At 48.6% G+C, this 60,948-nt stretch overlaps 1 protein-coding gene across 2 annotated transcripts; it reads right to left on the bottom strand.

The window, feature by feature from the left end:
* Nucleotides 1–3,342: 3,342 nt before the first annotated feature.
* MNT (MAX network transcriptional repressor) lies at nucleotides 3,343–55,858 on the bottom strand. Of its 2 annotated transcripts, XM_033171960.1 has the most exons (6): nucleotides 55,483–55,857; nucleotides 39,203–39,782; nucleotides 37,346–37,387; nucleotides 36,305–36,416; nucleotides 7,239–7,431; nucleotides 3,343–4,147 (listed from the first exon to the last, which is right to left on the bottom strand). In XM_033171960.1, the coding sequence occupies exons 1-6, from the start codon at nucleotides 55,553–55,555 to the stop codon at nucleotides 3,432–3,434; spliced, it is 1,716 nt and encodes a 571-aa protein (XP_033027851.1). In that variant the 5' UTR covers nucleotides 55,556–55,857; the 3' UTR covers nucleotides 3,343–3,431. The 2 variants fall into 2 exon arrangements, with proteins under 2 accessions (XP_033027851.1, XP_033027852.1); XM_033171961.1 differs by lacking the exon at nucleotides 37,346–37,387 and having other exon boundaries at nucleotides 55,483–55,858.
* Nucleotides 55,859–60,948: the final 5,090 nt, after the last annotated feature.

Raw genomic sequence — 60,948 nt, 5'->3', positions numbered from 1 at the left:
AGACATGCACTCTGCCAGGAGACACCCGCCTCTTCTCTGCCCAGGTTCCCGTTCCGCACCCCTCCACCAACAAACATGGTGCATTCGCATACTAGCATCCTGCAAAATCTTAAAAGGATCTCCCTTCATTTGGTGCGCCATTGTTCATGCAGCCCAAACTAGCAGTGAAGCAGATGTTTATTCCCAGGTAAAGGGGGACAACCTTGCAGCCTGCATCTCAACCTTGCCTCCTTTGATGAACTCAGCAGAGAGGAGGATGGGGACAGAAGTAGAATCGGTTGGCTCCGATGCAACCTACTGTTGGCCTCCTTGCCTTCGGCCCCATCAGCTACCGGTGACATGTGACCTGTAGGTACCCCATGAGTGTGTCACATGCCTGGATGCATCTCCCCAAAATAGGTAGAACAGAACTTTGGACTTACCATATTCAGGTCCTTTGCTATAGTGGACTGTATCCCTGAATGGGTGGTAATCAGTGGCACTGAGAAGGGGCACATTGAATTGCAGAGTTCGAAAGGACCCCCAAGGGTCATCTAGTCCAACCCTCTGCAACGCAGGAATCTTTTGCCCAACGTGGGCCTTGAACCCACAACCCTGAGATTCAAGACTCTCGGGTTCTACCGACTGTACACATCTATGACAGATCCTCTGCAACGGAACAGGTAACCACAGAGGTGAATATAAGGGGCTGCTGTTCCACCCCTCTCAGCAACTGGTATTCAAAGGCATTCTGTCCTGAATCAGAGTCCCCCACCCCAACTCCACTTTCATGGATATCGGCCACTAGATCCAACCTCCACAAATTAACCTTATCTCATTTTAAACCCAGCACACATGGTATTCCAGTGCCCCGAGTGATTTCTGCATTGTGTGGCTTTCTGAATCTACTGCCAATTTCACTGCGTGGATCCCAGGCTCTACGCTCATTGGAGGGGGGGGGGGAGAGAGAGAGAAAGGAAGCATCTCTTACTTTATAAGAACCCAAGAGACCTTTTGGATCAGGCCAGTGGCCTACGTAGCCCAGCCTCCTGTTCTCACGTGGCAAACCAGGTATCTGGGAAGCACAAAACCTGAGTACAACAGAGCTCGTTCTCCTCCCGTGGTTTCCACCAACAGGTATTCGCAAGCATACTGAAGCAGCCATCGCAGCTGGTGGTCACTGACAGCGTTATCCTCCACAAATCCTTTTTTTTTTGTAGCCATCACTGCCTCTTGTGGGAACCAAACCCCTATTTCAACTACACACTGTGTGTAGTCCTTTTGGCCTGCCCCGAATCTGTCAGCACCATGTTTCATAAATGTCCACGAATTCCGGCACTATGATAATTGGAGAAAAAAACATTTCCCGATCCATTTTCTATATGCCGCACGTCAACTTCATACAATTCTATCACGTTTCCCCTCCCCACCACCTCCAAAATCTGGAACAACAGACTATGTTACAGCCCCCTCAAAAGAAAAAGAAAGAAGAGAAGTAATTTGAAAGAGCAGAGACTATACGTGCCATTTGAAACGTTCGGCGGTGTCTGGGAAGGAAACCAAGCCTAGCATTTTAAAATTCTGCCTTAGGGTTTGACCTGAAAATTTGAACTACTCAGAATCTCCCAAGGAAATGAGTACTATCCTATCTAGGGGAGGAGCCAAAAGCAAGAGTGGGAGGAGCTTGTTTTCAGCTGCTCATAGCTCCGCCTTCCGTGTTCTTGAGGCTCTGTCACAGCGGAGGCCACCAGCCAAAGCCTCTCTCTCTCTCTCTCTCTCCCCCAGAAATGTTGAGGAGCCTTGCTTTATTCCTACCAGGTCCCACTGGGCTGTGCTCCTTCCCTAAAAAGCTCCACTCTTCTAAGGTTAATATGCCTGGCAGGTCGAAGTTGAACGAGGAAGCGATTCCCCCCCCCCCAAAAAAAACTGGAACAACGACAAAAGCCACACATTGAGGCCACTGGGTACTTGGCAGGGAGTTCTCAACTCTTCCTGCAGCCCCAGATCCGAGAGTAAGGCACAGCATGGTCCTCGTCTTCAGAGAAAATGTAGGTCAACCAGGTGCCCCTTTTTTTTACTATCCAGGGGCTCTTTATTTCCGCTTTCAACCTGTTTAGGCCCTAGGCTTGTGAAAACACATCGAAAAATGCAGCAACTCATGAGGTTGTCATCTCAGAGGGGAAATCGAGGCACCATAAACCCCATTGAAGTCTCTCATCCCAATGCCTGCTTCCTGGGCATGACTTATCTCTTCCAGTAATCTGAATGGGGCCATGGCAACCTCAGCTGGGTTGAATACACAGCAGCAGAATTCGACTGCCCCCCACACCCCTCAATCCATGCAGAGAGAAAATAACATTATTGCAAATCATGCATGTTTAAAAACAATAATAATTAAAAAGTGGGAAAGGGACAAAGGCGAACACAGCGAGTAATTTATAAAACGAGACCGTTTAGGAATTACAACAACAAAAATCCAGTTGTGTGCAATTTTTTTTTTCTCTCTCCTTTTATTAGACAGAGGGTTTCCTTAAAATGCCAGTAACAAGTCACAGTGATTATTGATGGTTGAACTGAAATGCAAATATACGGAAAGGAAAAAATACTGCAACATGTCGCGTATGTGTTTTTTTTAAATATGGTTTTACCCTGGTCCACCAAACCATCTGTCTTTGAAAGATGCTCATTTTAAAAAGGATAACTCTGTCTTCTCTCTCCAAAAGGAAGAGATTATTGTTTGTTTTGTTTTTTTTTCAAATTTTCTGTTAACGTGTCTAATATTTCTGCAGGGGAAAAAAAAAAAGAAATCAGCCTTCTCAACGGCCTTCATTTGATAACAATATTTATATATATATGTAGCTATAGGCAGGTAGATATATATATAAATATATAATATATATATTTCTATGATTCTCTTCTTCTTCTTCCTCTTCTTAATCTATGCAAAGTCTCTCCATAAAGAGACCAGCCATTTTTTTTTAAAAAAAAACAACAACAAAAAACTACAAAGCAACACATTTTAAAAAATAAAAATAAAACGGGGATGGGGGAGGGAAGGGGAAAAATGTCTTAAGAACATTATTATAGTCATACTTTGTTGATTACATGGAAAAAAGGGGGGATTAATAATCACTATGTAGGACTGTTCATTAAATGTTCTGATTGGGGAAAATTCAAGTGCAGTAGCAGGACCTGATTTTTCTCAATTACCAGGTTGCCCAATAGAAATCAGGAAAGGGAAAAGCGGGAGGAGAAAGAAGAAAAGAACAGCATGTGTGTTGTGTGTGTGTTTTAATCTTAATTTTTTTGTCTGTCCCCACCCCCCTCCTCCCCAGACCTGTTGCACCCTCCCCTCTTCCTCCTCCCTCTTCTTCCTCCCTCCTCACTTCACAACGGGGGGGGGGCCACGCAGTTTGGAATGTACGGAGTTTCGGCCGGGCGCCCGGCGGTCCCTAAGCCAGCTTCAAGGTGCTCACTGGGAACGAAGGCATGGTGACCATTGTGACGGGGTTCAAGACCGTCTGCCCCACCAACTGCGGGTGGTGCACCACCTGAGTCCCGACGGCCGGCTTGGCCATGACGGCCGGTTGCCCCAGGCCGGCCGTCCCGTTCACTTGCTGGTGAGAGATGGTGTGGGCGATGTGGCTGACCACGGGCTGGCTGACCGCCACGGGCTGTGGGTAGAGGGGGAGCTGCTGGCCCAGGTGTGCCACGTGGTTGAGGGCGGCCGGGTGCACCGTGATGTGGCCGATGGGCTGGGCGGCGGCAGTGAGCTGCACCGGGCTGGAGGCGGAGGAAGGGGCGATGTGAGCGATGTGCTTGGCCGGCGGCCCCTGCAGGACGTGGTTGACAGTCTGGATGACGGAGGCATGCGTGGTGGCCGTGTGGGCGATAACAGTCGATTGCACGCTGGAGGCCGCCACCAGGTGAGTCTGTGCGGGGACGATGGCCTGGGGAGGCACCAGTGCTTGGGGCTGAAGGGGGGGCTGCGCGTGCGGCGGCGGAGGGGGGGCGTGCTTCTGGGCCAGAGGCAGGACGGACGGGTGGTGCGAGGCGGCGATGGGGGGCACTGCCTTCAAGAGCTCGGGGTGCTGGCGGTGGGACAGCTTGGGCAAGGAGTTCGCCGGCCGGTCGTCTTCCATGTCTTCGTCCATGTTGTCTTCGCCCTCTGTGGGGAGGACAAAACGGGGGCACACGTTTGAAATTTTTATTTTTTTGGAAATAATTTTTGTGTAAAATTATAACAATGCAACCATACACATCCACATTTAAAGATTCCCCCAAATCTCTGGACTTCCCACCTTCCCTTTCATGGGCCCTATTATCAAACCTTTTCTACTGCATCTTTTTCAATAGTCCGTATTTTGTATAACTCCATTATCTCCATAGTACTTGCTACCATCTGGAGGTGCGTGCTTGGGGGATCATTGAATCTCAACTGTTTTCACACACTAATGCCACATCCTGTAGAATTCTATCAGTTCTTTTTTTATCTGCAAAATCGGAATGAATTTCAGGAACCATAATGTTTTTTTTCTCTGCAGCCTGAGCAGGAGCAGTGAAAAGTTTTACAGATAATTGTTGCAGCTTGTCTTCACTTAGAATCATAGAATCATAGAGTTGGAAGAGACCACAAGGGCCATCCAGTCCAACCCCCTGCCAAGCAGGAAACACCATCAAAGCATTCCTGACAGATGGCTGTCAAGCCTCCGCTTAAAGACCTCCAAAGAAGGAGACTCCACCACACTCCTTGGCAGCAAATTCCACTGTCCAACAGCTCTTACTGTCAGGAAGTTCTTCCTAATGTTTAGGTGGAATCTTCTTTCTTGTAGTTTGAATCCATTGCCCCATGTCCGCTTCTCTGGAGCAGCAGAAAACAACCTTTCTCCCTCCTCTATATGACATCCTTTTATATATTTGAGCATGGCTATCATATCACCCCTTAACCTTCTCTTCTCCAGGCTAAACATACCCAGCTCCCTAAGCCGTTCCTCATAAGGCACTTACCCCACCCTACTGCCCTGCTGAGAAGCTGAGAAGAATATTTTCACGTTATGAATGTAATTGTCACCATTAAGAAAAAATATGTCAGAATAGGTGTGTGTGTGTGTGTGTGTGTGGACTGTGTGTAGCTTATATATCTGAGTTTCTAACACTGGTGTGTATCCTCACTCTTTCTGCCAAAGGAGCTCAGATGTGGCACACAGTGAAAATGACTGAAGCTTTTTTTTTTTTTTAAAGAATTCCAATGTAGATGCAGGCGGGGAAGGTCTAGAATCATAGAATTGTAGAGGTGGGAAAGGACCCTGAGGGTCATCTAGTTCAACCCCCTGCAATGCAGGAACCTTTTGCCCAATGTGGGGCTTGAACCCACGACCCTGAGATTAAAGAGTCTCAAGAGTCTCATGCTCTACCGACTGAGCTATCTCAGCCTCAGCCTCTAGTAGTTAAAAGGCTTGTTAGGTGGTGAAAGTCTTCAGAAGACACCAGAAACAGACAACAGAGATGGTGCCTGTCTAATGATGGCATCTGCAGGAGACGTTCACCTGCCAAGCACAGTGATCTGTAAGGTATATTACAAGGGGTGAGATACTGTATTTTTCGCTCCATAAGACGCACCTTTTCCCTCCTAAAAAGTAAGGGGAAATATCTGTGCGTCTTATGGAGCGAATGGTAGTCCCTGAAGCTGAATTGCCCAGGGTTCAAAAGAGGATCATGCTTTTTATTTTACAAAGAGAAAAGGGGGTGTTGAAAGGACCCCGCTCAGTAGCTGATCAGCAAGAGATCGGGAGAGAGATAAGAGTCCCCAGCTCCCTTTCAGCCCCGCCCTCTTGCCCAGGCCTCCATTGTTGAATGTGCTGCAGAGGGAGGTTGTTTGTTTCCCCAGCGACATGTGACTGGCTGATTAGATTATCTGTCTGGAAACTGTAGAAAAGGCTCCCTTTCCTTTAGAAGCTGCAGAAATGTGAGTTGAACCCCATAAAAACGGGGCTTTTCCTCTTTGCTTTTCCCCCTTTGCAAAAAAAGCTGCAAAACTTTTAGCTGATCCTCAAAAAACCCAGGGCTTTTCCCTTTGCAAAAAAGCTGCAAAACTTTTAGCTGATCCTCAAAAAACCGGGCTTTTCCCTTTGCAAGAAAAGCTGCAAAACTTTTAGTTGATCCTCAAAAAAAGGGGCTTTTCCCTTTGCAAAAAAGCTGTAAAACTTTTAGCTGATCCTCAAAAAAACAGGGCTTTCAGAGGAGGAAAACCAGATTATTATTTTTTGTTTTCTCCTCTAGAAACGAGGTGTGCCCTATGGTCCGGTGCGCCCTATGGAGCGAAAAATACGGTAATTTTTCAGGTATTCTGGCACAAGTTTACACACTAAAACCAGCACCCTGACCTTAGCGCAGTATCTAATTGGCAACTACTGGCACCACTGCCTCTCTGGTACAATGGAACATGAATATACGAACTTCATAATGTCCGAATGTTACAGACAGTCACTTCCTGGCGTAGTCAACAGAGACCGCACCACCCCTGTCATGAGATGAGAAATGTGTGTTTGGGTTGCACCACTTCAGACTCCATATAAAAAAGCAAATCTAAAAAATGCATTCCATTCCCGCTCATAGAAAGCTAGTATACAAGGGAAAGTATTCTGTCACCCTGAGAAGCTAGTTTTCTACCTCCAGGGAAGTTGTTTGCGGGGAGGAGCGTTTAAATCATGCGAGCCTGAAACGGTATAGCTTCAGACACAGCAGCTGGGGAGGGGGCCAGAGGAGGGGAGTTTTCCTGGATCGTGCAAATCTGGAATTGCTTGTTGCGGCATGTGCAGAGTTGCTTGCATACCATGGTGGGCTGGCCCTGAATGGGAGTTTAGTACATGGTTCAGAATGCAGCCTACTGCGCAGAAGAACATAGGAAGCTGTCTTATACAGAGTCACACCAAAGACCCTCTAGCTTGGGAGCTGGCTATGCTGCCTGCCGGTGCCTCAGCAGGATTTCAACGGAAGATCCTGAGGATTGGAATCTGGGACCTTCTGCACACGAAAGATAGCTCAGTTGTCCAGGAGGACTCAAGCTGGCAGAGCACGAGACTCTTCATCTCAAGGCTGTGGGTTCGAGTCCCACGTTGGTCCCTTCCAGCTCTGTGATTCTACAAAGCAGGTGCTCTACCAATGAGCTACAGCCGTGAGTGCATCCCTGTGCGCCCCGCCACCCCCCAAAATCAACCTACCACACCACCAGGCCCCACTAGGCAGCATTTCTGACGCACCTGACGCAGTCGAGGTAGACGCTTGATCGTCCTCCGGCTGAACCGTCTGCCGGATAATCCGGTCAATCTCCAGGATATCCATCCACTGGCTGAGCTCGTGCTTCAGGTCCGCCAGCCGCTGCTGCGTGGCAATCTTCTCCCTCGCCAGCCGCTCCATCTCGTGCTCGTACTCCTTCTCCTTGCGCTTCAAAGTCTGCGAAAAAGGACCCGGATAAAATAAGGAGACCCAAATAAGGAAAGAAGGACCACAAAGGCAGAATGACAGATTTAAAACAAAAACAAAAAAACCCAGGGTTGGGGCAACTTCTCTGGAACTCACTATACCCCTCAGGGATTCACCAAAGCTTGCGCCTGAGCAAACTGGGAAAACAGCAAAGGTTTCGCACTCAGCGTTGCTTCTCTTTCTGTGGAAGTGGAAATCTTTGGGCTGCAAAACCCTAGACGCAGCGGAGGAGGAGTCTGGAACTCTTTTTAAAATCTCACAGAAAATTCTCTGCTGCAACAAAGCCTGCAACCCAATCTGAAGCATGCATAACTAAAATAAGCAGCGTATTCCTTCGCTGCTTATCCCCCTCCCACCCGCTTTGCCTGCTGTTTCTCCTGTGTTGAGTTTTACAAAGCGTCTCGGGGCAGAGACCTGCCCTGCTTGTGCGTTGCAAAAGTACTATAAACGCTGACGGTAGCAGATGAAAACGAAAGCCAATAGATCAATACTAGTAACTGAAACGCAAACAACAGGAGGGGAAGAAAGGGGGGAAGTTTTAAATCAGGGGTCAGTAATATATGAAGAGGCAACATAAAGAACTGGACTCATTGGCAGGATTTGAGTAAACAATCACAATTGCTAATAATAATAATAATAATAATAATAATAATAATAATAATAATAGATTATATGTATTGGGAAAATTTTGGGGAAACAATACGCAGGGTGAACAATATGGAAATTAAACAAAATGGGAGTATGAGGGAAGTCCAGGGGAGGGGGTAGGAAAATACAGAAAACTGTTACAAGAAATATTGTTAGAGGATGTATATACACATGGGTGATGGGACATGCGGCAAGGAGGCCTCGCCAAATCACAGCTTCCTGGATCGCACAAATGTAGAGGAACGGGTGCGAGAGGCAGCGTGGTTACTGTGAGGGGCAGTGTGGTATCGTGGTTAAGAGTGCTGGGCTAGGACCTGTGAGGACTGGGTTCAAATCCCTGCTCAGCCATGATGCTCACTGGGTGAGCTTGGGCCAGTTGCTGCCTCTCAGCCTTCTCTACCTCGCAGGGTTGTTGTGAGAACCAAGTGAGAAGGGATGCAGGAAAGCCATGTATATCACCTTGAAAAGCAATGGAACTAAATAAAGACACTATTCATACACAGAATAGACCCGCTGAAATCAACAGACCCACTGAGCACAAGACAAACTTTGGATACAAGCCAGTGTGTTTTAGCACAAAGGCACAACAAAGGATGCCTAATCGGTCTCAATGACACACAATTAGCTGATAATTGGGGTGCGAGAAAGATAAATACAGTACCACTTCCTAGCTCTCAGGGATGCTTTTGGGAGGCTGTTCCCAGATTCTCCCTCCCCCTTCCAACGCCATTCCATCTTGGGGCATCCCTCTGAATTTTCACACACTGGGAATGCAGCGTTTTCCCCAGCTCAAACCTGCACCCTATAAAACACAGAGAGATCAAGGAGGCAAATCCTAAAAGCACAGAAGGGAAAGCCTCTCTTTGGAAGGACTGCGTGGGGTTCTCTCTGGCAGCCAGGGCACTGGAAGGTGGCGGAGGGGAGGGGGTTGGCGGCGCTGCTGGGCAAAGCAGCCAGAAAAGGATGAGATCAGACCTCTAGTTGCACGTGACCAGATTCTGCTTCTCCGCCACTGCGGTCTAAGCGGCAACTCCAGGAGCCGGGCTAATGAAGTGGGAGGCGCGTTTATACTGTGGAGAGGTTTGCGGGAAGGGGAACCAGACATCGAGCCCCCTCTCTTGCACCCTTCGCGCTCCCCATCTGGGGGAAGCAAACTCATGTTCTTGGAAAACAACAATAATAAAACCTCATCCCCCCCCAAAAAAAAACAGTGTTGAAGGTGTCCGTGGGAAGCTTCCTGGTGCAGAGTCAGGCCACTGGTGTCCCCTCCTCCCATTGTTAATGCTGCACTGCCAGGGTTTCTCAGAGCTGGGTAGGAACCCAGAAGTCATCGAGCTCAACCCATGCAGGGTGCGGTCCAGACTCTGCTATGGCACCTCCAGTGAAGGGGCGCTCAACGCCTTCTGCCCCCTACCTGGACAAGCACCCCCAAAATGAAAAGACAGGACGTGTTTATGCGCGAGTTCCCCCTCCCCACTTTCCTGAGCATCTGAACGAAGGCAATTTGAAAACAGAAACTGTCCATACGGTTGGGAAACAAGGGGGGCGGGGAGAGAGAATAAAAGGAGGTTGGTATTTGTGAATCGAATTGGCGCTGGGTAGATTCAATACTGGCCCAGCCCTCACTCAAACTAACCAACCTGCAAATTCGATTGTGCCTTTTTCAGACTCTGCTCGCTTGACCGAATGCTCCCGTACACACAAAAATTATACAAATATCCTTGCATAAAGAAAGCCAGCATGTCAGGGAAATGGATGCACACACATTCTCTGGATGCTTGCCTTCTATGTGCAGGGATTTTATTTTTGTTCTTTGGCATACGGGGAAGAAGTGTTCCAGCATGCTCCCCGTAGGCTGAGGTGATACAAGCCAAGACACATGTGGCTTGCAGCCACAGTAAGAACTACTAGGCCCTTGAAGGGAGGGAGTAATGGATTGGGCAGGGGTGACAGCACTTACAACTTGGCTCGTTTACCAAGAGTGCCCAATGCTACACGCTTTGCTGCACCAGATCAGGGCACATGCATGGACTGGCTTTGCACCAGCAAGCTGAAGGGGAGGGTCGCAGTGTTGCAAAGATGCTTTTCAAAAACAAAAAACTACACAAAATCTAAGTCTACAGGCATTCATTGTGCAGAAAACCCTCGCGAGGGAACAGCAGCGGTACACAATTAGCAAGAGCGAGAAAAGACAACGGAGAAAGATGCTTTCAAAACACACACCTAAAAAACAATAACACTTTCTTGCCAGTGTCTGCAAAGCACTGGGAAAATGGACTTTTAGCTTTAATTGCCCGTCATCCTGAACGACCCCCAAATTCAAGCAATGTCCCCTTTACACTCTGCCGAAGAAGGACAGCCACACGATCCTGGTTTTTGCTGAGTCATGCATTCCCAGGAGACTCCCGGACAGACACCCGCAGAAAGAGTCAGCAACCCCAGCCTTCCCTCCAGCTAAACTCTGTCACCAGCCTCAGCCTCGCCCCTCTCCCTCCTGGAAAAAACAACTTGACCACGTGCTATTTCCCCACAGCTGCCCTCCTCACACAGCAGACTCCAGCGGGAACATTGATTCTGCAGCCAAATCAGAGAGAGGGTTGCCCGCACAAGAGGGTTGTGCTTATTACACACAAGCTTAGCAATGCCCAGCTAGCAGAACATCGAGCACTCTGCCCAGGAAACTGCTCTCGACAGCTGATCCTCAGTGGGTCAGTGGCGGGGAACTGGATACAGCATTGGCTGGAGCTGCCTGTGCCCAAACGGTTTGGAATCAAAGCGGGGAAAGTGCTTTGCAGGCCCCCGACATGCAGCCAGTTGTTGGGGCTTGCAAAGCGTTGCATGACATCAATGTGACCAATGGGTGGGAAGTTGAAGCGCTGAGTTGGGGTGGAGGGGTCTGCTTTACCAGCACACTCCCCAATCGAGGAATGTGCTGGCAAAGCAGCACCAGGCAGGATTGGATTCTCCACCCACCGGCTGATGAGCAGAGACTTCAATCCTGCTCTCTCTGCAGGGGTCTGCTTTGCCAGTGCATTCCTTGCAGGGGGTGTGCTGGCAATACTGGATAGCTCAACTGGTTAGAGCGTGGTACTGATAACACCAAGGTGGCAGGATTGATCCCCATATGGGATGGCCGCATAGTCCTGCATTGCAGAGGGGTGGACTAGATGACCCTCAAGGTCCCTTCCAGATCTACAATTCTATGATTCTGTGATACAGACCCCAGCAGGAGATAACCCTGTCCCTCCTCCTATATGGGTTCTGGGGAAATGAACTCATGGGCCAAATTGGGCCGTCTAAGATTGGCCTGCGGAATGAATGTTCTCCCTGGCATGAGCAGAGCAGTGAAATATTTCGCAGGCTAGCAACGGTGCATGTGGTTCTTCCCAACCTTGTTTTATCCTCAGAACAACCCTGAGAGGCAGGCGAGGCTGAGAGACGCTGGCTGGCCCAAAGTCACCTGGGGAGCTTCATGGCCCCAGTGGGGATCTGAACCCTGGTATCCCAGGTCCTAGCCCAACACTCTGACCACTGCAACACAGCGGCTCTCCAAAAGCACAAGCAGGGATTGAAACTCAGAAACTCTGGATCCCCACCTACAGCCGCTTCTGAGACACAATGTGCATTTGCTGCTCCACCCAATATTGCCACGAGTGCGGCCCTCAGTCCCCACCCCTGGCATCACTATTTCTCCCCAGGATGCAAGGGAGATAGATAGATAGATAGATAGACAGATAGACAGACAGACAGACAGACAGACAGACAGACAGACAGACAAATATAATATTAAAATGCTTGGAGGTGGCAGAGATTGAACCCAGGACCCCGTGGCAGCTCAGCTGGTGCAACACACAGACATTCCCAGGATCTGAGCGAACCAGCCTCCCTGCCAAGGTTCCCCTTCCGGCTTGGCTGATCCGGCAAGCCCCCTAAAGGAAACGACGGACACGGCAAACACGTACATGCCGTAGCAGGACAGGGTGGCTGAGCCGGGTCCGCAACTGGTGGAATCCTCAAAGCAGCCAGACTAAGGAAGCTTCCCCCCCCCATGGCTCCCCCCTCTCCTGCTCTCTCCAAGGAAAGACAAAGGTTCGAGTCAGATGCGGCCTCCTCCTCCTCCTCCTTCCCCCGGGGAAACCATGTTGGGGACTATCTGCGGAGAGCCTCCTCCTCCTCCTCCCGGCTGCAGAAGGCAGCTTAATCTTTATCCTGGTACCAGCGGCTTGCAAAAGTCTTTATCGGAGCCTAAACCCTCCTAACCCCCAGCCTCTCATTTCTATTAGTCTGACAAATAGGGAAAGTGGGTCAAAAGGCAGGAAAAGAGGGTGGGTTGGCTGGGGGGGGGGACCCAGATTGTGGTCAGCACAGTGCGGCGGTAAATGCCACTTTTAATGGGTATTACAGGCCCAGCATTTTGACCCAAGGGGGTTTAATAGTCTTGTGGACAAAGGGGATCGCATTCTTCAATATCAACTTTTTGGTTTCTGAGATTCGTTCCAATTGCGCAGATGAAATAGAACGGAAAGAATTCGACAGGATGTAGCGTTAAGTGTGTGAAAACAGTCGAGATCCAAGGATGGTGGAGATGTCAGGAGTCATCCTGACGCCTGGGCATCTTCACTTGGTTACAAGTGGCCATAGCCAGGTGCAAAATGCACCTGGCGAATTTCAAACGCTGAGCCAGGCACACTCCTGGACAACCCCTGAAGGAATATTTAAGACAACAAGAGCTATGCTGGCTCATAAGGGGAACGGGAGAGAATCCACAGTACGGCAACAACACCTTTATAAAGTCCGCTACCAAAGTGTGGCAAAACAGTGAGCAAGCTTTAGAGTCCCCCAGAACTCTTCATCAGGGGTTCAGACACACACGAAACACATCAGGTGTTTGCTAAATGCAGCACTTCCCTGGAGGGGAAGAATCACATCATGCATTTGTCATGAGAACAGTGGCAATTTTTAGTTTCTTAAAAAACAAAACAGCAAACACGCGGGGGGGGGGGGGAATACACCACGAGGCAAGCTATCACATGGGACTGGGTTGCTATAGCAACAACGCACCTATAGGCTCCGGTTCTGGGAGACTTGGCCGTTGCTTGGGTAGCCACATCTCTCAACTGCATTTTGAACCTGGGCTGTTTCCATTTCGTTTTTCTCTTTGCTGCCACGGCCGCAGAGAGCTGGTCCCGGCCCGAATGACCGGCACACTGATTCTGTGTCGCTTGCAGGTGGACACAGGTGGGTGGGAAAAGCCTCCTTTCACCAAATAAATGAGGGAGATGTGTGTGTGTGTGTTTGTGCGCACACACAAACACACAGACAGACAGACACACACACACACACACACACACACACACACACACACACACACAGCATCAACAAGGATCCTGATGGAATTCTGTGCTGGAATTCCAAAGCTGAGCCTGTTAAATCGTGCCCAAAACCATTTTTTGCTTGCTCTTCCAGCAGGTGGGCAGTGAGGTTTAAAAAAAGATGAAATGCTTCCTTTTCATTTCCACAACCAAATTCTGCTACTGGCCTCAACTCTGCCAAGCAAGTCCAGCTAGAGCACGATTGGGAGCATGTTTTGCACACTTTATTCATTTTGGGGGGGGGGGGGGTTGCTGCTGAACCCCTGGGTATCATACTGAGCTCCCCCCACCCACCCAAAAATGCTCTGCGTTATTTCACCTGCCTGCCAGGATGGGCAATATCTGCAGCCCCTCCAGATGTTGGGGCAGCCAATTCCCCTCAGCCCCTCGACTAGCGTGGCATGGATGCTGGGGGCTGGAATTTGGCAATGGCCCCGATGTTTGGCCCTAGACCAACACTGGGAAGGAGGAGGATGATGAAATGAACCAACCAGTGGCTTGGGGAGGGGGTCTACTGCTCCTCTCCAAGGGAAGCAAAGCAGCTGGGCCACCAGACTTCCAAAGCCCATGGCTTCCGCCAAAGAATCCTGGGAACCGTAGTTTGCCCTTTGCACAGGTCCAGTTTCCAGAAGCCAAACAAACTACAGCCCCCAGGATTCCATGGGAGGAGCCATGTGCTTTAAATCAGGCATAGGCAAACTCAGCCCTCCAGAAGTTTTGGGACTACAACTCCCATCATCCCTGACCTGTTAGCTAGGGATGATGGGAGTTGTAGTCCCAAGACTTCTGGAGGGCCGAGTTTGCCTATGCCTGATTTAAATGAATGGTGTGTCTCAGCATCACAACACACACGTAACTAGCTGCAAAGTAACATGACATAATATGTAATAAAACTATAATTTTAATCGTCCTATCAAAATGCAAAGTTCCTGATGGCAACATACCATATCTTCTATATGTACTGGTGGTATCGTAAAATCCAAGGATTATCAAGTTCAAAGATTGAAATGCACAGTTCCTGTGGGCAATGCCATTTCTTGCTAATATCTTCCTTCTTAAAAGTGTAACAAGTGAAACTACCTTCTGCACCATCCTATGTCTGAGAGTGTGACAAACGGAACTGATTAGTAACAAAAGGCAACTAATGGTAGAATAGTTCTCAGGATACACCCTTGTTTCGCCCATCGGGCTTCTTCAGCGACAAGGTTTCCAGGAAATTCCTCAGTGGGTTTTTTTTTCCAGCCGAAAGTAGTCCTCAGAAATGCAGAAGTTGCCAGTCAAAGACGCTCAATGTCAGTAACCATTAAAACTATGCTTGTATAGAAGTAACCCCTACAACGGGGCGGGTGCAGGCAATTAGAATTGGACATTCTTAAAGAGACACAATCGCAATGATACTCAACCGATGGAAATCCAATACATTAAGTATTCCACATATTCATTTACATGTTGCCATAATTTTATCCAACTTATTCAGTGAGGCTTAATTATCAATGGATTCCATCTGGCGAATGGTCACAGCGGTCTCCACTTCTTAGTATAGATCATCAAAGTATAAAGAGACCTTAAGAGCTTGTAACATTAGCCCCAGCCAGTGTGGCCAAGTACGAGAACCTCTGGTGGCCTCTGCAGGACTCCCTCAACAGCTGGCCCTACAAGAAGGTATGCCCAGTGGGGTAATGCTGATCAGCCCACAGTTCGGCAGGAAGAGGAGAGGATGGGGCGACTTGCAGGTAAGGCAGCCGCGGAGGTGGAAGGCTGAGATTTAGACACTGCTGCTGGATCCGAGTGCAAGTCTGTGTTCTGCTTCCGTTGTCCTGACTGCAGGGCTGCTTCAAGAAAGCAGACTGGGCTGAGAAAACGTATCCTTGTCCATTCGTTCCCAGCGGCAGGTCTTCATCCTCTGATTATGGAAGCTCCGTTTAGGCGTCATGGCAAGCAAGCTACTAATTAAGTCCAGGTGTTAGCGTGGTGCCGTGGGTTAGGGTGCTGCACTTCGACCTGGGTTCGAATCCCCACTCGGCCAATGAAGCTCATATTGTGTGACCTTGGGGCCACTCACTGGCTTCTCAGCCTAACCTACCTCACAGGGTTGTTGTGGGAGGTTTAATGGAGGGGGGGGGAGTGCTTAAGCCACCTCGAGCCCCTAGGAGAAAATGTTAACGGTTGTCGGTGGTGGTGGCAGCAACCGTCTGTCTCAAGAGACAATGGAGTCGGCCTCTTCTCTGGGGTGCCCAGACGACAAGACTCACTGACGTAGTCCAAAGGAAAGCAGAGCAAAACATTTGGCACCAGCAATAATAATATTACATGTTGGAATTGCCTTGATCCGATTTAAACGCTTTCTCTTTTGTGCATTTGCCGCCTTGGGCTCCTTTGGGAGGAAAAGCAGGAGCGAAATGAGATAAATAATGAACCCCCCTCCCCGAACAATGATCAATTCAGGGACACCATTTATGCCTCAGTTACCATCTGTCAGGAGGCGGAGGAGGAGGAGGCGGTAGCAGCAGCAGCAGCGAGAGAGGGGTTGGGATTCCTCTCTGGCATATGGTGGCGCCTAGGCCAGCCTCTGTGGGTGGGGAAGTCTCTGGATCTGTGAGTCATGGTTTCCCCCCACCCACCCACCCAAATGTATCCTGGGAGCCAGCATTAGAAACTGAGATATGAAAGCTAAGAGCTCAATGGCACCTGAGACATAGGTTATGGGCGCAGCAAGTCTAGGAGCGCTTTTTAAAAAAACAACAACACAAGAATACAGAAGCTGAAAATGAATGAACTGCAGCTAAAATATTATGTTCATTTTTCACATGGTCTAGTCCTTCCTCTGCCCACCCCCTAATATTCTTAAGAGGGTCTGTTCTCCAGTCTACAGAGAGTAGCTGGAATTGGGGAGGCAGAAAAACAGTCCTCCTTTCCTTCCACTCTGCAGTTTTAATCTGAAATCTTAGGCGCAGTAGTGCGCCCAGAGCTCGGAAACGACTCGCGCTAATGAAATTCCGTGTCGCAAAATGCGCCTAGAACAATGGGATTTTCAAACTCTGCTGGGAGCTATAGATTCTTAAGGGTGCTCAGATTTCTTAGGAGACCCCCAATTCCCTACAAGAGCTACAATTCCCAGAGCGGTTTAGCAATCCATCGCTCTGGCTGGGAAATAGGGGACTCCTAACAACTCTCAGCGTCCTCAACAAACTACAGTTCCCAGAATCCTTCAGGAGAAGCCATGGCTGTTTAAAGCTGTATTATAGTGCTTTAAATGCATGGTGAGCAGACAGCGTACATGGTTGTACCACTCATTTAATCCTTACGACAACCCTGTGAGGCAGGTTCGGCTGAAAGGCAGTGACTAGGCTGAAGGTCACCGGGTGAGCTTCATGGCTGAGTGGGGATTCGAACCCTGCTCTCCCAGATCCTAGGCTGGCACCCTAATTGCTACACCACACCGGCTTTCTAGTTATTTATTACATTATCACCCCACCTTTCCTCCAAAGGAGCTCAAGGTGACATGACTCAGCCTTCGCCAACCTGGTGCCCACCAGCGGGGTTGTTTTTTGTTTTTATTTTGGAATGCAACTCCCATCAGTATCATACAGCTGGAGCTGATGGGACTTGTAGTCCAAAAACAGGTGCAGGGGACCAGGTTGGCGAAGGCAGACCTGGATGGTTCTTCCCCTCCCCCCAACTTTAATCTGAATTACTGCAATGCACTCTATGTGGGGCTTCCCTCACACTTGACCAGAATGCTGCAACACGGTTGCTGACAGGAACGAGGCCTCATCAGCGTATAACACCTGTGCTCAGAAATCTGTGCAGGGTACCGATTTACTACTGGGCCAAGTTCAAGGCATTGCTAGATATAAAGCCCCTGACAACTTGGGACCAATTGACCTATGAGATCGCCCTACCCTTCATGTCAATCGGCAAAACTGGCACTACGGCAGTTGCCACATTAACACCTGTAAGAATTCGGTTGTTGAATCTGGCACTGCCAAAACTTTGGAACTCCCTGCCTGTTGAGATCAAGCAGGCACCTTCAGTGTACTCTGCTAAAAACATTCCTGTTTCAGACAAAACTACTCAGGTGCTTAGAAAACGGAGGTAATTTCAATCCTTTTTTAAAAAAAATTACTTCTGTGTGTCTTAAGGTATGGTTGTGAACCGTTCTTGATCTTACTGCTTAACAACCAAACACTGTATAAACTTTATGAAACAGCACTCCTGCGAGGTAGGTGAAGCTCGGAGACAGTGACTATCACCCCCCAAGGTCACCTAGCGAGTTTTATGGGCCGAGTAAGGATTTGAACCCTGGGCCTTGCTGCACAAGGAGTGTGTTTAAAAGTACCAGACGCCTGGAAAGACTCGCTTTGTTTAAACGCCCTTGCAAGCAACGCATCTGGGGCAAGGCCCGCCCTGTCACTACTCCACCGCGTGCCCACATTTAGGACACAGCAGCCTGCATTTGTCGCTGTACAAATATTTCCCAGATTTTACAGCCGACTGTAATTAAGTCGCTCGTTCTTGCATCCGAGTAAAGAAAACAAAGCTCCGGGGGCAATTTCTCTCTGCGCCTCGCCTCTGGAAGAGTGCTGCGCTGTGCAATTTGCAAATGGGAGGTTAAAAAAAATAGGCCTTATTTAAGAGGAGAAAAGGAGCAGCAATTTGCTCATAAGCGTTCGAGTAGAAGCATGCGGCGCGAGTCACTGAATCGTTCCATGGGCTGCAGAGACCAAGGTGGCCCCAATAAAAGGGAAGAGCCGTGTCATCTCAGGCTACAGGCGGTAACCGAGGAGATTCCATTTGCTTGAAAATAAAGACCTCTCTGCAGATAGAAAATCAGCACCTCAGGGAGAAACACATCACACAGCCATATTGGGACCAGTTTACCTGCCTTACTTCACATTATGCCTGCTCGACCAGAACTGGCACCATTACAGGTGCCACAGAATACCTGTTCTACATTCGTAATAACTCAATCTTTTAGTGTTCCAGCACCTATATAATTTGGAACTCCCTGCCTATTGAAGTGGGCACTTTCACTGTACTCTTTGGTGCCTGATAAAAACATTTTTTGATTAGACAAGCCCACCCAGACACGTAGAATGCTGATGTATGTTTTAATCTGTGTTTAGTTTATTGCTGATTTTAACTTTTTTGAATGTTGTAAATACTGTAGTTGTTTTTAACGGGGGTTTTTTGCTGATGCTTTTCTTGTTTTATTCTCTCTGTAAACTGCAATGAGACATCTGGTCAAGATTTCTCTCTCTCTCTCTCTCTCCCTGACACCCACCCACACCCGTGTTCGAAATCCACCAGGGGCATTTTACAGCCAAGTGAAGATGCTGGGTGCCATCTTGGCACCTGATGTCTCTGGAGGTGCATGTCCGGGGAACCTTGGGATCTTGAATAATACCACATCCTGTAGAACTCTATCCATTATAATCTGCACAATCAGAATGAATTTCAGGAACCAAAAGGTCATAATACAAATATGAATTTTGAGCCGCCTGGCCCCAAAATGGCAACTAGGCATTCTATTTTGGTGACTGTAACCCTGATTTAAGGAGCCATTTGGCACCTAGCTTATATATCTGAGATTCTAACACTGGCACACACAACCTGCATCATTTGCTGAGGTTTCACCATCCCACAATCCTCATAAGGTCTAGCAACATGACTAGTCTTCTGATTAAGAAGCAAAATATCACAGCCACGGAGCACACAAACTCAGCTGTAAGCCAACGAAATAAATAAAGGCTGCTATTGGAATCGAGCAAAGAATTATACTACGAGGGCTACTGCTGGGGGGGGGGAATGGCCCACCACCAATAAGGTCAAGTCATCCAAATCCCAGCCCCACATATTATGATCTAGTTATTTCAAATATTTATGACCTGCCCTTCATCTACACAGGCCCCAAGGCGGGCTACAATACATAAAGGAAAGCAGACAATAATCTATCTATCTATCTATCTATCTATCTATCTATAGATATAAAATGATAACACAGCAGCCCAGGCTAGAATTGCCATGTCCCACAATGCAACACCGCCACAAGAACATCGCAGGATCAAGCCCCAGCACCTGCAAAGAGGCGCATATCCTGCATTCCATATTCTGCATGTGTAAAATAAAGAAGGGGGGGGGAACCCTGCCGGTCTCCTAGGTAACGAAAGCTAGAGTTGCCATAGCAACCGTTTTGTGCAACCGGCTATTTCAGACAGTGGCGCTGATGGCAGAGAGGTGGCTTCCCTCGATTCTCCAGCCAGACTGGAAAATACGATTGGGGGGTGGGGAGGGGGGGGGAATCTCTGCACTACAATGTCATTAGCATGCAAAGAAGAGGGAGATGGGGGAACCCAGGCTAGACAACACCGGGGTGGCTAGTGCAGGTTTTAATGGCTGGGGGTGGGACTGCACAGGTCTTCCCGAACTAAGATTGCAGGATGGGCTCTCCAGCCACAGGTTGTGTGTTCTCTTCTGTGACACACCCCCATGAGAGAGCAAACTGGGGTCTGCTCACGCGGCCGACTGGAGGTGAAGCTACAAGCCATGGATTTTTCACAGGCAACTCTAAGTTATGTGGAGGTCTGCGCAAGGGCTCCTGGGATTGCACTTGCAAAGACTTGTGGGATTGCTAGGCGCTGTTTCTGCACCATTTCATTCCAAAGTATATAGGTGCTGTTTCTGCTCTTGGGGGCTTTTCATGCCACTTCCGGGTTCACAGTGAGGCGCGTGTGTGAAGTTGCACACATACTGAATGCACATAAATGGGGAGTTGCCTGTACTTATTTTTTTATGCTCCCACGAGGAGTGCAAGAGTAGAAAGCCAGCACACCAGGGAGAAAGGTTTTCCGCTTGCAGAGAGCTCTGCGGGTGGGGTAGGAACACGATTTCTTTCCCCTTCATCTGCAGCCTGAAGCGCACCATCCCATTCTGCCGTGTCACAGAACCGTACAGTTGGAAAGGACCTTAGAGCTCATCTAGTTCAACCCCCTGCAATGCAGGGACCACAACGTCAGTGTGTAGAGATCTAGGCTGCAGCAGAACATACGCACCACCAGAGATGTACATATTTATTAAATATTATTCTGCAGCAAAGATTCCAAGCAGAATGCTATCTCTGAGACACACACACACAGAGAGAGAGGGCATTTGGGGTTCAAAACAACCCGAAATCCTCTTTGCTTCTGCCACTCCCACAGTTTCAGAGTTCTCACAAACAATGCCCACATATTTTCAAGAGTTTTTTAACTGGCTTAGTTAAGTAGCGCCGCTGCCTCTAGCAGCTTTTTCCAATCACTGCCTTCGTTATTCTCCTTTAATGATCTGTAATTGTTGCTTATCGCATTTATTTATTTTTTCGTTTTGCCTGCCGGCACATTTGGTTATCACCGCTGTCAAAGAGCAGGATGTAAATAAAACAGCAGTGGGCTAGAAGTTTTCTTTTCTCTTTTGAGAAGGGGAGGTAGGTGATTTTCTCTGCACACCTGACCCCCGAAAGCAAGGGAAAAAATCCTGTGCCTCCACTAGACACTGACGGAATATAAACATAGCAGAGTTATAAGAGATTTGTAGCTGATGCATTTGGCTGGCCGGAGGGGGGGGCACACTTGGAAATGCTTCCGTGACAGAGAAAGTGTCAGGACTGTGATCTCCATGGCAACCAGCCACGGCCTATTCCAGTTCCTCTCTCTCTTATATATCTATATTATCGGACCTCAATTGCGCCACATTTTTCCAGAGCTTTACAACAACACCAGCACCTTAAGGGAGATGGAAGATGCTTGCACTCAAAAGGTCACAAGCTTTGACTGGCTGATCTGTCAACAAAAGCTTTTGGCTATTTAACAAAACGAAATGAAAATCTGCAAAGGAATTCCGTTTCTGAAGCTGCCTCAGCAATGATGTCATACTGCTCTCTCTATATTAAAAAAAAAAAAATGCTAAAAAGGGCCCTGCTTGGGTCAGACCAAAAGGTCTGACATTTTCTCCACAGTGGCCAACCAGATGTCTCCCTACTGTGTCAGGTGTGGCCTTTGGCCGTCCTGATGTCACTGAACTACACCTCCCATAATCCCCGAGCCACTGGCCATGCTTGCTGGGTATGATGGGAGTTGCAGTTCAGCAACAACTGGACTCCCAGAGGTTCCCGCACTTGGATGAGGTGATGCTCATGGGGTCTACAAGTCTACTCCTCTGTGCCTCAAGGCAGGATTGCACTTTCCCACGTAGGGATAAAAAAAAAAACCTGGCCCATTTTTAGTAGCGCTTGCTATTAAAATGACCACATGCTACTTTCTCCCGATTATTCCTCCCCCTGCTTCCCAGTCGCACTTCAGATTGTAAGCTCCTCGGGGCGAAGCCGCATGCACACAGATGGACGCGGAAACAAAACAAAACAAATAAACAAGAGTCTTAGAAGCAGGGGCGTAGCAAGGGGGGACCGCCGCAGGTTCCATAATGGAGGGGGTGACAAATTATCAAGGAACAATTACTGCCTTACTAGGGCGGTTCATAAAAAAACTTTTTTTTTAAAATGCCTGCTCCAAAGGTCTTATCTTACTGTGCTAGGGATTATATAGCTATATATGAAATTTCATGCATAACAGTTAATATCTTGACCCTCCTCCACCAAAATAGCTGTTTAATTTTCTATGTTGTGAAGGCTGAAATTTCTGTTCAGTGGAACACTTACTGTTCCCAACCCTAACCCTGTGGAAAGCCATCTAATTAGACTTTAATTTGATTTTGAGATTTTTTATCTTCCTCCCTCCCTAAAACTGATATGGGGGATTCTCCCAAACCCCCAGAGAGGATTTGGGGAGGGTGAGGGACTTAGGGACTTATGCAGAGGAAATGGGAGTTCTGTTGTGCAAATCCTTATGCCAATGGAACAAGTGTATTAGATACCACTGATAGGGTTTTTTAAGGTCAGGAAGGGAGATAAATTTTGGGGTTGCTTTGAGATTGAAAGCCCCACCCAAAGAAACCAAGGAAAAAACTCCCCCCCCCAAACTTTCCAATCCCCCTGAAAAGCTAAAATATTTTTGGAGTAAGAAGTTTTTGGTTTTTTTCACAATGATGAACAAAATGTTTGACGATATGTTTGCTCCCCTACAATCATTTCCGAAAGTGCAGAAGGGGAACTGTTGCAAGAATGTTGATGGTTTCTGCTTTCTGGTTTTTGCCTGCTCCTCACAAACCGGCAAAACCAGAGAGAGGCCAAAGCAGTTGCATACAGTTCAGCAATTCGAACTCAGGCCCTCCTTGGTTCTAGCCTGACGCTCTAACCACTCCACGCCACTGACTTCCATGGCGTCCATTGTCCAAATATGTGGCTTGGGTGCATTGTAAGAAAGGCGGGCAAAGCTATATACTGGCCAAAAAATCCCCTCTTTTGCTTTCAGCCATGATGGCGGGGTGGGCCATTTTCCAAAACCTCTTTCGCAGCAAACCACTAACACAGCACCACCGCAGGGCTTGGGAACCTCCTCCTCTTCCTTCCTTCCTCCTCCTGCCACGAAATGTCCACAAGGGCGCCCTTTAGAGGTTTACGGAAATCTAAACTGCTAGTGTCCTCTTGACCTACTTTCCCGTGCTATTAAGTGTGCTGGCCAGTTAAAAGGCAGGAAAGCACATAGAGTATGGTCTAGAATCGGGAGTTTTCTGAAACACAAGAAGTGGAGAGAGAGAAATGGGGAGCCTCTGCACCAGCCTTCGTTTGCTTCCAGCAAGCAGCACCACCCACCTGCCTGCCTCCTTCCTCACAGACAGCCCAGAGGGTGATGCTGTCAGTCCCCCCCCCCACATTTAGTCTCAGCATTTCTCCTTGCAGAGCTCAGTGGTTGCAGGGGCAGGGGGGGGGCTACTTATGGCCCTCCAAATCTTCCTTCGATCAGGGCTGCAGTTGCCCCATACATTTAAAGCACGGTGATGCCCCTTTAGACAGCCCTGAACTTGTTTATTTCTTTTATATCCTTCCTCCAAGGGGGTCACATAAAATGGTGAAGACAGCCCCCCCCCACCTTACGACATTCCTGTGGGGTTTGTTTTAGGCTGCGAGACTTCAACTGGCTCACGGTCACCCCATGAGCTTCATGGCTGAGTAAGGATTCGAACGCTGGTCTCCCAGGCAGGGGCGGAGCAAGGGGGGTGGGCTGCCCCGAGTAGCGCCCTGGGGGGGGTGACACTCGGGGCGGGGCCCCGCACCCCCCAGCGGCGCATCCAGCCAGCGGCAAAAAAAGCCGCTGAAAGGGGGCTTTCCCCCTTCCAGCGGCTTTTTCCGCTGCCGGGTTCCCAGCCACAAGCGTGACGCCCCTCCTCGCTGGCCTGGGTGGAGACGTCGCTCCGTGCGCATGCGTCATGCGCATGGAGTGACGTCACCCCCCCCCCGGGGTGCTGCTTGGCTTGCCACCCCCGGCAGCCAAGCAGCTCGCTACGCCCCTGCTCCCAGGTCCTAGTTCAACACCCTAACCGGTACTGCTCACTGGCTTCAGCACCCCCCCCCCCCAAAAAAAAGAGGAATCCTGGGAACTGCAGTTTCAGAAGCAGCTTGTTTTCTCCTGCTCTGGAGGGTAGGACTTGAACCAATGGCTTCAAGTTACAAGAAAGGAGATTCTGACTAACTAACGGTCTCCCTTGGGAGGCTGTGGACTCTCCTTCCTTGGAGGTTTCTTAAGCAGAGCTTGGACGGCCATCTGTCATGGGATGCTTTAGCTGAGATTCCTGCATTGCAGGGGGTTGGACTAGATAACACCTGGGGTCCCTTTCAACTCTACGATTCTACGATAAGATGATTACACAGCACTGGATTCCCAAAGCATGGAAGGGCCGAAGTGATCCAAAGGTCACCAGCCAGGGCATCAAGGCTCTTTAAGGTTTTGAATCTAGGTCTGAAGCCAGATTGAAATGGGTACAGATAATTCTTTTCCTCGAACCACAACTAACTCATTGGCCTTGCCCACCCATTTAAAGTGGTTTTTAAATGTATTGTTTCATGTAAGTATCTATAATTCAGGTACAGTGAATGAGGCTTCCACTCATGGCAGTGCTGGGGGGGGGGGGGAATGCATTTGATAACCAACAGCTATTCCATTTTTTGGTGTTCCATGTGATTAGTAAGTATCCTGGAAATACTATGAGCTACTATTGACTTTACTGAATTGCATTAATTGTTATAGTTACGGCCATGTTTGTTGTCTTGATTTGGGTTTATTGCGAGCCGCTTTGAGGGCAATGATTGTCGTTGGATAAGTGGAACGCAAATTAAATAAACTCAACTCCTAACTCTCCCTAGGGAACTCTGGGAGGGGGAAAGGGGGTCTTCTAACAAATATCAGCATTTCCCAGAATTCCTAGGGGGGAATGCCATGGCTGCTTAAAGTGAAAGAACTGTGCTTTAAATGTACTGTGGAGGTAAGGCCTAGAATACAGACATTCATTATTAAGATCATGAAGGATCCCTATTCCGTAACCGAGCTATTTAAAGAAAGCAGGCGTTTGGTTTTGCCTGTGACCTTAATCAGCTCTTTCCCCCTCCTTGCTGAAAGAGCTGTTCTTAGAACAAAGCTTTTCATGGGACAAGAATTCCCCTGCCCAGTCACCAACCGTAAGCTAAAAAGGTGCCAACATGAGGATACACAGGGCATGGGAAAGAAAAAACTGCCTGAGTTCCAATGACCACAGCTTTCATATGCGTTTACAGAAAGATCACCAAGTTTCTAGTCCTTGTGACATTGAAAAGCCAAAATAATTCTTCAGTGCAGAGGTGGGGTAGATAGGGAAGTCCTGAAAATACTCCAGACAGAAAGCCTAATAATAAAATGCTGTAACCATCATAATACTCATCATAACACTCCTCTCCCCCACACTTTTACAGGCCATAGACTATTTCACAGCCATAGGCCTGGGCAAAGAGTAATGTTTTTGCCTGGTGCCTAAAGACATGATGGCGCCAGGTGGGCCTCTCTGGGAAGAACATGCCACAATCAGGGAGCCACCACAGAAAAGGCCTGTTCTCTTGTTTCCACCTCCGAACCTCTCTGGGAGGGGGGACATAGAGAAGGCCCTCAGATGACAAGTGCAGGATCCGGGGCAGTTTGTACGGGGAGAGGCGGTCCTTAAGATATTGAGGTACTGAGTAATGTAGGAGCAATGTAATGCACAAAGCAACAATGTTAAACAGATTTTTTTTAGAAGAAAGGGAAAGGGAGGAAAAGAGAAGAAACGCGTCATGTGGTTCTAGTTTCAATGGCTCAGTGGAAACAATACGCCACTACGTTTACAAAATTCTTTCTTGGGCAATGAGGACTAGAAGCTTAAAAAAAATAACTCAAAGCTAGGATTCTAAGAAGAACCTACAAGCCACATAACTAAAGCTTTGGGTGCAATATGCAGTCTGCCAGCCGCGAAGTGTCTACTCAGGTGTAGAAAGCGGGGAAAACACACACGGGAAAAACTATTTTGATTTGACTTCAGTGCCTTGCACAGCCCCTCTGCCCACACTCCCTCCCCCCCAGGGCAGTGTGTGCTACCTCCTGCAAATTAACCAAGCTAAGCTCATACTCCTCATAGCAGACATTCCAAGGGGCTGCAGAAAGTCAATTTTCCAGCAGACGCTTGTACAGGTCACACTACAGCTTGCACTCAGGCACTTGGGGGTGGGGGTGGGAGGAAGGGGGGTAGGGTACTTAAAACTGTCGAGAGATTTCGGAAATATGCTCAACCACATTTTTTTTGCAAAGGTTTCCACTGTAGTAATCACCAGTCTTACACACAAGTGTCTTACCCACGAGATGCCTTTTCGATCGCTATCAATATAGCTCTTGTTGCTTTATTATTTATTTTCGTTCCTACGCACATGCCCAACTGCAGTTGTTGGGAGTCATTGGTATAATGAACTATACTTACCATTATAGCTAAAAGAAATAATCCAACGATTATTCGAAATTAAAACGTGCGGCAAGGAAGGGAAGCAATAAAAGCCCTTATATAAGCTTTCAAAGCAAAGCTAGAGACTGGAGCATGTGGGATTTGATTTACAAAAACAGGAACAAGTATAACTGACAGCAAAAACGACTCCCATCTCACCCCTTTCACTTCTTCTATTGCAGGGGTGAGGGGCCTGTGGCCAGTCCTGGACTCCAGCTCCCATCATCCCTGGACTCTGGCAGGGGCTGATGGTAGTTGGAGTCCAACAACATCTGGAGGGCTACAGATGTTTCCCCAGCCTTGGTCCATTGTTCTCCAAATCCTCAAGACTTTAGGTTCAGAATAACTAAAACATTGGGGATAAAATAAAACCAGCACCACCTTCGTTCACCAAAATGAACCCAGAGAGAGAGTACGTACTGTAGATAAAGATGGTTTTGGTTTTCAAACCCAGACTTTGAAAAATAGGTATTTTAGCAGTCCCAAGTCAGCCAGGAACATTTTTTTTTAATGGTTGTATTAAAACAGTACTAATCCTTTTAAGAACCACTAAAGGCCATTAGGCAGAACAGGGGTGCAGAATCAAAACTAAACTTATCATTTGATTTCAACACCAGGGCTCAGGGTTGGAAGATGAGAAATAACAGTGTTTCTGAACACACGCAGAGTGCTCTTTTTCCACCGCTCAGCAAGCACAGTCCAAGACCCGAGTGTGCGAGGGGGCGGGAACTAAGCCCCCAAATCACAGACTAAAGCGTCTAGACATGTATAAACCACAGCACCTATTTGGTGGTGGTGGTGATTTAGGGTTGAAAATAAGCAGGCCAGCTTTTTTTATACCATTTTGCCTGAAAAGCAGTCTTAATTAAAAGACGTGTGCATCTCCCTCTCCCCCCCCCCTCTCTCTGTGTGTAATATTGATGCGTTCATTCAACAAGATTTAAGTAGTGGTTAGTTTGAAAGACTAGGACCTGGGAAACACGAGTTCAAATCCATCCATAAGACTCACAAAGTGATCTTTAGTCCAAACATTGCCTCTCAAGCCTAGCCTACCTGACAGGGTTATTGCAAGGACAAAATGACAAGTCAGAGAACTAAGGAGACCACCCGCAGCACCTTGGAGAAAAGCTGGAGGATATAAGGGTAACTGTGGCTCTCAAAAGTTTTATTGTTATAAGAATGCAATTTTTGGGTGGGGGGAAGAGAATAAATGAAGGAGGGGGGGGAATGAAGCCAAGGGTTTTGCCGGAGGGAATATATTGGATGAGGAGTGGTTCTCTGACTTATCTATGTATATAAAAAGATGAAATCAAAAAGCCATGGGCATGAACCAAAACTTTCCAAACCCACATGGAGAGTTTTGCAAACTGCTCCTAACTACGCATGAGCGTTTGGAAGGGAGTAAGCCCCTTCTATTCAGTATGCCCTACGCTCAAGTAAACATGCACTGGACTGCACCCTTAAGACACGTGGGTTGTAAAACCCTATACTGGAATTAAGAGGTCAACATGGGAGCTGGATTGTACTCCCTGCTCTATTCCAAGGAAACTGGGACGGATTGCGTTTTATTTTTTAAAAAAGAGCAAGCCTCCCTTTAGGGAACCTGGGTGCAGTTCTTGCTTCTCCCCTCCGGGAAAAACCCCTGCCTGATTACCCTGGAGAGCCAGCGCAGGGCAGGCCACACTGAGCTTGGCGAGCCAATGGTTTGACTCGGTAGAAGGCAGCTTCCTATGTTCCCTGCCTTTTGCGGCTTTCCAGGCAGGCGCATTGAAAAGAAAAGGGAGGGGGTGGAAATCAGGAAGCTGCTGGCAGCATAGAGCTACAGCAGCGGCTGGTTGCACAAGCTGCAATCCCTGGCTAGGCACCCCACCCATCGGCCAGGGGAACAGGCAGGCATTGCTCCCTCCCTCCCTCCCTCCTTCCTGCAGGCCACAGCTGCATGGGTAACCTCGTGTGGCTTGTTCCAGCTAGCATTCCTGTCTGGGCGGGCAGCCCTGGTGACGTCACTCGGCTGGGGCCAGCCATGTGCTCTCTGTACACGTGGATGAGCTGGCGGGAACGGAGCAGAGGAGGAGCAGAGGAGGAAGGCCAGAGGGGGGTGGGGAAGCCACACGGCTGCAGTGACCTTTGGCCGCAAGGCGGGGAGGGCGGGGGACATGCACATGCACCTCCCTTTCTCTGAGCATCTCCCCATCCCTTTCCAAGAGCAGAATGCAGCTTAGATCAGAACCAGGAACCCTGAGCACATGCAGAGAAGCACATGGCAAAGTGCCACGGGTACCACCTAATCGCCAATTCTGGAAAGGGGGGAGGGGGGAGAGGGAGCAAAGCTGCACACCCACTCCTTGGGGAGCTTTGGACATCAGTCTTGGGGGGCTCCTGGGCAAACTGCAACAGAACCGAATCTAAAGGAAGCCCCCGTCTTCTTGGTTCCAATGCTAGGAACCAGAGTAAGTTTGCAAAGTGAACACCCAAGTAACCGGAAGGGGGGTTTTCTCAAGCCAGGTGTAGTCAGTGGTATTTATTTATGACACGCGCTCACAGTGAGGGACAGCCTGGCCTTTCGCAAAAAGCTTGGCAAACGGAAAGATTTAAAGCGCTCGTAAAAAAAGAGGCCCAGGGGGCAGATTTCGACTCAAAACGTAGCGAGAACGAGGCACAGGGAGAACAACAGGGCAACTTGCCCTCAATGTGGTTCAGCCCCTTCTATCCAAGTGTCAAAAGGAGTCCACATCACACGTCTAACCAGCACAGACAGGCACACACACACACACACAAATGGTTCATAACCACAGACTGAGAGGCTCAAGACACACAGAGAAAGCACACCATCACAATGCATATTGAAACTATGGAATCTGATCCCGCCAGAGGCACTGAAAGGCACCCAATCAGATGGGCTTCAAAAGAGGGTCAGAGAATGAGGCTGTCCATGGCCGCTAAGCCTGATGTCTCTGTTCTACCTCCATCGTCGGAGGTAGTGTGTTTCTGAATATCAGTTGCTGGAAACCACAAGCAGGGAGAATGCTGTTGCGCTCAGGTCCTGCTTGCGGGTGTCCCCTTTGGGCATCTGGCTGACCACTGTGGAGACAGGATGCTAGACTAGATTAGGCCATATGGCTCATCCAGCAGGGCTCTCCTTATGTTCTTCTATCGGGCTGACACATGCAAAGACGTGGGATGCGAGAACCAATGGCTGCATGCTGCTGGATCTTCCACGGGCAGAGGGGAGGTATCGTTTGGCTGAATTTCCCAGCTCTGGGGCTCCGTCTCACTATATAACAGGGGCAAGAGAGGAAAGTGGGTTGTGGTTTGCTCTTGAAAATGCAACTGCATTCCATGCTCCTGCTCTCTGGGACCCCGCCTTCTTAGTAAGGCAGACGAGGGAGAAAGAGAGATCCAAAGTCCTCGCTTCCAGTTGAGAAAACTCTGACTCAGAAGATTTTGCTGACAAACCTGTCTTAGAATGAGTCCGGGCGGGGGAGGGAGGAGGGAGTCCATTCCTGGGGTGGATCCCTTCTGGTGGTGGGCACCTCTTTGCATACAAGAAAACTAGCACGCAAGAAGCATGAGCTTCCATGCTAGTTTTCTACGAGCACAAAAGCACACACAAACACGCCACCAGGAATCTGGTTTCTGTACCTGATCTTCAACCTGGCTGGCTGGCTGGACTTATCCCAACGTTTACGCACCTCTACACACACACACACACACACACACACACACACAGTTAGCAGCCCAGCTGTTATCAGACCAAAGGTCTGCCCATGCCTGTATACAAGTTTCCGGCAGTGGTCAGCCCAGATGATTCCAGGAAGCCCACAAACAGCCTTGGAACTTGGTGTCTCTGCTCACATGCCAGCGAAATCTCAGGCGGGCACCTCAAAACGGCAAGGCGGGCAGCAATTTAGCCAGAACCCAAAACAAAACAAGAGGCAGTGGGAACATTTTATCGTTCACCCAGAGATTATCTTAGTACAGTGGCTCCCAAACCTTCTACTTTAAAATTCCTGAGAGTTTTGAAGGCCCTCTCAGCAACATTTCTGCCTGTTTGGGCAATTGCAATGCACTGTGCTAAACGCTGTGTGGTTTTTAATTGAATCAACATTTAAAGTCTTAATTCTAGCCTCCCATTAACTTCGCCGCCGATCCTCTCCACTCCTCCCCAGTGCCTCTACCTCCTCCGGTCACTCCTGATTCATCCTGCTCACCTACTGGGGGGGCGGGGGCTGCCACGGACCAGCCACAGCACCCACTTTGTGCACAGCTCCTGCTGCTCCTCGCAGACCTGCCACGGACCACCTGAGTGAACGTCACAGACCACGGTTTTGGAACCCCTGTCTTAGTTGTGCTTTGGGGACAGCTTTTTTTTTTTTTTTTACAGGATGTGGGGTGTCCTCCTAACACCACGTAAAGAGCAATGATGTGCTTTTGGCATTAGGTAGATTTGGTGCAGGTGCGGTGCTAAACTGTGCCCAGGCACATCCAAAGTGCTTCTCCAGAAAGGCCAAGCAGTTTGCATGTTTGCACACGAGCGCTCTCTCTTTCTGCATCTTTTATTTTGTATTATTTTGCGTAAGTTCTTCGGTGTTTTGCTAGCTGTAAGAGGGATAAAGGGCAGCAGGTTAGTGAAGTGCTACCTTCGATTGCTGGGGGAATCTCCCTTGGCTATCTCTTTGCAATTCTGAGGGCCAAACTAGACAATGCGTTAGGTATATAGGCATCTAACACATTTTTTAAAATCTTAAATCAATCCATCACTTTATTTCAGCTTTAAGCTCATATAAAACAATACTAAGACAAATACACACATTAAATTTAAAAATTAATGACAGTAAAAGCCTTAATAAAGATACAAAATTAAATATGGGAATTATAAGGAAATTTCACTATTTAAATCTTAAAAGCAACAGCCGTGGAATTAGGAGATGAGTTAGAACTGGGGCACATTGGGGGTGGGGTGGGGAAAGCCCTTTCCCTGTGGGTCCTGATCCCAGTGAAACACACAAACAAGCTGCTGTTTCCAAGTCTACAACTGTGAGTGCCTAGGGATCTCTAAACTGCAACTGGCGTTTCGTTAGCCCAAAAATGGAAAACGAGCAAAGTCACCAACTAAGGAAGAATGGCAACTTAAACTGGTGGAATATGCGCAGCTTGCAGACCTAACATATAGAATTAGAGAACAAGAAGAACATACGTTTAAAGAAAATTGGAAAATGTTTATGAATATATGGGAGGAAAGTGTGTATATTTGAAAACGTGGGCAGATAAATTCAACAGTGTAAATAAGTTTTTATGGATGTAATAATGGAATACTGAATGGTTTATTTTATACAGAATATGCAGGGATTTATGTTATGCAAAATGAACCATGGAAAGAGGAGAAGGGAAGTCATTGATATTTTAAGGTTGTTTAAATGAATATTCTAAAATGTAAAACAGAAAATGTAATGAAAATTATGGAAAATAAATAAACTGCAACTGGAAACCCTGGGGGGAAAAGAGTTCCCAGCTCTGCACAAAGATGTGTAAGAGCAAAGCGCACATGATCAAGCAAATGTGTGCAAGACGTGTGTTCACTCATGCAGACTATATCATGAGAATGAGGACACACCTTTTCCCCAAGCTCCAATGGGTAGCACATTCCAAAAGTGAGAGAGAAAATATTCCTTGCTATCAGGAGAGACCATCTCCCGCTAAGAGTGCCTGCTGATGAATCACCATTAACCTAACACAGTCATCCGTTTAACAGAAGGATGGTCAGTTAGCAGCCACCGCAATACTGTCACAGCCATAAGGACTAGGAACTTTTGGAGCTCAATGGAAAACTCGGGATTCTCAGAAAGCAGAATTCACCCTGCAGCACCACAGTCTGTGTGCCTGTGATTGGCCTCCATCTGTCTCGAGAGACAATGGAGTGCGCCTCCGGGGGAATCTCAGCGCCTGCTGTGGCTACAGAAACCGGTAAAACACTAACTGCTCCTGTGTTGTTTCTGCTGCATTAGCAGCAGCAAAGTGACCTCTCCAGGGTGCAAGCCTGGGCAGTGTGTATATAGGTCCTGGGCTGTCCAGACAACAAGACCCCCCTCTCGGACTCGCTGATGTGGTCCAAAGGAAAGCAGAGCAGTATATTTGGCACCGGCTTGGCTGCAGGAATTGCTGGAAGGAGATGTGCAAAGCGCCATCCAACTGTCTCAGGGACTCCTCTTCAGATTGGTGTAGGGTTTACTCCTTAGCCTTTTCTTCTCCCCGCAAGTCAGAAGTTATGGGTTTTCCCTCGGAGTTTACTCCCGAAGGCTTTCTCACAAATGAGTATCGCCGTAAGGCAGTGGAGGTTTAGGATCAGAGTTTTCCTTCTCCTAGGTGGGCTACCTCTCCAGGTGGATGAGCCCCACCTGCCCCTCACTTCCCTCTAAAGCACACGCAGAAACTGCTGCCTCGACAGTAGTTTCCCCCTCTCTTTCCAAAGCCCAGTGCCCAGTCAGCAGGAAGAAACCAGCGGTGAAAGGGGCCGCCCCTCCCTTCAGCTACAGGGAATGCAGTAGCTGTCTAGAAGATTTGACTAGCGATTGCTATCTCTGTGACCAATGGATGAACTCCCAAACAAAGCTCTTGTCGTGTGTCCGTCCCCCCCAATTCCTTGAGGAATACTTGGGGCTCACAACCTAAAATTACGAGGCTGCACATCACAAGGAATTTGGCTTCGTCCCCTGTGATGCGGAAACGAGCTGAAACTGGATGATGGAAAAGCAAAGGGGGTTGGAGGAGGGGGGGAATGGAAAATGGCTTTTGCTGCTGCAAGGATTATATTTTGGCTTCTGGAACACGTGGATTACGTCTGCTAGGCATCTGAGGACACCGGCTCCGATTTTCTCCACTGTTCATCTCTGGCAGAGAGAGAGAGAGAGAGATCGGTCGCCGTTGGGGGAATATAGTAAGATGCTGCTTGTCACAGCTGAGAAAGGAGAATGAGATGCAAGCACAGCAAAGGACGGCACCAACATTTTGGAACAGCCAGCGAGCCGGGGGTGGTGATGGAGAGAGACCAAAATATACATTCACAAGGGGATTCACATAGAATAAAAGAGCCCTGTGAGGGACCGGCAGTCGCCCAGTGATGGAAATCTACATTCATGGAACGTGCTGCTTTGCATCGCCTGCAGCATCCCGGCCTATGACGTCAAAACTGTGAGTTCTGCTCCCTAGTGCTGCCTCCCTTGCTTGACCCCTCAATGGGAGAAGAGTCGCGGTGGATGGCAGCAAGAAAAAGACCATCTAGCCCAGCAGCTTCTCTTTTGGGTCAACCTTTGGTGACAGCAGGGATGAGGAACCCGTGGCTGGACTACAACCCCCCAAATCCTCTGCCCATATAGGTGAATGGGAAGCATCTAAAGCATATATCCATGGTCAAATAATTGCATACCCGTCGTATAAAAATAAAGAATAAAGTGGGGGGGGGGAACTGTTGAAAGAAGAACTTAAAGACCTTTGGGCTCGAACGGTCAGGAATCCAACCACCATGATAGATAAGGAAATAGAAAAAGGATATTTGAGCTAAATAATATACTGTCCAAGCAAATAAGAATTTATGCTCACCTGTGTAAGACAGAAATACAGTCAAACCTCGTTCTGCGTCCACCTCCACTTGCATCCGCTTTGGCAAACGTCCATGGCAAACCTGGAAGTATGGGTTACTTCCAGGTTCACCACTCGCACATGCGCAGAAGCATGCGCAGACATGGTGCTTCGAGATGTGTCATTTTCGGCTTGCGGACAGGCCTCCAGAACGGATCCCGTCCGCAAAACGAGATTTGACTGTACTGGGAGAGTGGTAAAAGACCAGGAGAATTTTTTGTCCAATCATTTAAAACAAAACCAGTATAAGGCATTTATCCCAAACATTAAAGGAGATAAAGGTAAAGTCTATAAAAACTCAAAAGATATTAATGACCAATAACCCTCGGCCATCAGCCATGCTGGCTGGGATGGACAGGATTTGGGGCTCCCAGCAACATCTGGGGGTTCACAAATGTTTGTTGCCACACTGGGCCAGGCGAATGCTCAATGGAAGAGATGTCATTCCCATGTCTTCCTGCTAGGACGTCCACTCCCACACCAACACTGCAGTGTAGGATGCATGCTTGCCAACCACAGACGTTTCTCCGCTTGCTAATACATAAGAACATAAGAAGAGAGCTGCTGGATGAGGCCAATGCCCCATCCAGTTCTGACAGCAGCCAACCAGATGCCTAGATAAATCCTGCAAGCAAGGCCAGAGCACAACAGCACTCTCCTTATCTGTCAGTTTTTAGCAACTAGAATCCAGAAGTATTACTGCCCCTGAAAGTGGAATAAAGCACAGTCTTACCCTCCGCAAATGCAACCGCATGGAAACAACCCCCTGTGCTCCGGGTTAGAAAATGGAGCATCCAAAGCAAAAGCAGACAGGAAGGCACCCACCCCACAAGAAACAGGAAGGTGCCGTCAACAGCACGAAGCTGGCCAAAGAGGCAGCAAACACCTTGCTGGTCCTGCAGTCACCTCTAGCAGCTCTCCCTGGACAGGTGGCACGGACAGCAGTTTCCAGGACCATGCACAAGCTGCAACGAACAGCTGCAGTAGATGAGTACTGCATATCCTACTCCAAGAATGAAACGGGCATGTTCCCCGACACCAACAGTGCTGCCTACTACAGTAAAACCCCAATGCTCGCTTTTTTCCACCAAGCATGAGCTGGGACCCTCGTCTGCCCTCTGACTCATTCCCGTAGGACTTCATCAGCTAGACTACAGCACACACTCAGCCAACAGCAACCTACCCTCTCCAAACACACTGCCCCCGCAAAACAACAACACCCCAAACTTTTAGGAGGATTCACCACCGGTTTTTCATCAAACGGAATCTCTCGGTGGGTTTGCCCATGGTAAATCCAACTCAATGTATCAGAAGGCAGAACGGCAACCTGGCAACGTTAACAAAAACATGCATATCTGGACGTGCAAAGATGTGGCAGAATTCAGGCATCGCCCCCAGACGCTTAAACCATCTTTCTAAACCCAACAAGTGGTGGTCTGCAATCTGCCTGCAAACAAAGATCAGGAGCAATGGTTCGAAGCAGGGTTTGCAAACCAGTGGTTTGTACCATCTACCGTTTAACAGTGTCTAAATGGATAAGCCATAGTTAAGAGGCATCTCAGAGACTTAGTTTGCACGTTACGGTAAACCACAGTTAATGGCTTGCTGCAAACATGCCAATCTGGGCTGTTTTGCTTCTCCGTTACTGAGTGGGGTGGGGTGGGGACATAAATCACAGACGCTGGCTTAGCATTGTGTCCAAAGCGGGAATTGTGGTTTGTTCCCCACATGTAAGAGCAGGGACAAGCAAAGCAACCCCCCCTCCCCCGATTGGCACACCAACGGTAATACAAGTGTAACTGAGGAAAATAACCAGATCAAAAAGCTATGCATCAGCACATAAACCAGCACCAAACTATCACAAAGCAGCATAAGATGAACGAAAACAGCAAGTTCAGGACAAAATCCAGCACAGAGACTGGGGGGGGGGGGAGAGAGGGGGGGAGGAAGAAAGGAATTAAAATATTTCCAAGAACTGAAATGCCCTAAAAGGCCTGGGAGAAAAAGTTATTCACCTGATGCCCAAAAGATTCTAACAAAGGCACCATGTGAGCCTCACTGGTTATAACCATGCACAATCAGGGTGCCACCACTGAGAAGACCATGTCCTTAATAACCCCCAGCCTCACCTCAATGGGTGGGGAAATGTGGAGAACAGCCTGCAATGGTAATCTGAAGGTACAGGAAGGTATATATAAAAAGAACTAGCCATGAATGAAATAAACACACATACATACACATATCTAATTTCAGGCCCCTACCTGGATATATCTCAAGGCACTCCTTAGGACGCTGAGGTTTGAGGTTTTCTTGTCGTCAACGTTGGGGATGTTCCGCTTAAGGGTTTCAAAGCATTCTTTCAAATGGGCACGTCTACAGAAACAAATCCCAAAGTCACCCCCTGGGTCACAGCACACTTGGAGCAAGGCGGGAGGGTGCGCCGTCACAGCAAATCAAGGAAACACATTGATGCAAGCCTAAGGCAGGCTTTTCCAACCTGGCACCCACCGGACAGATGCTGGAAACCGAAGTTCAACAAATTCCAGGGACGGATTGGCCAAGGGATAGCATGTGTACAGCAACTAAGATTTTTGTACCTGCTCTGGACAGCAGGTCTACCCAGAGGCCTGCAGTGCAGTGCAGTGCAGTGCAGTGCAGTGAAACTGCAGTGCCAGAACAGGTATAAAACACCAGGGCTTTTTTTCAGCCAGAACTCAGTTCCAGCACCTCTCAGGTGGGCGCCATTACCAATTTAAGAGAACAAGGTGTTCATGGTGAGTTCTGGCACCTCTTTTTCTAGAAAAATGGCACTGCAAAATACCCTCACCCACACGTGTGCATACACACGAAAGCTCATAGCAATAACAAACTTGGTCTCTAAGGTGCTACTGGAAGGATTTTTTGTTTGTTTGTTTGTTTAAATTACTTTTGTCTCCATAGGTATTGACAAACCAGCTACAACCTGGAATGCTGAGCAGGTGGGATAGCAAAAGCAGCACCAGGCAGCTTTGGTACCTGGTTTGCCTGCTGCCCATCTGGAAAAACAAACCATTGCTTGGGTTCTGAACTATGGTTAGTGAAAGCAGTGGTTTGCCACAGTGTCTGAATTGATTTCCTCCGCTTTTAAAAATCAGAGAATCTCGCCTACCATAACTGACCTCCCTCGGAAAACCTCTGTGTCCCCTGAAACAACAGCTGGAATGCCCCCACCCTGGTCTAACCTCCAGCCGACCCAAACAGTCCACTGGTTATGTGCAAAACCGGTTATCATTTTGCATTCTTTTGTTAAAAAAGCTACATACCTGTTTTTCTCCAATTTATTATGGACTTCCCTGGTGCCAACCCTAAAGTCCAAAAGAAGAAGAAGAAGAAAATATAAAAATTTACCATCAGCACCAGGTTTCAGAAGAGCTCTGCACTTAAACCTAAAAGTTTCCAAATGGAGATTTTTTTGGGGGGTGGGGGGTGTTTGAGAGCCAGCTGTTGCAAAGGCTTTGCAGCTCAATTCAGGCATGCTGACTTGCTGTTAGAAGCTGGAACAAAGCCAGAACATAAGACATGGAAGGAATTCCTTAAAATAAGGATAAAACTCTCTCTCTCTCTCTCTCATGCCATCTCTCTCGCAAAAAAAGTTTTACGCATTCTTATGTGTAACAAGCTAAGGTGCTTCACTCAAATTATTCCTTCTTATCCCAGGGTCCTTTGGAGCAGAACACACACACACACCCCAGTCCCACAGCCCATGTTTTCACAGGCACACAAGGCTTGCGTGGCACACCGACTGTCACATCCCCTGTTGTCGTGGCAACAAATGCATCTGTTTGCAGTCAACCTGCTGAGGGAAACACATGCTGCTTAACAAATCTCCATGCTGAACCCTAAGGGCTGGGTTTTGTCTGCAGCACAGAAAAGTAGCAACACGACCCACTCGCTGCACAATCTTGGGTCATTTTTACTGGGGTGGGGGGGTGGAGAGAGGAAGAGAAGTTCCCTAATGCAACAGCTTGCATTCAGATGAACGAGGCAAACAGCATCCTCTCGCACTGTTGGTAATACAGTCTTCAACTGAATGGCTTGGTCTTCTTCCATTTTACAGATATGGGGTTGTACCCAATATTCCTCCTCCTCAGAGAAGAAATTGCTGGGACCCAACTAATTAAATCTACTCGTTTCAATAGATCTGCCCTCACAATACATTTAAAGCACAAGGAAGCCACTTTAAACAGGCATGGCTTCCCCCAAGGAATCCTAGGAAACATAGTTTGCTAAGGGTGCAGAGGGTCATGAGGAGGCTCCTATCCCCTTCACAGAGCTACAATTCCCAGAGTAGTTTAACAAGCCATCCCTCTTTCCATTGGCCTGCAGAAAAGTGTTTTCGGCTCTTCCAAGCGTTCTACTGGAGGCATTTCCCCAGGAACGTAAGAAGAGCCTAGTTGAATCAAGCTGATGGCTCAGGTATCCCAGCCTCTTGTTCTCACGGTGGCCAATTAGGGGAAGCCGACATGCAGGGCCGGAGCGCAACAGCGCTGTCCCTTCCTGCCGTTTCCTGCATTCAGAAGCATATTGCCTCCAACAGCAAACTTGAACCTGGGAGCAACTGAATGCAAAGCATGTGGTCTACCACACACAAACGCTTGCCTTTGGGTCAAGCCAAACCACTGGTCCACCTGCTTCAGTGGCTATCTACGCCCATCTGCAGCAGATCTACAGGGTCTCAAATGGCATTCCTTTTTATTTATTTAAATAAGCAACAAAGCGAAAGGAAAACCTCACAGCATGAAAACCAGAAGAGCGGCCCTCAGAAGGACCAGGGAATTATTATTGTTGTTGTTGTTGTTGTTGTTGTTGTTGTTATTATTATTATTATTATTATTATTATTATTAGTCTTTGCCTGATGCTGGAAAGACATCATGATGCAACTTGAGACAAGCTGCAGGGATGAAAGCCTCTTTGAGCCAAGCTTCCCTCATTCCCCACACTTCAGATTTGTAGCCGCTGCAAATGGCCTAGTGGGGTTTGTTTGTTTGTGGTGGGTGGGAATGTTCTGCACAAAACAAGGCAAGATCCCGGGCATTGCAGAGGGTTGGACTAAATGGTTCCTGGGTAGGTCCCCTTTCCAACTCCACCAGAGCTGCCCCCCCAGTTGCCCCGCACTCACCCTCCGGGCCTTTTCTTCTGCTCGTTGGGCTTGACGTCCTCCGACGAGGGAGCCAGCTTGACGCCGAGGGGCTGGTGGTGCGGCTGGTGGGGCTGCAGAGGGGGAGGCTGGGGCTGGATCGGCTGCTGGACCATGTGGTGCTGCGAGATAGCTAGCACCGGCGTGGCATAGTGAGGCAGCTGCTGCTGCTGCTTTGGGCTGCCGGAAGGGGGCGTGGGGGCCTTGATGTCCGGAAGAAGCGAGGGGCCGGTCTTCTGGATAACGGGGGCCGCCAGGGGGGGATCCTTGCCCAGGCCGGGAGCGCTCACGAGCGGCTGGTGGCGGTGGATGAGGGGCGGAGACAAGGCGTTGTGCGCCGCCGGAGGGGCGGGGCTTGTGACCACGGGGATGGGGATGACGGAGATGGGGGCCGCCAGCGGTGGGGGAGGGGGCGGAGGCGGGGCAGGCGGAGACAAGGGCACGGCCGCCATTTCGAGGCGGGGCTCCTCAGGGCGAGCGACATGGTTAACCCTAGGCACGCTGGCCTTCTTCTGCTCCTGTTCCCGCTCCAAGCGTAGCTTTTCGTGCTTCTCGTTCTCCTCTGTTCGAGAAGGGAAAGGGGGGGGGAGAGAGAGAGAGAAAGAACCACACTCATTATTGACATTTGTTCCTGCAGAGCAAGGGTCTCTGTGTTATAAGATTACTGTATTTTTCCCTGTATAAGACGCCCCCTCTTTTTTGGGACTCCAAATTGAGAAAGTGGGGCGAGATTGTATCCATGTATAAGACGGCCCCAATTTTTAAGATTAATTTTTTCAAGAAAATAACCTAGTCTTATACACGGAAAAATACGGTATATGCACTAATCGCCAAATGGCACCTAAAAGCCTAGGCTTCAGTCGCCACAACCAAATGTCTAGGCACCTTTCCCACCCCCACTGGGATTTGTTGTTATTGCATTTTATTTCTATACAGCTTTACATTTTAAAAGAAAAAGGGAAATCTCAAAGTGGTCTACAGCGCATTTATTTTTTAAAAATCCAGAATCAAATCAAGTCAAGCCTCAAGGAAAATACTTCACACCCTTCTCTAATGGACATTTTGCTTTCCCTATCTATCTATCTATCTATCTATTTACCTACCTACCTACTTAATTTACATAGCTGCCCCGTAGCAGAAGGACTCTAGGAAGCCAGTGTGGTGCAGTGGTTAGAACAGAGATCATTCCCCTTTTCTCTAATCCCTGCCTGAAACCCTGGAGAGCTGCTGCCGGTCAGTGCAGACAATACTGAGCTAGATGGACCAATAGCCTGACTCAATTATCCTAGAGCAGCAAGAACACTCTGCATAAGCTCAGAGGTATTCATTGCGACTCCGAGGCCTGATGGAAGCCAGCCTGGCTTTGCCTCACAGCCATTTAGTTTCTTTCTTTTTTTGTTCTCCTGACAGGGAAAACAGACCAGTGAAACCAGTTCCCCTCGCTGCCGCGGAATCCAGTTCAGCCTGGCAGCTTTCTCGGCGGCCTCCATTGGCCTGCCGTGTGTTTTGACAACGCACTGTTTGAACTCGATAAATGAGATTTGTGTGTCCCCCGCCAGGGCTGGGCAATGTCAGGTTTTCAACATCGCGGGCTGGCGATATACCGTGGATGTTGAAAAAAGCTGTGTAGGCCGCAGCCAGCATGAGGCCTGGGGAAACTGGCACAGCTCTCATCATGGGAAATGAGGCGCTTTTACCCCAGCACCTCAGGAGCTGTGGCCAATACAGCTGACCTCAGCCTGCTGCCCACAGCAGAGCCAGCACAGAGTCCCCTGCCGATATATCTACCTATTCCTCTCACCTTGCCAAATAAAACCATACATTTGAAGAGATTTATAACCCCGCCTCTCCCATCTCTGCACACCCACGAGGCAGCTTTAAACAATATAAAGCAGTACAATTAAATACTTAACAGCTAAAGCATAAAAACGCAAACAGCAGTTAAGATATATGCACCAAAGGCAGACAGAAGACAAGGGCGGGGGGGGGGGGGTTATCTGCTGTCCCCAAACGCCCTCTGATTTAAGAGTCTTAGGCCCCATCTGCATTATACATTTGAAGCAGTATTGCCAGTTTAAGCGGTTAACGAAGAAACCTGGGAACTGTAGTTTGTAAGGGTGCTGAGACTTGTTAGGGGACCCAGCTAATCCCCAAAGAGAGCTACAATTCCCAGAGATCGATCCCTTGGCAGAGGGGGCTGTTAAAAACCACTTGGGGAATTGTAGTTCTCTGTGAGGGGAACAGGGTGTCTTCCTAACTCCACTCAGCACCCTTAATAAACTACAGTTCCCAATATTTGGGGGGGGGGAGGAGCCATGATATGAAGCCACTTCAAAAGCAAAGTGAAGATGGCATGGTATGTAAACACAAACGTTCAAAATGGCTAGACCCACGCAACCACCTTGGTCTTTCTTCTGCGGCCAATTCTTATTGCTGAGCGATAAGTCACAATATTGTGGTGGACAAGAACCAAGCACTGCAGGATCAACCCCATTTCCAAGCAAGATGCCTCTAGGAAGCCAGAGAGAGAGGCTTATGTGGGGGGGGGGGAGAGACAGTAAACTCCCCCACCCCAAGCTCAAGGTTCTCAATGCCTTTGCACAGAGGACGGCCATCGTCTCCCTTCGCCGGCCCCAGGAATATTTACGCAGCAGCTAAAAAAAAAAAAAATACACACACCACCTAGGAGAAAAACAGGCCAGAGTTCTGGAGCAGGTGAGCTGAGAGAATTACTCAACCGCAAGAGGCTGCGGAAAAAGCTCCCTCTCCCTCGAAAACACCGGGAAAGGGGGGGGGAACCAGCCCCAAGCACGTGTCTGCCTGCTGTGCACTTTAGAAGACAACACGGCAGGTCAGCTGAGCGGCAGCCAAGCGGCAGAGAGAACCTCCCTCGCCCACGTCACCACACCGGGAAACGGCCAAAAGACCTCATGATGAAGTCGCATGCAGCATCTGCAGTACAGAATGCCAGCTTCTGGGGCGGGGAGAGAAGAAAAGGGGAGCGGATTCCAGCAGCCGGACTCTTTAATAAAGTTGCCGTGCTGTTTGCAGGATCGAGCAACTGCATCGGCGAGCCGGGAAGAACGCAGCAAAACTGACCCGAAGCTCGGATTCTGCAGCGTTGCACGCTTTGCTCACGGGCGTTACGCAAGCCTCGGGTGCGTTTTGGCTCAACGGATGCCTGGTTTGTTCCGCATCTGAGACGGATCCAAGAAGCCCCGAACTGGGCGTTGTAACCAAGCACCACCCACTTCACACACATACACAGATGCGAATCCTGCTCCCAACAGAAGTCTCTGACATATAACATTATCCAGACCTTCCTCTGTCGCCTTAAGGACTAGGAGTGTCAACCCTCAGGGTAGGAGGTGGCACCTGGTGGAAGGGTTTTTTGAAGCTAGGCAAAATTCCCAGAAATCTTAAGTTAATATCTACAACGACCCTATAAGGTAGGTTAAGAGGCTGGGACTGACTCCAAGCTTCATGGCTGAGTGGGGATTCGAACCGATCTCCCAGGTCCTAGTCTAACAAACCCATGGGTAGGCAAACTAAGGCCTGGGGGCCGGATCCGGCTCAATCGCCTTCTAAATCCGGCCTGCGGACAGTCCAGGAATCAGCGTGTTTTTACATTAGTAGAACATGTCCTTTTATTTAAAATGCATCTCTGGGTTATTTGTGGGGCATAGGAATTTGTTCACTCCCCCCCCAAAAAAAAAAATATAGTCCAGCCCCTCACAAGGTCTGAGGGACAGTGGAGCGGCCCCCTGCTGAAAAAAGTTTGCTGGCCCCTGCTCTAACCACTACACCCTACTGGCTTCCTAGAGTACTTCTGCTATGGGGCAACTCTATAAATTAAGTAGATAAATAAATATGGGGGAAAGCAAAATGCCACTTAGAGAAGGCTCTGAAATACTTCCCTTGAAGCTTGAATTTGTTTTATCCTGGATTGTTTTGTTTGACGTTTTAAAGTGTTGCAAAGCACTTTGAGATTTTTTTTCTTTAAAATATAAAGTGGTATAGAAATTAAATCAATAATAATAACAATCTTACAGGGGGCAGGGAATGGTGCCCTGACATTCCATTGTGGTGACCGTAACCTCGGTTTAAGGTGCCATTTGGCGATTAGCTTGCTGATATATATCTGAGTTTCTACTGTAACACTTCATAGTGGTAGGGAGTGGCAATTTTAACCTGGCCAAGAATGAAACAAGGGCTGTATGCATACCATACATTTAAAGCACACCGTCCACCCGCCCCAAAAAATAAAATTGTGGGAATTGTAGTTTACCACAGCACCCTTAAGAAACTATAATTCCCATGATTATTAAAAATTTTAGGGGGTGCTTTAAAAGTATGGTGTGTACACAGCTCAGGTCACGGTGGAGGGTTCCCTTCCTCGAGGAAACAGAGGAGCCACAGACAGGAAGGAAAGTTTTTGGAGGTTGACCACTGCGATACATCTTCTACCTGTGGCTCTAGGGATCTCTCTTAGCAGCAAGAGTGACTCATGCCTGCCCAGCTGGGTGGGGAGTTCAGGTAGGTGTCACCTGACGCAGATGGAGGCTCATACCTACTGAGTCAGCTCCTATCCCAAAACATTCTTCCCACTTCCTGTTACATAAACATACCCAAAGAGTTACGCCAAGACGTCACAAAGTCACATTCCATGGCCAGCTCTACAGGTGGCTACCACGGGTCAACCTACGGGCAATGGCGCCACTTATGGCGAAGAAGTCTAGGGAGACCCCCAATGCCTTAGCACATGTGGAAGCGAGGGAAGAAACGCACACCTGTAAAAGACAGAATCCCCCTCTCACCTGGTCAGAACATATGAGGCCAAAGCAGTGCTAGAAACTCAGGTATCTAATCCAATTGCTAGTCTCAGGCTAGAAAAATAAATAAAAACTCCTGTATACAGGTGCACATGCTCTTAAAATTAGAAAAGCAAGACGACCCAGAGGGATATGGAGCTGGTTTCAGCACCCTCTTCAGCTGCAGGTTTCACAGCCTTGGGCATCAGTCTTCCAAATCCCCTTTCTGCCAAATGGGCATGCTGGTCAGTATTGCTTATCCACAATGCAAGGATGAATCCCAGGGGAGGCTATAAAACACTGCCGTGAGGCACCCCCTTAGCATCCCTGAAGGCCTAAGCCAGGCGTCCCTTCCTGATGTCTAAAACTACCTAACTGTCATCATTGCTAAGGAGAAATATTTCCTAAAGTGCAATTTGCATTTTCCCAGAAGTCAGCCCTCCTGCGGCAGGGATGGGGGACCGGCCTGTGGCCCTCCAGGTGTTCATAGAATCATAGAGTTGGAAGAGACCACAAGGGCCATCTAGTCCAACCCCCTGCCAAGCAGGAAACACCATCAAAGCATTCCTGACAGATGGCTGTCAAGCCTCCGCTTAAAGACTTCCAAAGAAGGAGACTCCACCACACTCCTTGGCAGCAAATTCCACTGTCAAACAGCTCTTACTGTCAGGAAGTTCTTCCTAATGTTTAGGTGGAATCTTCTTTCTTGTAGTTTGAATCCATTGCCCCGTGTCCGCTTCTCTGGAGCAGCAGCAATCAACCTTTCTCCCTCCTCTATATGACATCCTTTGATATATTTGAACATGGCTATCATATCACCCCTTAACCTTCTCTTCTCCAGGCTAAACATACCCAGCTCCCTAAGCCGTTCCTCATAAGGCATCATTTCCAGGCCTTTGACCATAGTTTCCAGGCCTTTGGCCTTTGCTAGACTACAGCTCCCATCACCACCTGTCAGCATGGCCAATGGCCATGGATGATGGGAGTTGTAGTTCAGCATGGCCAATGGCCATGGATGATGGGAGTTGTAGTTCAGCAACAACCCGGAGAGCACTGTCCTGCCTCCCTGGGCCTAGGGGCTGCTGAAGCATCTCCATCACCTCTGACCACACTACAACTGCAATTTTGCTCAATAACCACGAGGCAAAGAACTTTGCAGGGTCTCACTGCCTATTACCACCACACCCCCATGGATATCCTCTCAGGAAAAGTGTTAGAAACTCAAATATATAAGCTAAGCACCAAATGGCTCCTTAAATGAAGGTCGCAGTCGCCAGTGGTACCTCTGGTTAAGAACTTAATTCATTCCGGAGTTCCATTCTTAACCTGAAACCGTTCCTAACCTGAGGTACCACTTTAGCTAATGGGGCCTCCCCGCTGCCACTGCGCGATTTCTGTTCTCATCCTGAGGTAAAGTTCTTAACCCGAGGTACTGCTTCCAGGTTAGCGGAGTCTGTAACCCAAAGTGTTTGTAACCCGAGGTGTTTTTAACCCGAGGTATCTCGTTGCCCTTTTGGGGCAAGACACAGCTCTTATTTTTCAAATGATGGACTGACTGTGATTGATTCTCAGTTAAATATCTGGCTAGTTCAGATGATAACCTTGAGCTAATTTAAGAACTTTGAGAACTTAAAAAAGAAAAGTCACTTAATCCAGTCCACATCTATTTCGGCCTGTTCCTGCCTCTGTTGTTTTTCAGGGTGACTGTTCCTGCTCAGGCTGCACAGAAATAGCAATTTGGTTCCAGAAACTCATTCCTATTGTGCAGATAAAATATAACTGATAGAATTCTACAGGACGGGGTATTAGTGTGTGAAAACAGTGTCCAGATCCAATGATCCCCAGATGGTGGAGATGTCAGGTGTCATCCTGGCACCCAGACATCTCCACTTGGTTGCAAGTGGTTGGACGCCAGGTGCAAAATGCGCCTGGCACCTGGCTAATTTCAAACACTGCTCTGGAACCTCAGAGCCAAGTTCATCCTCGAATCAGAGGAGCGCAACATAGAAAACCATTATTCCCACTTTACAGCTTGGGGAGATGGAAGACTGACAGTAAAACCATGGCTGAACAGCATTCACGCCACCGTTTCCCCCCGCTTCGTTTCCCACTGATCGAGCGGCCCCCATGCGGCCCCCAGCTCTGCCAGCCGGCTTGTCTGGGTTTTGCCTCACCTACAGTAGGCGGGTGCCCCTGAGCTGAGGAACAACCTCTGCTTTGAAACAGATTTGACGGGAGAAGCCATGAAACACCCAGAAGTGTAGTTGGGACATTGTCCTCCATCAAAAAGGAACACAGAAAAGCATGCACGCACGCACGCACGCACGCGCACACACACACACACACACAGGTGACCTCAGGTGTGACTGGTTTTCCTAAGTAGGTGACTTGCTTCCCTGTAATCCTTGCCAATGAAAGGTTGTTGTATTCTTTCCCAACTACCTTGAAAGGTAGGCTGGTTGCCTCAGAACCACCCTAGGAGGTAAGTCAAGCTGAGAGCACACAAAGTCCTCAAGGAAGTAGTTACCAAAGGAAAAGAGCCCATTTTACAGATCCAACAACAGTAGAGACCTTATTTAAGCCATTGTTTTCCAAGGGAGTCATTGGGATAACTGCAGCACAAGAGCCACATGCGCGGCCTACATTATCACTTGATGGCCACAGCCAAAGTAGCGGAGTCTTTTGCCTCCAGCCATTCTCTTCCACAAATCTGCCCAGCCCCTTAACCTAATGCCATTTATGTCAATAGCCGCGACTGTGGCAGAAAATTCCCTAAATTGATGATGCAACGAAGACAACATTTATATAGGTAGATAAATTCAGGTAACTGGGATATGAGTAGCAAACACTTTTAATTGTAGGTCATCTGAAGCTGGGGGTGTATGGGGTATTAAGGGAGGGACAGTGCCTCTAACAGGACGTGTTGTGCTCCTTCTGGGGTAGTTTGTCTGCACTCAGCTCTCACCTGTGGCTGCTAGATGTCAACATGTGACAGCAGCCACACAGGGAAACGGCTTAGACGAGCCGACTAAGCCAGGTGAAGGTAGCCAATGGGTCTCAAACCCTCGGTGAGTTAGGGACTTTTCCTGCATGCAAAGACAGGTTCTTCTACCTAGATTCTAGGTACCCCATCGAGGAGAAGAAAAAAACTGCCCTTAAAACCTCCACTGTGGAGTCCCTCAGGCAGTTGGACGACACCTCTTTCCAGCAACTCCTGCAGCCAAGCTGGTGCCAAACATATTGCTCTGCTTTACTTTGGACCACATCAGCCAGGCCAAGAGAGCGGGGTCTTGTCGTCTGGGCAGCCCAGGACCTCCATACACACCGACCAGGCTTGCACCCCGGGGGAGATCATTTCGGTGCTGCTAACGCAGATATTGGACTTCACCTCTGGAGCCGCACTCCATTCGCTCTCGGGACAGATGGATGACAACAACACCCGTAGCTGCATTGAAAGGAACAACTGCATCATCCTAAACAGAGTATGCCAGGGGTTCCCAAACTGTGGCCTGCAAGATTCATTCAGGTGGTCCATAGTGTCAGTGAAGAGCAGTGGCTACGAACATTGTTCCTAGACCCTGGCAGTCTGCTCAGGTGGCGAGCAGGATGAATCAGAAGTGATTGGGGGGGGGAAGGCACTTGAAACTATATTATTATTATTATTATTATTATTATTATTATTATTATTAATTCCAAGATAGCAGACTTAGGCGTCCTCCAAGGTTTGCAGTACAAAAAAAAAGCTTTAGGAAACCCGCCCCACCCCCCAAAAAACTCAGCATAATGTTGACTGAGTGTTCTCAGTTGTGCAGTGCTGAGCCCGAGCAGCACTTCACTCACACACTGCAAGAATTTGTTGCAGGTCCCACCTGAATACTGCCATCTCAATTCTCCCAGGCCTTGTGTAACCCAAACGGCACCATCCATAACTCCTCCACCATCCTTCCTCTGCGTAAGAGAGAGCTACTGGCAGACTCAGAGAAATGGCAAGATATGCAGGAGGACTAAAAGAAGAAAAATAAATTGGGAGGGACACTGACCCTTGAGGGAAAACACCCGAAAACAGCCTAATGAGGACTGAGCATGCTCAACAAACACGGTGTGTGTTTACGGGGATGAAGAGATAATGGGAACACCTAAGATGATTTGAGTAACGGAATGGAGTTCTTGAAAGAGGGCATGGTTGGCTGAGTGCCACCCTGAACTGGCAGGCACTCCACATTGCAACCTTTTCTTGCAGGCTCCAGGTAGAATCTCTCTGACAATAGTTTATCCCAATGTTACCTCTCCATTCCACTGATTTATTCCAAAAATTTGCAGGTTTTACAGCGGTTGCGTGACCATCTTCCAACAACAACAACACAAGGTACATGGAAAAAGAGGAATCTATCCTGCAGCTCTAAGGCTTCTTTATTTTTGCAGTTGTGGTTGAATTTTAATTTCCTTCTCATCCAACCTTTCCTGGAGTGACTCATTGCTGAGACAATACGTTTCAGGCTACCTCCCATCAGATACGACACACGAGCACAAAACACAGACATTTGATCCTCCGCTGTGCCCCCCCCCCACTTTGCATTGGAGAGGCTTGCCACTCATGGCAAGCAACAGGAAGGCAAGGGAAGGGGAAAAAAGGGAATTCCCCCAATTCTTTTGGCAAGGGATTTCACATGGTGAGCAGGTCTAAAGGCATCGCTCAAAGATTTAATCGCAACTGCACAAAGCAGGAGACCTTGAACCGCCCCTAACCCCACATCACAGGAAAAAAACAATCCAGATTTCAGAAAAGCAAACACAGAGCTGTCAACACAGGTAAGGTGCTGGAGTTCCGTCCCATCTATGTGCAGGCCACTTTGCAGTGAAGCCAAATTATCGGTTCCCTGCCCCAAGGAGCTTGCAAACTAGAAATCACCCAAGTGTGTGTGTGAGAGAGGGGGACCATGGATGGAGACAGTGGCAGATGGTATTGTGGGGTGCCGGGGCACTACACATGGGGACTCCAAGCAGCTATTTGCTGCTACTTATCTAAAGGGGATGAAGAAGTGGACCAGGTAGCAGCACAACAGAAGGAGCACCTTGGGCCCCTGAATCAAAACAGTGATCAGCCTTTCCCCCACCCAAGAGAAACTTGCTCATTAGGCAAATTTTGAGTTGGATCTGCAACAAAATGTTGCAGCATGGAATTCTCTCAGGATTCTAGCTGGACTCAGAAATGTCCACTTCCAGGATGCTCCAGTTGCTAATCCTCACCCTCCACACACACAAAAAAAACCCCAGACAGCATTCTATGTCCATAGACCAATATTATTTATTATTATTGTTATTTAATAGTTAAGCTTCTGTCCCACACTTCTTCCCAAGGAACCACAAGGCAGTGAAAACAAATGACTTAAAAAAAAAAAAGCACACACCATAAAAACAATCCCAGTACAGATGCAGACTGGGAAAGATCTCCACGCAAAAGGCTTGTTGAAAGAGGAACGTCTTCTGCAGGTGCCGAAAAGACAGATGAGAGGGTGCCTGTCTAATATTTAATGGGAGTGCATTCCAGAGGGCAGGTGCCAGGACACTGAAGACCCAATTTTGTGTGGAATGCACCTGATTAAGGTGGTATCTGCCAGAGGCCCGTCTGCAAAGCACAGGGATCAACCAGATAAAACAGCGGGTGAGACCATATTTCAGGTATCCGGATCCCAAGCTCTAGGGGACTTTATACGCCAAAACCAGCCCCTTGAGCCTAGCCCAGTAGGCTTGGGAGGGGGGTAAGGAGGTCTTCCCTCTTGTAGACGTGTCACTGCTTCGACCATATAAGCGATAACGGTCTAGAGCACTGAAACAGATTCAGAACGTGGTTTAATCATGCTAAGCCAGACACAAAAAGCCCCAGAAATATAACTGCACTTAAGTGGCAACTGGCTCAGCCGGCGAGACTCTTAATCTCAGGGTCGTGGGTTCGAGTCCCACATTGGGTGAAAGATTCCTGCATTGCAGGGGGTTGGACTAGAGGACCCTCGTGGCCCCTTCCAACTCTACAATTGTAGGACCCTGTGAAATTATTGTAGGTCAGACTGGAGAACACCCATCTCCTATCCTGCCAGTTGCTCAGGCCCCAACACCCCGCTAGGGACCATAAGGGGTGGTTGCCTTTTCTTCTGTTCTGCCCTACCTTAATTATTCATACGCCGGGTTTTTATTTCCCCCATCATACAAAATCCTTTAAATGAATTCCTATGCCTTAAATGCCTTGCAGAAGATATGGACCCTGAGATTACCCTGAAAGTAGCTAAATACTGTGTAGCAGCCATAAAGCTCAGAGAACAAGCGGTGTTATCGCTATGAATAGGACCCTAAATGGCAATTTTAGGCCATATTTTAATGCCCCAATTCTAATCAATATATTTTAAATGCTGCTGTATACGTACATATGTGTGTATGGTTTTTGTTGTGCAAATTTTAACGTATTATTTTTGTATTTATTATTGATTTAGTAAGTTGGTCTGTGACCGTAAAAAATAAATTCATTCATTCATTCATTCATTCATTCATACCTTAATTATTTTCCTGGTCCAGGGTGTCAAGCAGTGCTTATCAGCCAGATCCAGTCTGCGTTTTGATTTCCCACAATGCCCCTGATGTTAAGTGTTGCCCAAGGGCACCGTGGGAAACCAAAGGGGGACCTAGACACAGCCGTCTTGCGCCGCTTCAGGAGCCACTCAGAGGAGTGGGGCCAACCAGAGAACACTTTGCCTAGCTCCCTCCCACCAAACCTGGAGCCAGTCCAAAGATTTAAGGGGCTCTTCTAACCCAGAATCTTGCCTGCCACACGCAGCGGCCAGCTAGCAGCGTTAGAAACTCAGCTATGTAATCTGGGCGCCAAATGGCTCCTTAAACCAAGGTTGCAGTCGCCAAAAAAAAGCAACGTCCTAGTTGCCATTTGGGTGGGGGGTGAGAGGGTTCTAAAAGTCTTACTGGCCTGTGACTGATTCTCAGTTAAACATCTGTCTAGTTCAGATGACAACTTTGAGCTGGCTTAAGAAGTTTGAGAACATAGAGAAGAAACGCCACGCGGTCCAGGGACAGTCCACATATATATTGGCCGACTCAGACTTCTTTTTCTTAACGGCGACACAGACCATTCACAACGGAAGAACGTTCTTCACAACCGTGAGGTGGGGTAAGTGAAGGCAAGCTGCAACAATTCACTATAACGTTGTTCGCTGCTTTGGGTAACCCACAAAAACAGGGCAGGGACTCAAAACGATGCTGCTTTCTGGTTTCCAGAAGCACACCGCCTAACCACGGAGGATGCACGTGGCCCAGGTGCAGGCAACCTTTGACCGCCCAGCATGCCGGGGATGATGGGAATTGTAGTCCAGGAACACATGGAGTTTCCCCACAGCTCACCTAGGCTTATCCACGGAATTGTCTCCAAGACAATGGCCGCCTTCCTGCATGGCCGCTGTTGCTCTGTCCCTAGCTGTCACTCTTCCCCTGCACACCCACGAGATGTGGATTGAAAACCAGACTTCAGCATGGCATACTAAATCTCAAATATATTGCCCCCTCCCCCGCTGTTATGACTATTGGTTTATAAGGGTATCTGATGGGTCTCAAACCCTGTGTGAGTTAAGGACTTCCCCTGCATGTGAAGACGGGCTCCGGCAGATTGAGCGGAGGCGGCCAATTGTGGGTCCAACGGTCAAGAAGGCGGTTACTGCATGTCCTGTAGAGGGAAGTAAGGGGCAGGTGGGGCTCGTCCACCTGGAAAGGTAGCCCACCCAGGAGAAGGAAAGCTCTGATCTTAAATCTCCGTTGCCTTGCTGGAAATCTTCGGGAGAAAAAACCCTACACAAATCTGGAATGGAGTCCCTAAGATGGTTTAATGGTGCGCTTTGCTCTGCTTTTTTTGGACCACATCAGCAAGGCCAAGAGGGAACTCTTTTTGTCTGGGCAGCCCAGGACCTCCTTGCACACCGCCCAGGCTTGTGCCCCAGGGAGGTCACTTCAGTGCTCCTAACGCAGCGGCTTGACTTCACCCTCCCAGGCGCACTCCATTGTCTCTCGAGACAGACAGGTGCCAACAACAAGCTGTTTTTTTTTTATAAATGCAAGATATATCAGTGAGTTCTGAAGAGAAAAGCATGGCAAATTGTGTTGCAAGAGAGGAACCCATTTTGTTAGGAAACAGGTACAACTGCGGTCACACACCCAAAGGCCAACATGCCTCCACGATGTTGCTTTCTGTGCTATGGGCCGTATGTAAATTTCCAAAATGAAAGCTGTGGATTAAAAAAATCAGGACAGGGTGAGTAGGAAGGAGATGAGAAATGGGTCTCAGATCTGCCCTACATACATAGCAGCAGTTTCCGTGCACTCTGGCTTCCGTCACGGTGCTCTGTTGCGCCAGAAGTAGTTTAATCACGCTGGCCACATGACCCGGAAAGCTGTATGTGGACGAATGCCGGTTCCCTTGGCCTGAGAACAAGGTGAGCACTGCACCCCACAGTCACCTTTGACTAGACTTAACCGTCCAGGAGTCCTTTACCTTTTTACACAGCAGCAGTACTAATATAGTATGATGACTCCTGCATTATTGTTTGCCTGCATGTCTGAAGCTGTTGTTACTTCAAGCCAATCAGAGACAGATAAGAGATCTGGGTTAAAAAAAAAAGTAAGGCAATATTCCCCCCCTAAATGCACCTAGCTTTTATTTATCAAACAATATTTAAATTATTCTACAGCCCAGTCCACACGCTTGGGGCTGATTGCAGGGACATGGCTGTTGTTTGCTACAAGCCATAAACAGCTAGTTGAAGGAGATCTGGATTAAAAGTCTATTTATGACCCCTAACAGTACAAAGCTATATCCATGCAAGCAGTTCAGAGTGTACGCAGTGCTATAAAGCATAATGATGATTAATAGGATGTAGGTCTGGAAGATCCCAGACTCAGCAGCCTTCACCACGACCATTTTTAATCCAGGGCTCTCCTCCTTTCAGAATACAGTAGAAAGCAGCATCCTGGGTTCCCCCCACCAGATCTTCACCAAATTAATTTTCATTGTTAATATTCCCAAATTCTATGATGTTGTCATTCCACCGCGCTCTGAGCTGCCTGCATGGTGAATACAGCAGATCCTTACCATGAGCCCCGAATACAAACAAGAGGTCTGCAGTTTTAAAATCTGTTATTCGGATTACAGCAAATTAAAAAAAAAAAAAACCGGCATGCTGGTTTTCAGATCTTTCCTGCATGCCATTTCACGTCACCCTCGTTATTATCATCATCACCAACGCTCCTGCAGCAGGAACAAGTGAGGGCAGGCCCTCCTCCCCCCCCCACCCTCCTGTACGCACAAGCGCGAGAACGAGAGCGCGCGCACACGCGCATAGTTGCAAGAATGAAAGCGCGCATCCAAGCAGCAGCAGCAGCAGCAGCAGCAACGCCACCACAGAGGGAGTGTCCCCAGCGCACGTGGTCGAGGGCAGGGCCTTGACACGTCACCCGTTCCCCGCTAACCAATGGAAAGGGCCTGGAACGCAGAGCAAACACGCAACGTTCCAAACTTGGGGGAGGGGGAAGAGAAAGGAGGAGGGGAAAGAAAATAATAAAAAAAAAAGATACAAGCGACGCCAACGTTCCATTGTGCACTTAGATCTCGACCACGCGCTAACGCAGCATCTCTCCGGAATTTTAATTTGTGTGTGTGTAGCGGGTGTGTGTATGCGGGGCGGAGAGGATCGCTTCCTCCCGCATGCAGCAACAGCCCTTTCTGGATCTCTCCCAGCAGATTTCCCAATCAGGGGAGCGGCGCATCATCAGACGAAAGAGGCGGAAATAGTTTTTAAAAGTGCATCATATGACACCCCCTCCCTCGCCTTAAGATCAGGAGCGCCAACAGCCCCGCCACCGCCCTGGAAAAGCCTCCGCCGAGCACGAGATGGAAATGCTCCCCCTCCCCAAAAGGAAACCCAACAGATTTAGACCCTCCCCACAGTTGCTGCCTAATGAATAACTGCTCCTGATGATAAATCAGGAGGCATCGTCGAAAAAACAGAACAGGTTCTGTTTTGTCACGGGGAGGCAGCAGGGAGGAAAGGTTCCTCTCTTTTTTTTCTATTACGGGTTTTTTTGTGTGTGGGGTTTTTTTTTTTTTTGGCGCATAACTACATGACATCGTAACCCACCCTCTGATCCAGCCCGCCTCTTAAAAACCTGCGCGCGCCTCCTTGCATTCACTATGCGCCTTAGAAAGTTTAAGAAGGAAATAATTAAAACCGTGTGAAAAGGACGGATCGCTGCCCGATGCATGAATGAAGAACCGCAAGAGCAAGCAGAGACTCAAGCATAATTAATTATGGCCATTACGTGGGCTGCATCGGTTAACTACGTGCGTGTTGCAAAGGGTTGTTTTTCTTCCCAGCCCTCCTTACACTGCAGGGCGGAAAGGGGTCAGGCAGTTTATTTTTGGGGGGTGGCAATAAACGCGAGCACGGGAATCGGAGAATCTGCCCATCCGCAGGAAATGAATGGGCTGTATTTATTTATTTTTTAGTATATACATACATGCATACATACATACATATCTCGGCTAGCATGTGTCAGCAAATTCAGAGTAAACGCAGAATGAAGCATTTAGACCACGTTGACAGGCTTCTCCCGCCCCCGGCTGTAATCCCAGACGCATTTACCTGGGAGTAAATCCAATCTAACACAATGGGGCTTGCTTCTAAGTAGACATGTCCACAACGCGCTTGTTAAGCGAGGCAGCCTGCTATCCTCACAACCGCAGCCTCGTTAGGCAATCTCATATTTTTCTTAACCCGGTACAAAAATCTTTCCGCTCACCCCGCCCAAATGTTCACTAAAACAAAACAAAAAAAGGGTCATTTAACAAAAACGGGAGGAGGGGGGAAAGGAGGGAGAACCGGACTAGAAACCCCCACTGAGGGAACCGACGAGAAATCGGAAGACCTGATCATCATTGCAAAATCTGCGCTACGGAGGAGAAAGCAATCATAACGCAGTGCATTTTTTTAAAAAAGCAAAGTGGGGAGGAAAAACTCACCTCCTTAACCCGCCAAAATAAATACGGTTGCTTCGGTTGGGGGGAACCGACGGGCCCCCGAGCCCGAGGCGCTGTTTGCTCGGCGGCGAATCCGAGGGGACTTACTCCCGTGTCAAATGCACGCGCAAGGCTTGCAACCCGAGGCGATAGCGGGGCAACCCTGTGACAAGGGGGAGTGGAGTGCACGACGGGCTTCCGACGAAAGGCGACTCGCCTCGCGCTGCAAAGTTGGTTTCTCTTCCAACAATCAAAAAGGGGGGGGGATAAGATAAACCCCAACGCGTGCATTATTCTTATTATTATTAATCATTCTGCGTTTCTTTCAAAAGGAGAGACAGAGATCTTAATTCTCACCACCACCGCCACCGCCACCACCCCTGGCTTACCACGTGTTTTCTGTTGTTGCTGAGCTTGCCATTCTAGATACCTGGCCGCTTCTAACAATGTCTCAATGCTCATTTCTCGGGGCTGCGTTTCAGCGGAGGATCCAAAGTCTTGGGGAGACTTAAAAAAAAAAAAAAAAAGTGGAGAAGGGAAACTCCACGCTGCCACCCCCGCGGCAGGATTCTTAATTTTAATGTCGGGGTTTGGTTCTTTTGCAAAGGGGGAAGAGGGAGGGGGGGAGGAGGAAGGAAAAATAATAATAAAGAAGCCGGAGCCAGCCAGGCGATCGCCCCCTCCGCCCCGAGCCCCTCTGCGAACCTTCCAGACAAGGAAAGGGCTTTGTAACAAGATGGCGATGTGTAACAGAAACACAACAAGAAAAAAAGGGACTGACACTGCCCTCAGCTACTATAGGGAGAATTGCAGGCAAACCCCGGACTGGATTGCAGCGCTTCGCTGGACGGGAGCGCGCCTGCTTGCTTTTCCTTTTGACTTTTTTTTTTTTTTTTTTTTGACAGGACGGGAATTTCCGCTTAGACGTCTCAGCGCAGCATGGCACGATTTTGAAAAAAACAAACAAACACAAAGCCCTCTTCCTGGGCGGTGCCATTCCAGGCTGCACGTGGAGGCGGGCATGCTCGGGTGCTTTCCTGCAGGCATTCTTTGCACGTAGAAAACTAGGGTGTCGGGTTCAGCCTAACGCTGGCTGGGCTCCAATTATTTCTTTCGCGGGGGCAGCCTGCACCCTGAAGCGTTTACTGCAATGCACAGATACACACATTTCTTCCATCAGGCTGCATTTATAAATTTGGCCTATGGGGCTGCATACACACCATATATTGAAATAAGCACATTTAAAACACATGCTCAAGAATGCTGGGGTCTGTAGGGGATCCACAATTCCCCTTTAGAGAGCTACAATTCCCAGAGTTCCTAGGGAAGAAAATATGAATGTTAAACCAACAGCTCTCAGCACCCTTCCCAAATGAAACCTCCCAGAATTCCCTGGGGGAAGCCATGGTTTAAACAAGTGGTATGATACTACTTTAAATGTATACACTCCAGAACAAATTAAGTACATAACCAGAGGTACCACTGTAGTTCAAATGAGGCCTGAAAGTCAATAGTCAGCAAGAGGGGACACAATGGAACTTGCCTCTCATCCCAAAATTTGAGGCAGGCAACCTCCCCAGTACACATCTATATTTTATTAATGCATTTAGCTTTTAAATACTGTTAATTGTATCCATATTTTGATAACTGTGTTATGCCTCCTTGTTTTTGAAGACTGCTGATTTTATTGTCGTTTTCTCGTGAATATACATAGTATTTTACATAAAGCACTTAGTGGTGTGTTTGTTTGGATTAAGCCACATATAAAGGTGGCTAGGCAACGCAATAATTTTTTTATACTCCTTGTCTGCTAAATAGCCTTGGCAGGAAGCAATGATTTATGTATGGGTCAACATGAAAGACAGGTTCCGTGATGGGTTTCGTTGTGCCCACATATTTGCAATGCTAATTATTAATCCGTTAGGTGCTGTTTCATAATCCTTGGGCAATTTGGCCTATTTGCCCTTCTAACTATCTTTTTGTGTATGTCCCTTGATCGCAACTTCTGCTAGCTTTCACCCCAGATCACTGAGCTGGCACAGAGGTCTCACTCATCATAGGTATCCTACCCAAACCAGACTCCTTGCAGCTGGTGATAACAACTTTGTGTGCGCCATGCATACCAATGTAAGTATATAAGTAGACAAGGTAAAGGTAAAGGGACCCCTGACCATTAGGTCCAGTCGTGTCTGACTCTGGGGTTGAGGTGCTCATCTCACATTACTGGCCAAGGGAGCCGACGTACAGCTTCCGGGTCATGTGGCCAGCATGACTAAGCCACTTCTGGCGAACCAGAGCAGCGCACGGAAACGCCGTTTACCTTCCCGCTAGAGCGGTACCTATTTATCTTCTTGCACTTTGACATGCTTTCGAACTGCTAGGTGGGCAGGAGTTGGGACCGAGCAATGGGAGCTCACCCCGCCGTGGGGATTCGAACTGCCAACCTTCTGATTGGCAAGCCCTAGGCTCTGTGGTTTAACCCACAGCACCACCTGCGTCCCATGAAGTAGATAAAGTAGGCAAAGCTAAAGGACCCCTGGATGGTTAAAGGCAACTGTGGAGTGGGGTGCGGCACAGCGCGGCGCTCATCTTGCTTTTCAGGCCGAGGGAGCTGGTGTTTGTGCACGGACAGCTTTCCGGGTCATGTGGCCAGCATGACTAAACCGCTTATGGTGCATGGAGGACCATGACGAATGCCAGAGCGCACGAAAACGCCGTTTACCTTCCCGCCATAGCGGTACCTATTTATGTACTTGTGCCGATGTGCTTTCGAACTGCTAGGTTGGCAGGGGCTGGGACAGAGCAACAGGAGCTCACTCCGTCATGGGGATTTGAACCGCCAGCCTTCCAATCAGCAAGCCCAAGAGGCTCAGTGGTTTAGACAACAGCACCATCCGCTTCCCAAGATAAATAGGTACTGCTGCAGCAGGAAGGTAAGTGGCATTTCTGTGCTCTCTGGTATGTCATAACAGTGTCCTGTTGCGCCAGAAGTGGTCTAGTCATGCTGGCCACATGACCCGGAAAGCTGTCTGTGCACAAACACCGGCTCCCTCAGCCTGATGGGGAGGGGTGGATCTGAACTGATTCATCAGGGTTCATCTCATTCTTCTCCTGCAGAAGTCCCGGCTTCAATCCCAGCCATCTCCAAGCAGGTCAGATAACAATCCCCTCCTTAAATCTCATAGAGCTGCTGCGGGTCACTTTAGAATAGACAATGCAGTAAACCTGCAATTTACATCCATTTTTGTGTGCATTCAGATTTATGCACAGGGCAAAATAAAAAATTACAAAAATCAAGAAGTGGGGTCATAATAGAGGCAGCATTCTAGGATAAATGACTTTGGCAATCCTACCTGCCATTGACCCCAACACGGTTTGACAGTACCTGATTTTGGCTTTCAGCACAGTCCCTGGAAATGTAAGGTTCTGCACTTAGGCAGAAAGAACCAGATGCACAAATGTTAGATGGGGTCACACCTGGCTTACTAGCAGTACATGTGAAAATGATATGGGGGTCTTGGTGGACCACAAGCTTAATGAGTCAACAGTGTGATGCAGCAGCAAAAAAGCGAATGCTATTCTAGGCTGCATCAATAGAAGTATAGTGTCCAGCTCAAGGCAAGAAATAGGACCACTCCATTCTGCTTTGGTCAGACCACACCCGGAATTCTGTGTCTAATTCTGGGCACCACTATTTAAGAAGGATGTTGACCAGCTGTGCTGTGTGCCAAGGAGGGCAACCGAGATGATCTAGGGCCTGGAAATTAAGCCTTATGAGGAATGGTTGCAGGAACTGGATATGTTTAGCCTGCAAAAGAGGAGACTGAGAGGAGATCTGATAGCCATCTTCAAATATCTGAAGGGGTGTCACATGGAGGAGGGAGCGTGCTTGTTTTCTCCTGCTCTGGAGGGTAGGATTCGAACCAATGGCTTTAAATTGGAAGAAAGGAGAGTCCGACTAAACATTTGGAAAAACTTTCTGACAGTAAGAGCTGTTCAGCCGTGGAACAGACTCCCACGAAAGGTGGTGGACTCTCCTTCCTTGGAGGTTTCTAAGTAGAAGTTGGATGGCCATCTGTCCTGGATGCTTTGAGTTTCCTGCATTGCAGGGGGTTGGACTAGATGACTCTTGGGGGTCCCTTCCAACTCTACATTTCTATGCTTCTATGTACACTACTGAGCTAGGGGAACCTATGGTCTGACTCAGTATGAGTCCCGTACAGTTACACAGGACTGCAGTGGGGGTGGCTGGGGGCTTGTGCAATTGCCAGCACTTTTGCAAGCTCGACTTCCTCCCCACTCTGTCGCAAATGAGGTGGTGCTCTATCTCCTCCTGCGGTTCCTCTTCCTCTTCGCCGCCTCCTTCCCCTCCCCCCCCCATAGACTCTGGCTCGGCGCTGCTTCCCTGCTCCGCCGCCGCGTTTTCCGGGCGATCTTCCCCCCCGCAGTGCGTTCGCATGCTGCTGGAAGACGTCACCCGGGCTCCGGCCAATCGGCTCGCAGAACAACAAGGCATGGAGCAGCTCCACATGGGCACTCTGCTGCGTGTGTCTCCGACGGCGTCCTCTTTAAAGGGACAGAAGCCCCTTTCGCTCGGAGTCTTTCCCAGCGCTCCTTCTCCGGCGTCCTCCCACCCCTACAGCGCGCGGGGAGGAGAGGGGCACGTGGTCACCCCCGGTGAACTCTGGCGGAGGAGGCTGTGCTTCCATCTGCGTGCCAAAGGAAAGGGGGGGGGGGTCCTTCCCACGCTGCCGCTGCTACAGGCGGCAAGAGGGAGCTGGAGCGCCCAGTGATAGGAGGCTGTGGAGGTGATGCGTCCCCTCCTTGTCAGCGCCGCAGCTCATCGCAGAGCTGCAGAATATATGCCACGCACTTTCGTTTTGTTGCAAAAAATCCGCTTCTATTCTTGAATCCCAGGACTTGCGTATTGGATGCGTATGGGGCCAAATAATGAGATTCTCTCTCTCTCTATATATATAATGAGCTTTTTAATATACTGTATACAGTGAGCGCGCACACACAAGTAAACCCCACGGAGTTTGCTCCCAGGAAAGCTGGAGACGTGTGTAGGATTGCGCCTTCCGTTGAATGCATGCCGTGTAAAGTAGATTGTAAGTTCCTGCGGGCAGGGACCTGAACAGTCCAATGCTGCGCTCTCTCTCTCTGTGTGTGTATGTGTACTGAACTGAACTGTGTATATATGCCACAACAAAATAATCATAGAAAAAATAATGTATTAATGTGAGAGAGGTGTTTTCCCCACACTGCTATTGGGTAAGTGAATACCTCCTGGTCTATATTTACGGCTGCAGCCCTGTACAGCATAGTTACCTGTCAGAAGGTCTCAAACGAACTTAACGTTGTTCCCCATTGAATTTGTTCCTTCTGCTGTCCCTGATGAGCCTAGGAAGGTAGTTTAGCATTGTCCAGACTGACCAGCAGTAGATCTCAGGCCAGGGTCTTTCCCGCAGTCCTACCTGGAGATGCCGGACTTTGAACCTCGGGCCTTCTGGGTGTGAAACGGATGCCCCCTCCACGGAGCCACAGACCTTTCGTGGCAATCTATATATTTCATACTTGTTTTTATGGTTTCGCATTGGGACGAGGGACCGAGTGTCGAGATGCCTGTCTTGCAGGGGTTGGGACTAGATGGCCCCTGGGGATCCCTTTCAACTCTACGATTTCATACGGCCAGGGTTGCAAGGGCGGGCATGGGAAGCTGCACAGTTACGGAAAGCCCTCCGCCTTCCTTCTTTTGCAATACTTGGAGGAACAGGCGGCGGGCAGAGAGAGAGAGAGAGAGAGAGAGAGAGAGAAAGGAGGCAGGAGGCGTGGCTTGCCCCAATCTCACCCAC

This window comes from Lacerta agilis, chromosome 15 (genome assembly GCF_009819535.1).
Source record: "Lacerta agilis isolate rLacAgi1 chromosome 15, rLacAgi1.pri, whole genome shotgun sequence".
NCBI classification, from domain to species: Eukaryota; Metazoa; Chordata; class Lepidosauria; order Squamata; family Lacertidae; genus Lacerta; species Lacerta agilis.
This window is presented reverse-complemented; position numbering and strand designations above follow the sequence as displayed.

Coding starts and splice junctions, on each gene's coding strand:
- MNT (XM_033171960.1), bottom strand. CDS start 55,555: ATGAGCATTGAGACATTGTTAGAAGCGGCCAGGTATCTAGAATGGCAA. Junction 39,783..55,482: donor GCAACAACAGAAAACACGTG/GTAAGCCAGGGG, acceptor CTTCTCGAACAG/AGGAGAACGAGAAGCACGAA. Junction 4,148..7,238: donor GTCTACCTCGACTGCGTCAG/GTGCGTCAGAAA, acceptor TCCTCCCCACAG/AGGGCGAAGACAACATGGAC.